At 42.5% G+C, this 72,089-nt stretch overlaps 1 protein-coding gene across 6 annotated transcripts; it reads left to right on the top strand.

Moving 5' to 3' along the window:
• Nucleotides 1-26,555: 26,555 nt before the first annotated feature.
• On the top strand, nucleotides 26,556-67,335 carry LOC308305874 (scavenger receptor cysteine-rich type 1 protein M130-like). 6 transcript variants are annotated; one of them, XM_080750766.1, is made up of 19 exons: nucleotides 26,556-26,687; nucleotides 28,192-28,224; nucleotides 29,658-29,951; nucleotides 41,151-41,183; nucleotides 41,305-41,595; nucleotides 42,059-42,358; nucleotides 42,493-42,786; nucleotides 44,960-45,265; nucleotides 47,578-47,889; nucleotides 47,991-48,296; nucleotides 48,382-48,684; nucleotides 53,007-53,630; nucleotides 60,756-61,091; nucleotides 61,386-61,685; nucleotides 61,911-62,207; nucleotides 62,689-62,988; nucleotides 64,086-64,415; nucleotides 65,447-65,750; nucleotides 66,229-67,335. In XM_080750766.1, exons 1-18 carry the CDS (start codon nucleotides 26,609-26,611, stop codon nucleotides 65,536-65,538), a joined length of 4,830 nt encoding a protein of 1,609 aa, XP_080606892.1. In that variant the 5' UTR covers nucleotides 26,556-26,608; the 3' UTR covers nucleotides 65,539-65,750; nucleotides 66,229-67,335. The 6 variants fall into 6 exon arrangements, with proteins under 6 accessions (XP_080606892.1, XP_080606891.1, XP_080606894.1 ...); XM_080750765.1 differs by having other exon boundaries at nucleotides 66,223-67,335; XM_080750768.1 differs by lacking the exon at nucleotides 42,493-42,786 and having other exon boundaries at nucleotides 42,059-42,125; nucleotides 44,988-45,265; nucleotides 66,223-67,335.
• The last annotated feature ends 4,754 nt before the right edge of the window (nucleotides 67,336-72,089 follow it).

Raw genomic sequence — 72,089 nt, 5'->3', positions numbered from 1 at the left:
GGGCGCCAGTTTTAAAGATGGCCGCCTTTTCGGATATGTTTTACAGGACGCCAGCCAGTTAATATCGAATTTTCATAATATTAAAGTTGTTTTGTAGGTTTTAAAACATCCTGTGTTCATTTATTACACTTTTAAAGCAGCCAGAATAACCTTTCTGACTTTTGGTTGGGGTCTTTCCTCACCTGGGACCCCCCAGACAGACCCCTGAGCCTATTTCAGTAATCGCTCTGCTCCTGCTCCAGAACAATGTTAAATTAGATCTGAAATATGCTCTGAAATAAAAAATGACTAGTAGCAAATAACAGAGGTCTTCCACGGGGGGTCCGGGACCCCTGGGGGGATCCTCAGAGCTACTACAGGGGGCCTGCCAAATCTCAATTTTTTTTTTGAAACTTCGAATGTTTTTATGTATCCTGGTTTTATGTATTGTACTTTGATGGTTTATTAGTATTCTCAGTATTATTTATAAAAAAAAATTGTTAAACAGTTATGGTTGACAGCTGTTACTGCAGGGATTGCAATAATGAAGGTATTGCAACTTTTCACTTTGGGCGCAGAACAACATTTCCATTTATTGCACTGCACTCACACTGACCGCACGCACGCACGCACGCACGTACGCACGCACGCACGCGCGCACACACACACACCTCTTTGTTATTGTCACCCCAAAACCCTCACCTTATTAGAGCCCATGGTCAATTACGCCCAAAGAGATTCACTACAATACAGTAATTTCAGACATGCAGAATATATTCGTCTTCATCATCATCATCTTCAATGTCCAACCTAATAGTGTTGACACAGTCTCCACCATAGCATAGAGTGAAAGGCAGGTTATTTGAGCAGCTGCACCGTCCCTTACAACCTGCTTTGCAGACACATTTGATGAGCTCAAGTACTGCCTTTGGAGCAGGGAGAGCAAGAAACCTGACTGGAATATACCCTCCACTCTCTGAATTCCATCCATTTTCTTTGATTGGTGGAAGCACAGGGTATGGTATGGTCAGGTATGATTTATCCTGCATTGTGACAGAGTTGGCGCGGAGGTAATGTGGTAGCAGTGCAGCACGAGTTGGCGGTAGCATCTCACCCTCCAAGTTCTTTGACAGAAATAGTTCCCATCTGAGTAATCCCAGGGTTGTTGGACCTTTTGAACTGTAAACATGGCATGCAAAATGTTCCGACTGCAATGTTGATGGAAGCTCATCATTTATAAGCTCAGGAGGAATGGCCAATGACCTTGCCAAGGTCCTTGAAGCGGTTAATGGCTTGGTCATCATCATCATCATCAAGTAGGCATTGATGTCTTTTTGGTGATTCCAACAAATGTTACTCCCCAGTCAGCACCTGAAAAACTATGTACGCAAAGGAACCCTTGACATTTGTAACATCCAATAACTTGAACTCACTCGAATATATAAATTTCCTTTTTTTGTACCGGAGGCAAGGACTTGATAAGGAATCGGGGTATCAGCCTCTTCATGTGTTTGCACTTCCTCAAAATCATGTCCCTTGATGAAGGTATCCTATTATGATGCCTACTTTGTCATACCTGACAAATTGCCCTGAGCTTCCATCAATTGAAAAAAATAGATGGAATTCAGAGAGTGGAGGGTATGAACAGTCAGGTTTCTTGCCCTCCCTGCTGCAAAGGCAGTACTTGAGCTCATCAAATGTGGCTGCAAAGCAGGTTACAAGGGACGGTGCAGCTGCTCAAACAATAACCTGCCTTGCACTCTCCTCCCTGCAAATGCTATAGTGGAAACTGTCAACACTATTAGGGAGGACATGTATAGTGAATTTCTTTGGGGTACAATTGACCGTGAGCTCTTTAAGAGGATAGGGTGCGGTTTTTTTTGGGGTGATGATAACAAAGAGGTATGTGTGTGTTGTGTTGTCAATGTTGGTGCAGCGTAATAAATGGACATGTTAGACTGCGCGCCCAAAGTGAGATTTTGCAATACCTTAATTCTTGCAATCCCTGCAGTAACACCTGTGAACCTGTCTGTCTAACACAAAAATGTAATAAATAATACTGAGAATACTAATTAAAACAGTTAAAAAAAAGAAAAGAACTTCCCCATCAAGATTCGGCAGGCCCCCTGTAGTAACTCTGAGGACCCCCTCGGGTTCCCGGACCCCCTGTGGAAGACCCCTGGGTATTTGCTACTACTAATTTTTGCTTTCAGAGCCCAGTTACAACTACTTTAATGCTTCAGTTATGATCTAATTTAACATTGCTCTGGAGCAGGAGCAATGCGATTACTGAGATAGGCTCAGGGGTCTGTTTGGGGGGTCCCAGGTGAGGAAAGACCCCAACCAAAAGTCAGAAAAGTTATTCTGGCTGCTTTAAAAGTGTAATAAATGAACTCAGGATGTTTTAAAACCTACAAAACAACTCTAATATTATGAAAATCGGACATTAACTGGCTGGCGTACTGTTCAGAGGCAGCCATCTTGGAAACATGGCAGCCATTTTGATTTTTCAGTGTCTAATGTGTTTTATCATAGGAACAACCCCTAAGGAGTACTTGTGAAAAGTTTTAGGTTTCTTTCCACTTCTGAAGTATTTTAGTGCAAAAATGCATTTATCTGCCCCGCTATTAAAATCTGAGCTGGGTAGTGCGCGTCGGGATTGGCCCTTGCGGGGGCATGCATGCAAGAGGCTAAATATCTCTTAGACACAGTAGGCCCAATCCCAAGATGCACCACAATCTTTCATGGGCAGATGACTTATGGGGGCTGGTGTAAATAGTAGGCTAATATAGAAATTGATAGCTTATTGTGACCAAAAAGATGCCCCCACCCACTGAAATCAAAATACTAAAATCGAACCTTCAGCAGCTGTCACAGATACGCCTAGGGACACTGCATTTTTAATGTAAAAAAAAAATATATATATATATATATATATATATATATATATATATATATATATATATATATATATCCCCAGACAATTATGAAATGTGTGGCCTCGGAATTGGTTTGAGGGGGGGAAAAAAAAAACTAAAACATGTTGAGCATGTAGATTGGCTATATTCTGAAAGCCAGTAGTTGTCATGTTCCGACTTCAACTCTAAAATGCAACAAGTTCTTTGTGCTCCAGCCTTCACAAGACACATGGCATGACTGTACAGCAAACTGGCAAAAGGTTCTGGCAAACACATGTGGTATATATATACACAGGCAACTAATTAGACACAGGTGGAACTCAAAGACAATCAACACATGGATTGGCTGGGGCAAACAGGACACAGGTTACCCAAGTTAGTAATTAGGGTAGGTTGAGACAAGGGAGGCAACAGCTACAATGACAACAGGAAACACTGGGACAATGCTATAAAAAAAGACAGAAAATAGGCACCTGCAAATGACTGCAAACACACACAAGCAGAACTACAAGACCAAAACACAAAATATATTACTGAAAAAAGAGATCTAGAACTACAACAATAATCAGATTATAATTTGGGCGGCTGAGCGTGAAACAATGTTTATCATCCATTTATTTTGCAAAACATTTCTAGCGTCTAGTCTTGATATTGTCTATCAGTTAAGCAACTGAAAAGAGAATCTGTGGTCCAACAATTACAATTAGGGATGGGTATCGTTCACCTCTGAATCGATACGATACCTTTTTCGATACCTGGGAATCGATACGATACCTTTTTCGATACCGTTTTCGATACTTTTTTATTTCTTATTTTTATTATTATTATTATTACCCTTATTAACTTTTTTCTATAGGCTATTTTACACACCACAATAGGTTATTAAGGCCCTCTACAGTGGTTCAGCCATTGTCATGTCAAGTATAGTAGTAGGCTTACTGTAGTTGATGGAACTACTATTACTGCTACTATGGCTGCTATTTTATATACAAGTGTTTGTCTGCAATAGAACACATTCTTTATACAGCTATTCTATGGCTATACTGTTGACGTTTTTAATTTTTTATTATTATTGTTATTTATTATCATCATCATCATCATCATCTTAGCCTACAGTACCTTATCTTAGTTTTTCTTATTATTATTATCACCTCAATCACAACATTGCATCTTGCTTCTTGTCCCTGTAGACTAGAGTAGCTAGTGACAATAAGACCTTGCTTCTCTTTATTCTTAAACCTCACATCAACAATTTGCGCTGTTGAATGCAACTACATTGAACGTGAATGCGCGTTCGCGTCTACTGCATACATGAACGCGCAGCGGCAGCATGGAGTTACAGAGGCAGGGTGGCTGTGCTGGCGAAACAAACACAAACATGCTTAAAAAGTTTGTTTCAACCGATCAATTACTTTTTCTAGGCGGTCGGAACTAAAGACACATGTACCATACTACACGTCTCTCCCGGGACTGTATTCTTTTTTTTAATACAACACAGAAAAAGGCTTTCACGGAAAGGGTGACAGTCCTTTGCTGCCTGAAGACAGAGCAGCGAGCGGAGGGGGAGAGGCTATGGGGAGAGTAGCTCTGGTCCACAGCGTTAGCGTGGGGACTGGGGACTGGGGAGAGGTGACGATCGATGCTCACACAGTGTCACAGCCGGAGATCATAGACGTTGGATCATCATAATAACATCGTTGGCTATTGTCGGATGTTTTCAGTTGTGGGCCATTTCACAGTAACGCAACTACGCAAGTTTACTAAAGCAATTCAATGTTGTTACGGATGCGACCGGCCACGGGTGCGTTCAAGAGTACCGAAACTTGGTACCGTTCGTTTTTAATTCAATCGATACTCGGTAGTACCGACGTGATTCGGTCGATACCATTAAAAGTACCGACTTCGGTACCCAACCCTAATTACAATGTAGTTGTGATTTATTCACAGGCTCTTGTAAGAATTGCAAATTAATACATTTGTGACCTACAATCTTACAATGCATTTAGCTCCACATCTCCTATTAGGCATGTAAATACAGTATACTAAAATTCAGCTACATAACCTTTTACAACAAAGCAGGGAATTCATTATTGAGATGTAACATTTGTCTGGCAATAAAATTATGCACAACATTTTCAGTCAGTGGAACTCACTAGAGACAACCCTGACATTGCAGACACTAAAGACCTGTCAGATTCTGAGCTGCTGACTGCTGGTGTTGGCACATCTGCCTCATCAAAGTGACCTGTGTAGTATATATCTGGTATATATCAGTATATATCTAACCATATTTCTGATTTTCTCTTGGGTGAAGTTTGTCCCTTTTTTCTTACAAAATGGCTATAATATTAACAATTTCCCTTTGAACAATCAATGTACTGCATCTAACACAGTTTTTAGGTAATTCTGGAAAGTATTGAACCTTTTCTTTGGACAACAGCTAAGAAAACTTCCATAAATCAATTTTTAACATGGCCGTCAATGGGGAATTGTGACATCACCTATTTCAGCATTTTTCCCACTTGGATTTCTTAGGACTTTTGATATGTTATTACTAACATATTTATGAAACAAAAAAAGTTGAAAGCGTTTGTGTTGCAATCCCTAGAATGCCTGTACTACTAGTCCTGTGCCCGGAGGGTATATGCACAGCATATGAGGGATTGAATGTAGGAGTCTCAGAGGTAATGTTGGAGAACCCAAAACGGTTGGGCAGAACAGTCACTATTGATGTCCAGTTGTGCAATACCTGTCTCTGTGATGTAGGCATTGTTTCAGCATGCGGCTGTTACCATGGTGGCGACACTGTTTAGTATCAGTGATGTCAGCATGCAGACAGGTGGTAAAACTGTGGATACCAGACGGACAGACATTTGGTAAATTAATAGTTTGATGAGAAAACACAGAATGTCTCTTTTTGGTGTGGATATGAGATGTTGATGAACCTTTGAGCCACAAGACAAAGCAGCAGGTCAGCAGCTGAGAATACAGACGTATAGATTTATTAAGTTAGAATGATCAATATTATGTCAACATGTTTAAACACTATCAGAACTGTCCAACACAGTGCTTCACTGTTTACTCCTCTGCCATTCACATCAGTTACTTCAGTAGCTTCTTTTAACTTCAGTTACTACAGTAGCTACTTTTAATTTCAATTACTACAGCAGCTATGTTTAACTTCAGTTAATAGAGTAGCTACTTTTAACTTCAGTCACTAAAGTAGCTACTTTTAACTTCAGCTACTACAGTAGCTACTTTTCACTTACTACAGTAGCTACTTTTTAATTCAGTTACCACAGTAGCTACTTTTTACATTTAGATTATTACTACCAAACAAACACACATTAATCACTTCTTCACTTATATACTCCTGGATATTTGAAAATAGCAACGCTGAGCTTGTAGATCTGCTATTTTCTAAGCATTTTGAAAGCTTGTGAAATGTGTCATTCTGTGCAATGAATACTTTTACTTTTGGTACTTTGAGTAGCTTCAATGTTAATGCCAGTGCTTTCGTACTTTATACGTCAACTAGAATACCAGACTTTTTTATTTGTAGCAGAGTATTTCTCCATTATGGTATTGATAAACAAATGAAGTTGATCAAATGTAGACATTAACAGACGACCCCCTTAATTGAGAATAATGGTGTTGATAAAAATGTGAGGGGGGGGGGGGGGACTATTATTCCAAATTCCTCACAATACACAAGATCTTTCAAAATGTTAAGCTCAGCTTGTAGATCAGCTGTTTTCCAATGAACCAAATATAAAATATGTTTAAACGTGTTTAAATTGTTCCCTTCGTTTTTCTAGGGAAACCCATGGAACCTCCTCAAGGACCCCTGGGGGTCCTTAGACCCCACTTTGAGAACCACTGCTAGGAACACTAACTCCACCTCCACCCCCAAAACCGTGCATTCCGTGAAGGAATCAATCAATTGACTCCAAACATGCTACCACCCCCGCCCTCACTCCCCAGTGAGAAAGAGGATATAGGCTACAATATACAGTATGTCACGCCCCCCCCCCCTGCATGAACCAATCAATGTCAGTCTCTGAACATAAATAGAGCATCGCAGTTGAAGCCCCACCCCGTCCTCACTCTGGTGTCGGAAGCGTTTCCCGCATTCATTTCTTCCATAGACATTTCATAAAGTATTTATTTAAACGTTTTTAAGCCTTGGCCAAAGCCACCTCGGCTGGAGAGGGATCATGTCAATATTCACATTTTTTGGAATGCAAAGATTAATTAGAAAGCTGAAAAAAAGGGCAGGGTACAAGACTGTGTACATCATTATTTTTTAAATTGCGGAAACTACACTCCCAGAATGCATTGCGAATGTTGTTGTTGTTTCCTGAAATAAAGCCCTTAAATCACGCTCAGTTTAGTTATCCAGGCCAGCATATGGCCTGGAATGTAGTGATTGTCATCTCTGTGGACGCTCTTATCGTCATCCTTAACATAGTGCATCATATTTGTAAAAGAAAGACGATCGCTCACGGAGTTCTGCTGACGTGCAATAATCCGCCGGGAAGACAGGGGGCAGTAGCTACTTCCGCGGTAACCGCAAGATACATGAAAGAAGAAGAAGCTAGACCAATCACAGACGTCGATTTCACCGGATGTACATGTTTAGCAGTATGGGAAATGCAGTTCTTCTCCGTGCGATCTTGATTAAAACGTGTTTTTACTAAAACTAGAGTGATTGCATACATACTCGGGGGTTCTACAGGAGCATATAGAACCATTTTACAACCACCAGCCTAGTGGTAAGTGTACATTGAATTGCTACGACTTTGTGGCTGATAATGAAAAACGCTATGGTGAAAATGAATGGGTTGTTTACTTCCGACACTGCTGGGTGTCTTCAGAACCGGGGCTTCACCATGAAGGCTGCTCTGCTGTTGTTCCTGTTGTGTGCGGTTGGGGCCGATGACCCCTGCTGGGAGGTCAAAGATCTGCTCCTAGAGCTGAAGAGCAGCATGGAGGAGAGGCTGAGCAGCCTGGAAGGACAGCTGAAGAACACCAAGGAGAGGATGATGAGGCTCCTGGAAGGACAGCTGAAGAACACCAAGGAGGAGATGATGAGGCTCCTGGAAGGACAGATGAAGAACACCAAGGAGGAGAGTCTGAGGAGCCTGGAAGGACAGATGAAGAGCAGCCTGGGAGTGGAAGGACAAGATGCAGGTAGGGATGGTTATCTTAAAGGACAACTTGTAAATAGAGAAAAGACAGGATGAGTGTTAAAAACATGTTAATTTATTTTTTTCTATCGTTTTAGCGATTTTAATGACTTTGATTTCAGTGGTTGGGGGCATGCATGCAAGCAGCTAAATATGTATTTTTAGATAGGCCCATTCCCAAGATGCACCACAATCTTTCATGGGCATATGTGATTTATGGGGGCTAGTAGTAGTTTGACTGTAAATAGTAATAAAGAAAATTGCTGGCTTATTGTGTCTAAAAAGACACATTTAGGCACTTGCACACATGCCCCCATGCACTGAAATCAAAGTAATTAAAATCGCTAAAACATTAGAAAGAAGTAAATGGAAACATTTTAACACTAATCTTTTTTTCTCTAATTACCAGTAAGACTCCGTAATCTGGAAATAAACGACAGTCAGGTCACATGTATACCATAGATAGACTGTAGAAAAATATGGACGGCGCGACGCCGTTGCTTTCTATGCAGCGAAAATGAGTTTTTTTTTGTCCCTTGTATGGGTGTCGCCATCATTGTTTGAATGGTACCCCAGGAATCATAAGGAAAGCTATTGGCTGCCAACGGTCACGTGCAACCGCAGAGATACATGGGAGAATGTGTTGAGCTCTGCCGAAAATATAGCAGACGAAGAAGAAAACGTGGACCGCCCACAAGCCAGCCAGCGAAAAACAAATCCAGTATGGCTGACACAGACGGACCGCAGTGACATAAATGTCCGAATAACTTTTTAATTTTGCCACAGAGATTTGAGCACCGAACGTTTGGACTCTGGAGTAGCCGCTGCACCCGCTGCTAACCTGACCGGGCCGTCTAGGACTCTGTACCCCGCATTGGAAGCCTTGTTGAGGACTCTCCTTTTGTGTCCGTGCACCGCTGGGTCTTTTAATGATCCAGTTGTCCACTAGACTTTTCACCAAGCAAAGAGGCATTCGTCCAGAGAAATATGCATGTGTTTATTCATATTTATTAACAGGGATTTATGATGTTTATAGGACTGAAGTTGCATATAGTTTTCACACCTCTTTAACAAAAGCTGTCAACAATGTGACACATAACAACGCGTTGTTAATTATGAGCTGACATATGCTGTATCGTGGGTTAATTATTCCTACATATTAAAGAGGTTATTTCAATCAGCGATCGTTAACGTAAATGCGCTTGATTCATGTCATTTTGTTTGATTGAGGTCTTTACAGTAGTACATCATTCAGCCTATTCCTCCTCTTTGATTCAGTCAATTTCATTCTGGTTTATATTTTGGAAATAAAATGTGAGATCAACCTATGCCTATGTGTGTGCGTTCCTATGCTAATTTGTGTGACATTTGTATGTGTGAATGTAAGTGCTAACGTGCAGACTGTTTTATTGACAATTATACTGTAGCCTCAGTGTTATTTTCAAATGTTTTAATACCATTTGGCGAGGCTAAATGTTGAGTGTTTCTTTTTAGTTTTATATTCTATTATAGGCTATACCACTTTATATACGAGTGGTTACTTATTACTTAATAGCCGTTCTAAACCTACAAAAAGCCAGATAATTGCCATAACATCACGTCGCCGAAGCCTGCTATGACCAACTTCAAATTCCAAAAGTGCTCCCGACCCAGATCTCCCACTCCTGGCTCCAACAACAGGTATATGAGGTATGGCAATTATACAGGATAGCAGGACATGCAACTTCATATAAAAAGTGCTGTTTTCAGTTTTCAAAATGTTACATGAAATATTTGATAAATGGTCTGAAGTAGGCCTAATGTAAAGTAAGTCTGTGGTAGGCATATATGACAAATTATCAAGAATGCCATATGCCAATGTTAAAGGCTTAGAAGAACATAGGCTATTTTGGCTGTAAGTGGCCACTGATAATCTGTAGGCTGGTGTCGATGTGTTTATGTAGACCTATTGCTTAATGGCATGCCATACTTGCACAAATCATGACGAGAAAAAATAAATAAAGACGCATTGTTTTGGTGGCATTATATATAGGCTCTCATAAGTTGTTACACAATCGGACAGTAGGTAGCCTTCATAATAAATAAATACCAAGTCGTGTATTTGTGGCTGATATGCCTATAAGAGTAAATACATTATAGGCGTATTAACACAAATGATGTTTTAACATTTATATAATTATAGAGAATATATGTGTGTTTATTTATGTCCTCACTCATTTTAATAGCTCTGGATTAAGCGTCTGCTAAATGTACATTGTAACCTGGGTTTGTATAATAGCTATTTTGTAAAAATGTTTACACGCCGTTGTACAAAGAAAACCGATCTAGCTAACAGTGCGTTGCATTACGACGTGTTGTTAGATTGTATATCTGCTCTGCTCTGGGTAACTAGTTGTGTTGTGCATGCAGGCTGGCCGCATATCAGTTTATCATTTATTTTAAAACAAATTGGACCAAATTTCGACAAAACGCATATGATGGTGATTGAAAGGCAATTTTAACTAGCGATAGGAACCATAAAGTATTCATAAAAATGTTAATTAAGGTTAGAACACGAAAGGGGAAAATGAATGGGATCCAATGGTGGATAATTCTTTTTGGTACCTCGCGGGGGGAAAACAGCGCAACTAGCGGCCAATCATAGGAACTTTGACTTCCGTGTTTGCTTCAGATAAAATCCTGGCAACGACACGCCTGATGTATACACATGTGTATACACAAATAGGCCTGTCGGCCTGATGGTGGTGCTAAATGGGACAGATCCATGTTGACCGCTTTGCATGATTTTAGGGCAAAATGTGTAGGAGCAGTGTCCAAAAATGTGTTTTGCAAAAATCTGCCTCATGGTGGAGCTAGAAGAGGGGCATGTGAGAAATGAGGGGTGGAGGTTGTGGTTTGGCAGCCAAGGAGTGTGTGTGTGCAAAGTTTGGCATGGATAGGGGCAAGGGTGGCGGAGATACGAGTAGGGGAAAAGTGTGACGTGACATGACGTGGCGTAACGTAACGTGACATGACGTGACGTGACGTGACGTGACGTGACGTGACGTGACGTGGCGTGGCGTGGCGTGACGTGACGTGACGTGGCGTGACGTGACAGACAGTGGAGGTTTTGATATTAACTGTGACCTGACTGTCGCAACAATCTAAAATATGAACCCGTGTTGTAAAAAACAAAAAAAACAAAAACAAAACAAAGTTGTCCTTTTATTTCAAACATGAGTGTTTTCTTTCAAGTGAACCTTTTTTAAGTTGCTTGATTCATTATTTAGATATTATATATTTTATATTGATTCAATTATACGCGCTGTTTTATTTATATTTTTCTAATATGATTAAAATGGAGTTTGTAGTTACCAGAATTGGAATTGGGGAAATACTGAACCAAGTAACTTAAAGGACAACTCTGCCCTAAATAACATCTAGGCTCATTTCCTAGTTATTATTGATCCCAAATGACTCCATGGGGTCTATTAGGCAGAAATACCCCTGTTTGTCCAGTTTCCCCAGCAGAACCCATTATGCAGCCTTCATAGCTTGGGTTGAGCCCATAAGCCTATCGCTTTTACACAAGGCCTATTTGTTGCTGTCTTTTTTTTTCATGAGCGTGTTACTAGTTGTCATTACAAACACATCCATGCCTTGGTTGTCCCACAAGAGCCGCCGTAGTCTGCTAAACAGATGTTAGGCTGTTCTGTGTTTTGCCAAGTCCCGGAAAAGACATGCTGTGATTGGCCAATAGAGTCACTTTGATTGGCAGTTGCGACGAATGCTCACCCCAAAACATGATTTACAAGACTGTGGCGGCTCATGTTGGACAAGTAAGGCATGGATGTGTTTGTAATGACAACTAGTAACACATTCATGAAAAATTAAATCAGATATGACCACAACAAATAGCATAAAAGAGATAGGCTTATGGGCTCCCCTTTAAGCTATGAGGGCTGCTGGGTTCTGCTGGGGAACCTGGACATCGGGGGCATTTCTGCCTGATAGACCCCATGGACAATCTTTTGGGATCAATATAAGACCTAATTGACCCCATGGACAATCTTTTGGGATCAATATAAGACCTAATTGACCCCATGGACAATCTTTTGGGATCAATATTTAGGAACATGAGCATGGATGTTATTTAAAGCGGGGTTGTCCTTTAAAACTGTCTGGGGTGAGACACAGAAGTGTGAGACATTAAAATGACCCCAAACATGTTTGAATATGAAATCTTTAAGAGTACATCAGGGTTATTCAACTAAATTGTTCAGGGGGCCACATAGGCAGAAACCCAAGGGGCCTGGGGGCCGGACTAACGGTCCCGTCCGACCCTGACTTAAAGATTATGTCTCCAAGAAGTTTTAAACTGAAGAAATAGCCCATGTACAAGCTCACAAATTGACATTGTGAGCTTGTAGATCGGACCTCACACCTCCCCAGTGGGCCGGATGTCACGTGACCTCCACACTTCAACGGAAGTTCCCCCCCCACTATTCTGTCCATAACGGCACATAAATACTATTCCTGAACCTAAACCTGACCCTAACCCTAACCTCAGTAAAACTATGCCTAAACCTAACCCAAACCCTAACCCCAGTAAAACTATGCCTACACCTAACCCAAACCCTAACCCTAACCTCAGTAAAACTATGCCTAAACCTAACCCAACCCCTAACCTCAGTAAAACTATGCCTAAACCTAACCCAAACCCTAACTTCAGTAAAACTATGCCTACACCTCAGCCGCGTAGATCCACGAAATGCATAGGGGGGGACCTGCGCGCGATTTCGTTTTTTTGGCGTGCAGAGATCGGTTTTCGGCCAGTTTTACCCCCTCATTTTCCTTCAGATACGGGCCTTAACGGTTTTATGATGTATTATTTATTTACTTTTCAAGTTATCACTACTGCAATAACCAACACAACCAAAGCTTACATGAAAAAGTAAATAGTTACCATTGTTGCTTGTTGGTCAACTTGGTCCTCCCGAAATGTACAGTTCTAGTTCTGTAGCAACTTGGGACAGGTTGTGAGGTCGGTATCCATTTAATTCCAATAAATGTAGTCCAATGAAAACATAGTCCAATGAAAAAATCATGCTGTCCTTCTGGCTTCTTCCACATCACAGCAAGAGAGTGTATCCACCACAGCCAAAACAAAGTCGCCACATTATGATGTCATCACTCACTCTGAGACTCTCAGACTGAGAGTCAACTGTTATTACTACTATTATAAAACGATTTGTACATGATTTGACCAGTGGCCACCTCATACAGAGCTTAGCTTCCCTCCTGCTGTTGTTGCTGGATGGTCCGGTCCCACAATCGTTCCTGACAGAAACTGTGTCCTGAACTATAGTTCCTCTCTATGGTCCTGCTAATGCAGAAGAGAATAAATAAATATTACACCTATTCTAGGTAGTAGGTAGGATATCCTCTAAAATGTGTTTACTATAGAGAAACGAAGCCATGTCGTCATTTGTGCGTAATGACGCCCTCTAGGGGGTTCATGCTGGTATTGTTTTGTATTCAAATCGCCATTGGGAAATTTGCGATTGCCGCATATAAGGACTGTGTTAAAAAAATAAACACACCGTGTGCGCGTTTCTGTCAGCGGGGGAGTTCTGCATAGTTTATGATATTCATTCATATCTGATATAGCCTGTTGTCAGAGAAAATGTAATCAACGCTGTCCTAAATGTTGGAAACTACAGAGAGACACTCGTGTCTGGGACAGACTGTCGCTGAGAGCATGTCCGCGCACATGGTGTGTTTATATTTTTAACACAGTTCTTATATGCGGTGATCGCAAATTCCTCAATGGCGATTTGAATACAAAACAATACCAGCATGAACCCCGTAGAGGGCGACATTTCACACCATTTCACGGAAGTGACATCACACTTCGCTGCTGAATTGGCATGGTTTGGATGACAATATAGTCTTTGCAACAGAAAGTAATTATTAAAAACCATAGCAATTAAAAAATAATAGATTTAATATTAGATTTTTATTCTCAAAAATTATTATTTGATTATTCTAACCACTAATTACAATTAATTGTAGCTATTTCATGAAGGGTTTTACTTGATTGTTAGAACTATATAATTTTTAGCTTGATAACTGGTCATTGCGACCGTAGGTCGCATTTACTATCAAAAGCTCCACGGGCTGTCTGTCAGTCAGTGAGTGAGTCACACTTTTGCCCTGCTCATATCTCCACAACCGTTGCCCCGATCCATGCCAAAATTTCCACACAAACTCCTTGCCTGCCAAACTACAACCTCCAAGGACCCCCGGAGTTCCAGGGACCCCCAGGTCCCTGGGGGACCCCCAGGTGTAAAAGAAATACCAAATGTGCAAAAATGACCAAATGACCACCCCCACAGGGCTGCTCACAGGGAATTCCCGGGGACCACCCACTCCTGGTGCTCCAGAACGGATGCAAAAGTGGTGGCGCCCCCAGTGGAGGACCCCCTCCACTGCAGCTCACATAAAATGCCCTAACTCGGCCTAGGAGCGTCCGGGAGAGCCTGGGCCGGTACCTATTCGTCCGCCAAGGCAACGCGGAGACCCCACCCCTCATTTCTCACATGGCCCTCTTCTAGCGAGACCTACGGTCGCTTATCTCCCGATTAGGGAGTCTTACTGGTTTTAGGTTGTTTTTTAATGTCCACGGAATCAAGAAATGTTCTCCGCAGAATTCCGCATTATCAGGATTGTTCTCCGCGGAATCAATACTTTTTCTCCGCGGATTCCTGGGGGGACTATCTATTGAGTTATTCCAGCAGCACTCTTAAATACTTTAAAATGTCATCAATAATTATTTTCTCAAAAAAAAGATTTTTTTTTTTGAAAAAAAACATTTTTTTTTTTAGAAAAAAAAAAATTTAGATTTTTTTTTTTTGGGGGGGTACCAATTTGACCTGGGGGGGGGACACGTAACCCCTGTCCCCCCCGCGATTTGCGCCTGTGCTACACCTTACCCAAACCCTAACCCTAACCTCAGTAAAACTATGCCTAAACCGTGAGGTCACTTCCTGCCGCTTGTAGAGTTGTGGAGGTGTCATGGTGGGGTTGCATACGTAGTAGTCTTGTGAGGTCACTTCCTGCCACTTGTGGAGGTTCCGGCCTTGCGTAGATCGGCCATTTTCAAATGGTTTTAAGGGCAACTTTTTTACAACATGGGTTCATATTTTAGATTGTAATTAGAAAAAAGAAAGATGAGTGTTAATTATTATTATTTATTTTTTGTACTGATTTCTATGGTTTTAGCCATTTTAGCTATTTTATTTTGTGCATACCACAATCACTATACTGACCCTGGATCATGGTTTAATGCTCCTTGTTCACATAAAATGCCCGCAATCTGTTAGAAATGATGTTTGTTTTCATGTCATTGATGAATCTGCAGCTCAATGTTCTGCTGCCAGTGGTGGAAGAAGTACTGACATTTTGTACAAATATTATGTAAAAAGAATAAATAATAATAAGTCTGGGATTCAGACTTTCCTTGAGTAAAAGTACAAAAGCATTCCTAATAGAATATACTGAAGTACTGAGTGAAGTAAAAGTACTTATTTTGCAGAATGTCCCATTTTATTTCACAAGTTTCCAAAGTATATAACGGTACTGTAATGCTTTGAAAATAGCCAATCTACAAGATCTGTCATGGCAGTATGATTTTCTCTCTGTTCTGACTGTTCTGTTTCTATGTCCTTTAGGTTGGAGCTGCATTCTATCTGTGGGGAGGTGTGTCCTGGCAATCACCTGGCTGGCCTCAATCCGGCAATCACCTGGCTGGCTACAAATACCTGGCAGAAGCGGCACGCCAGTGCTCTGTGATAGACCTTTTTCTAGCCAGTGCATGCTTTGCGCTTTACATACTAGGTCAGTTACTTCGACCCTTTTTGCCTGTTGCTTGTTTTGGGATCCCTGTCTTTTCTGGACGCTAATGTTTGGTCTCTTCCTTCAGCCAGCCAGACTGCCTCCCCACGCAGCTCCAACCTTTGTTTGAGGACCAGGCCTGAGGACTGACCCCCCTCCCCAAGAGGACCTTGGTATTGTGTTCTGCTTTTGAGCTTGAGCCTAGTTTTGTTTGGACTTTAATAATTCATTAATGGCTCACTTGGCTTATTCGTTTTTGTAAGCCTGATTCTCTGTTTTGGATTTTTGGATTAAAGCCACTTTAAGTTTTGCATTACTACGTTTCCATTGTCTGCTTCTTGTCTGCATTTGGGTTCTCTGACTGCCTTGACAGTATCACAGAGCCATTATGAACCCAGCAGACTCAGACAATATTCACCAGGCTTTGTCTGGTCAGGCTGCTTTGCTTGGTTCTCATGATCAAGCTCTGAGAGAAATTATGGATGGCATGCGAGACCTCTCTACCAATATGACCAGCTTACGCAGAGAGCTGCTTAACAATACTGCCCAGGGCCGACCCCTGCCCCCCGATGATGATGATGATGTGTCCATGTGCCCACCAGCTACTTCCCGGGAGCCTCATGTTCCAGCACCAGAGCGCTACGGCGGGGACCTCGGTACCTGTGGTGATTTCCTCCTTCAGTGCTCAATCGTTTTTGATCTTCAGCCTCAAGCTTATTCTACTGAGCGGTCACGTATTGCTTATCTTCTTGGCTGCTTAAAGGGAGATGCGTTGGCTTGGGCAAGGCCTGTTTGGGAGAGCAGGTCCCCTGTCTGTCATTCTTTTGAGGCCTTCACCCAGGCCATGAGGGCCGTGTTCGATCATCCTTTGAAGGGGAGGGAGGCCTCTAAACGGCTGTTGACTTTAAGACAAGGCTCCAGAAGCGTTGCACAGTACGCTGTTGAGTTCCGCTCTCTCGCCGCTGAAAGCATGTGGGATGACATCGCTCTACAAGAAGTGTTTCAACATGGCTTGTCGGAGGCTATCAAGGATGAATTGGCAACTCGTGAGGAGGCTGAGGATCTTGATTCTCTCATTTCCATTGCCATTCGCCTCGATAATAGGCTCCGTGAACGACAAAGGGAGAGAGGTGGGCGTTTCCTTCAGTCCCGTACTCTCCGACGCTCTCCACCACGTGTATCCTCTCCTTCCTCTGGAGACACCCGAGGACCTCCGACTACGAGCGAGCCCGAGCCTATGCAAGTCGGTCGAGCCCGTGCCCCTTTGACAACGGAGGAGCGACGTCGTCGTCAGCGGAGCAACAGTTGTTTCTACTGTGGCAGGTCTGGACACTTCCTCCATGTCTGTCCTCTGCTATCGGGAAACGACAGGGGCTCTCAGTCAGGAGGGGACTGATGGGCCAGACTACGTGTCACACCTCCACTACAAGAACTCCTCTACAAGCTCAGTTGGTCATTAAAGGTACAGTCCACTCATTTTCTGCATTACTAGATTCTGGTGCTGATGAGAATTTCATTGATTCCTCTGTATGTGAAAGACTTAATATTCCCCTTGTTGACCTAGAGGTGCCACTTAAGACCAATACTTTGAGTGGGGAACTGTTAGCCCTTGTCACCAAGAAGACTGAGCCCCTAAGACTCCATCTATCTGGTAACCACCAGGAATTAATCAGCTTCTTTGTTTTGCACTCACCTGATGTACCTCTGATACTTGGAATTCCCTGGTTTATGCTACACAATCCTCATGTTGACTGGAGGTCAGGCACTATTCGAAGTTGGAGTGTTTTTTGTCATTCTTGTTGTCTCAAATCTGCCCTGGGCCCTAACTCCCTCACTTCTCCTCCTTCAGTGACTCCACCAGACCTGACCTCTGTGCCCCCTGACTACCATGATTTAGGAGAGGTTTTCAGTAAGCAGCGGGCACTCTCTCTCCCTCCCCACCGGCCCTATGACTGCGCCATTGAGCTGTTGCCAGATGCGCCGCTGCCAGGAAGTCGCCTGTATAGCCTTTCTCGTCCAGAACGTGAGGCTATGGAGAACTATATTCAGACGTCCCTGATGGCTGGCCTTATTCGCCCTTCCTCGTCCCCTGTGGGAGCAGGTTTTTTCTTTGTTGGAAAGAAGGATGGCAGTCTGAGACCCTGCATCGACTATAGAGGCCTAAATAACATCACAGTCAAAAACAAATATCCTCTACCACTCATTAGTTCAGCATTCGAACCCCTGGAAGGTGCCACCATCTTTTCTAAATTAGATCTACGCAACGCCTACCACCTGGTGCGGATCCGAAAAGGAGACGAATGGAAGACGGCCTTCAACACACCTCTAGGGCACTTTGAGTACTGTGTAATGCCTTTCGGACTCACAAATGCCCCTGCAGTTTTCCAGGCCATGGTCAACGATGTTTTGAGGGACATGCTCAACCTTTTTGTTTTTGTCTATCTCGATGATATCCTTGTTTTTTCTAAGTCTTTGGAAGAACACATCCAGCATGTCCGCCTGGTCTTGCAGAGGCTCCTTGAAAACCAGCTTTTCGTGAAGACCGAGAAGTGTGAGTTTCATGTGCCAACCACCTCCTATCTTGGCTTCATCATCTCCGAGGGACGTATGAGCATGGATCCTTCCAAGGTGCGGGCTGTCTCTGAGTGGCCTGAGCCTTCTACCCGGAAGCAGTTGCAGCGTTTTTTGGGCTTCGGAAATTTTTATCGTCGCTTCATCAGAAATTACAGCCGTGTCGCAGCCCCCCTAACGGCACTTACCTCCACCACAATCAAGTTCAGGTGGACCCCTGCGGCGGCTGCGGCTTTCCAGGAATTAAAGACTCTGTTCACTACGGGCCCCATCCTGGTTCAGCCTGACCCGGCCCGGCAGTTCATTGTGGAGGTGGATGCCTCTGATGTCGGAGTCGGGGCTGTTCTTTCTCAGAGGTCTGCCACGGACCAAAAGGTCCACCCTTGTGCCTTTCTCTCTCACAAGATGGACGCCGCTGAGAGGAACTACGATGTGGGGAACCGTGAACTACTTGCGGTGGTCTTAGCACTGGAGGAGTGGAGGCACTGGCTCGAAGGCGCTGAACATCCATTCGTGGTGTGGACAGACCATAAGAACCTGGCCTACCTCAAGTCGGCAAAGCGTCTCAATTCTCGCCAGGCCAGGTGGGCACTTTTTCTGGGTCGTTTTCAGTTCACCCTGACCTATCGGCCTGGGTCCAAGAACACCAAGGCTGATGCCCTGTCACGCCAATATGCTGCTGAGGAGAATACTACACCTCCTGAGACTATCCTGCCCTCTTCCTGTGTTGTTGCTGCCCTCACCTGGGACTTCGAGTCAGCTGTTCTAGAGGCCCAACGCACCCAGCCAGATCCGGGCACGGGTCCCCCAGGTCGCTTGTTCATTCCTGACTCTGTGCGCTCCAGGGTTCTCCAGTGGGCTCATGCCTCCCGGGTCAACTGTCACCCTGGTAGGAACCGCACTCTTGATGTTCTCCACCGTCATTTCTGGTGGCCCTCCATGGAAGCGGATGCCCGAGCCTATGTGGCTGCGTGCATGGTGTGTGCCCAAAACAAGACCTCTAACCGGCCCAGCGCTGGCCTCCTTCGCCCTCTGCCTATTCCACAACGACCCTGGTCCCACATTGCTGTGGATTTTGTCACTGGTTTGCCACCATCCGAAGGTAACTCAGTCATTCTAACCATCATTGATCGCTTCTCTAAGGCTGCTCACTGCGTTGCTCTCCCTAAGCTTCCTTCTGCCTCTGAGACGGGTAGCCTCTTGGTCCAACATGTTTTCCGCATTCATGGCATTCCTACTGACGTAGTTTCTGATCGTGGTCCTCAGTTTACTTCTCAAGTATGGAAAGCTTTTTGCACTGCACTAGGGGCTACTGTTAGCCTGTCCTCAGGCTTTCATCCCCAGACTAATGGCCAGGTTGAGAGGTGGAACCAAGAACTAGAGACCACACTGCGTTGCCTGGCCTCCTCTCAGCAATCTTCCTGGTCATCTCAGCTTGTGTGGGCGGAGTATGCGCACAACTCGGCTACCAGCACTGCTACTGGCATGTCCCCCTTTCAGTGTTCCCTGGGCTATCAACCACCACTGTTCCCAGTTGAAGAGGAGGACATTGCAGTCCCTTCAGTGCAGGCTCACCTTCGTCGCTGTCGCCGGGCCTGGAAGACTGCTCGCACCGCCTTGTTGCGGGCAACCAGGCGGAACGAGAAGTATGCTAATAGACGGCGGATTCCTGCCCCTGTTTACCGACCTGGACAGAGAGTGTGGCTGTCAACCGCCGATCTACCCCTACGTACGGAGTCCCGTAAACTGTCTCCTAGGTTCATTGGACCATTCCCTATTGTTGAGATCATCAATCCGACCGCTGTTCGTTTGGAGCTGCCACGGACCCTTCGGATCCATCCGGTGTTCCATGTGTCTCGTGTCAAGCCGGTGGTCACTAGTGCTCTGTCCCCCCCTGTTCCTCCCCCTCCTCCTCCCAGGATGCTGGATGGTGGTCCTGTTTATACCGTCCGCCGGTTGCTCGATGTTCGCCGCCGTGGGAGGGGTCTACAGTACTTGGTGGACTGGGAGGGTTACGGCCCTGAGGAGCGCTGCTGGGTCGCTCGGCGCAACATCTGCGATCCTGCTCTCATCCGGGAGTTCCGTCGCCTGCACCCGGATCGACCGGGTGGGACGCCTGGAGGCGCCCGTTAAGGGGGGGGTACTGTCATGGCAGTATGATTTTCTCTCTGTTCTGACTGTTCTGTTTCTATGTCCTTTAGGTTGGAGCTGCATTCTATCTGTGGGGAGGTGTGTCCTGGCAATCACCTGGCTGGCCTCAATCCGGCAATCACCTGGCTGGCTACAAATACCTGGCAGAAGCGGCACGCCAGTGCTCTGTGATAGACCTTTTTCTAGCCAGTGCATGCTTTGCGCTTTACGTACTAGGTCAGTTACTTCGACCCTTTTTGCCTGTTGCTTGTTTTGGGATCCCTGTCTTTTCTGGACGCTAATGTTTGGTCTCTTCCTTCAGCCAGCCAGACTGCCTCCCCACGCAGCTCCAACCTTTGTTTGAGGACCAGGCCTGAGGACTGACCCCCCTCCCCAAGAGGACCTTGGTATTGTGTTCTGCTTTTGAGCTTGAGCCTAGTTTTGTTTGGACTTTAATAATTCATTAATGGCTCACTTGGCTTATTCGTTTTTGTAAGCCTGATTCTCTGTTTTGGATTTTTGGATTAAAGCCACTTTAAGTTTTGCATTACTACGTTTCCATTGTCTGCTTCTTGTCTGCATTTGGGTTCTCTGACTGCCTTGACAAGATCAAAGCAACATGTGAGCTTTTAGATGGGCTATTTACATTAAGGAGATTTGGTGAAGAGGGAAATAAATTGTTACACTGTTAGAGGTTTAATCCAATCATATCACTGTGTGTAATGATGCCACAGCTCTACTGTTACTGTAAATACATGTGACTAAACACCTTGGCTGTTAATGATTGTGTCATAACTTACTGTATTGATTAATTCATAACGTACTGTATTGTAAGCCAGCTTTATGACCTTGTAAACTGAGCAGTAGAAACATTTAATAAAACTTTAATTTACAATATTATTGTTCTCGTTTATTATTTAACAATTCTACTGACCTGTGGAAATATACAGTACTGAATCTGTGTTCATGATAATAACCTGATAATACTCAGTAAGTATTTAAAGATTAAATATTTGGTCTAGACTAAATCATTTCCTATTTGAAAATAGCCCATCCACCTGTTCAAAGTTGTATTTTTTTTAAATATTTTTAAGGAGTAGTTCACCCCCAAAATGTTTTTTTTTTCTATTTATTACCGTAAATTCTCTTATAGAAAGCCAGGCTTTTATTTGTCTCAACAGTAGCGGGCACCAGGCTTTTATTGAAAGCAGGCGTGTATAAGAGAGAAGGCCTACCGGTATATTCCTATTTTTCAAAAATATCAGAATGAATAAATCAACGTTTTGTGTCAGTTTGAACCCAATAAATGTACTTGGTTCATTTATTCAAACCAAGTATTGTATGAAATGAACAGTGAAGTTACAGGTGGAAACTGGTCATTTTAACTTAAAAGAAATAACAAAAAGATGTATTGGTATTTCCCACAATAACATTATTGCAGCTTGGGCTTACATGAAAACAAATGAACAGTGCAAATTAAGCAGATATATCTTAATGCTGGCCTCAGAACACTTTCTAATGACTACAAGTCACAACTGTGCAATTGCAAAGCATAACGTCAATACAGAAGGGAGAGGGAGATGGGAGGAGGAAATAATACAGAAATATCTCCAAATACAGAAATAATAACGTCCTATTGCCTCAATCACTCACAGGGTTGTTTGTCACGTATAAAATCCGGGGGTCCGTAGGGTCTCCGCGGACCCCTAATCCACTCTGAACATTGTGGCTACATCTCCAAGCTAAACGTCTATTCTCTGCGAGTGTGTTGTTGTCATGCATGCAGCGCAAGCAGAAGTACTTTGGGGTCACTAGCGGGTCAGGAGTCAGAAGCGCTATCATAGTGAATATCGCCCCCTAGAGGCTAATATTGGAACTCCGGCTTTTAACTGCCTTTTCAATGACAAAATCGGAAATAAAAGAAGGTCAGTTTTGTACTGAATACAGGACATTATTAGAGAATTTACGGTACTCACGCCATGGAGACTTGAGTTCAATAATATTTTTTTAGTTTTTTGTCGCATTCCTAAAATGATTATTGTAAATTTACCCTGACGGTTTCCCCACCCAATGCCAGGCATTTGGGTCCCCATCACAGCCATGCATTACATTTACTATAATTACATTTTTGTCTTAGGAATGCGACAAATACAAACACATAACTCTCCATGGCATGCACAATCAATAGAAAATGTTTCATTTTGGGGGTGAACAGCTCCTTTAATTCTGAGCTGAAGTGTCTAAATGAACCAGGAGAAATTACAATTCAAGAACACCACAAGAGATGAGGTAGGAGACTCCTGACGGATTTAGTCAGGTTCACTATGTTAATAAAGGTTTATTCGTTGGAATTTTTTGGGGATTTGTAAAACTATACATTTTTGGAATCTTCAGAGCATGGGGAATCCAAAAATCTTTGTTTGCATTTGCACAGACACCTGCAAAGGTTGTCTCTCAAGGAATCGAATGAATGAATGATGGATGTAAAATGTTCTGGACCCCCACCTCATTCTGGGGGTTATCTATTTTGGGACCTCCCAGAACAGTACGCCAGCCAGTTAATGTCCGATTTTCATAATATTAGAGTTGTTTTGTAGGTTTTAAAACATCCCGAGTTCATTTATTAGACTTTTAAAGCAGCCAGAATAACCTTTCTGACTTTTGGTTGGGGTCTTTCCTCACCTGGGACCCCCTAGAGAGACCTCTGAGCCTATCTCAGTAATCGCTCTGCTACTGCTCCCTGCTGGGTCCTCAGAGTTACTACAGGGGGCCTGCCAAATCTTAATGGGATCTTTTTTTTTCCACATTTGAAACTGAAACTTTGAATGTTTTTAAGTATCCTGGGTTTATTGCGACCATAGGTCGCAGTTTGCAACCATATGTCGCAGTTTACTATCAGAACCGTCACATCTTGACCGTATCTGTCTCTCTGTCTGGACGGGTAACACTTTTTTGTTGATTGACTCTCACACTCTGACATACCGCTCTGACATCACTGTGATGTCCATATATGGAGATCCCTGTGATGCCAGGGGAACCAAATCCCTTTTATGGACAACTAGGTAGTCATCCGGCAAAAGCTCACCGCTGTGAAGCCGGGAGGATTTCAGATTGACAATCAGGTTCACAGGAGGGGAGGGCGCGAGCAAAGTGTGATAGAACAGGGGAAGGGCAAGGGCCAGACCCAGAATTTGACATAATGAAGGTATTGCAACTTCTCACTTTGAGAGTGCAGAACAACGTGTCCATGTATTGCACTGCACTCACAATGACAACATAATACATATACACCTAACCCGATTAGAATGTGTTCTTTCAGCGAAGCACAGTCATGAAGCATATTGCTGATAAGCGCGACAGAGACAGAGGGGAGAGACGCGCGCACACACACACACACACACACACACACACACACACACACACACACACACACACACACACACACACACACACACACACCTCTTCGTTATTGTCACCCCAGAACCCTCAACCTATCCTCTTAAAGAGCCCATGGTCAATTATGCCCAAAAAGATTAACTACAATGCAGTCATTTCAGACATGCAGGATCTATTGTCTTCATCATTGTTATCTTCAATGTCCAACCTAATAGTGTTGACACAGTCTCCACCATGGAGTGAAAGGCAGGTTATTTGAGCAGCTGCACCGTCCCTTGCAACCTGCTTTGCAACCATATTTGATGAGCTCAAGTACTGCCTTTGGAGCAGGGAGGGCAAGACACCTGACTGGAACATATCCTCCACTCTCTGAATTCCATCTATTTTCTTCGATCGGTGGAAGCTCAGGGCAATTTGTCAGGTATGATTTATCCCGCATTGTGACGTAGTTGGCACGGAGGATATGTGGTAGCAGTGCAGCACGAGTTGGAGGTAGAATCTCACCCTCAAAGTTATTTGACAGAAATAGTTCCCATCTGAGTAATCGCAGGGTTGTTGGACCTTTTGAACTGTAAACATAGCATCCAAAATGCTCCAATGACTGCAATGTTGATGGAAGCTCACCAATAATAAGCTCAGGAGGAATGGAACCCTTGCCAAGATCCTTGAAGTGGTTAATGAATTTGTCATCATCATCAGGCTTCAAGTAGGCATTGACCCATGTCTTTTTGGAGATTCCAACACATGCTCTTCCCCAGCCAGCACCAGACAAATTCTATAGGCCAAGGAACCCTTGACATTTGTGACATCCAATAACTTGAACTTGCTTGAATATATCTATTTTCATCGGTGGAGGACATCGTTGTCGGGTGACCAAACACATGTCTTGCAAAGTACCATAAGCCGCAGAGGCAAGGACTTGATGAGGAATCAGGGTATCAGCCTATTCATGTGTGTGCACTTCCACAAAATCATGTCCCTTGATGAAGGTGTCGTATTATGATGCCTACTTTGTCCTACCTGACAAATTGCCCCAAGCTTCGATCAATCAAAGAAAATAGATGGCATTTAGAGAGTGGAGGGAATGTTCCAGTCAGGTGTCTTGCCCTCCCTGCTCCAAAGGCAGTACTTGAGCCCATCAAATTTGGCTGCAAAGCAGGTTGCACTCCTCCCTGCAAATGCTATGGTGGAGACTGTCAACACAATTAGGGAGGACATGTACAGTATTGTAGTGAATCTCTTTGGGCATAATTGACCATGAGCTCTTTAAGAGGATAGGGTTTTGGGGTGACGATTAACAAAGAGGTGTGTGTGTGTGTGTGTGTGTGTGTGTGTGTGTGTGTGTGTGTGTGTGTGTGTGTGTGTGTGTGTGTGTGTGTGTGTGTGTTGTCAGTGTGAGTACAGTGCAATAAATGGACACGTTAGTCTGCACACCCAAAGTGAGAAGTTGCAATACCTTAATCCCTGAAGTAACACCTGTCAACCATAACACAAAAATTGTGTAAATAATACTGAGAATACTAATAAATCATCGAAGTACAATACATAAACCCAGGATACATAAAAACAAAGTTTCAAATGTAAAAAAGAAAATTCTTTCCCATCAAGATTTGGTGGGCCCCCTGAAGTAACTCTGAGGACCCCCCAGGGGTCCCGGACCCCTGAGGAAGACCCCTGGTATTTTGCCTACTCATTTTTATTTTCAGAGCCCAACTTTTATGCTTCAATTATGATCTAATTTAACATTCTTCTGGAGCAGGAGCAGAGCGATTACTGAGATAGGCTCAGGGGTCTGTCTAGGGGGTCCCAGGTGAGAAAAGACCCCAGCCAAAAGTCAGAATGGTTATTCTGGCTGCTTGAAAAGTCTAATGAATGAACTCAGGATGTTTTAAAACCTACACAACTCTAATATTATGAAAATCAGACATTAACTAGCTGGCGTACTGTTCTGGGAGGTCCCAAAATAGATAACCCCCAGAGAGGGGCTGGGGGTCGGGAACATTTTACATCCATCATTTACTCAGTCGATTCCTTGACCCAAAAAACATAGGATTTGCATGTTTAATTAGGTTTCTAGGTTGTCTAGAAGCCAAGATAGCACAAATTATGTATTTTATGCCGGCCATTTTGAACGTCCAAAATGGCGGCTTTGCATGTGTCTGTGCAAATGCAAACAAAGATTTTTGGATTCCCCATGCTCTGAAGATTCCAAAAATGTATAGTTTTACTAATCCCCAAAACAATCCAACAAAATACATAGTGGACCTGACTAATTCGGGAGGGTTGGCAGCCCTGGTTACAGAAAGGGGATACAGAAAATGTCCTCTGAACTCAAATAACTTTTTTATATTGAGTTCTTATCAAAAGTCAACAGGTTCTGGGCAACACTGAATGTGTGTGCGTGTGCCTGTACGTGCGTGTGTGCGTTTGGCCATGCTATACTATGGAGGGAGTGTCTCAGTACACAGTGTCAGAGTACAGTATAAGTACAGTGGGAGAGTGAAGGTATATTTGTGGAGGTATTCAGCAGACACAGGAGCAGACAGCAGGATGAAGACGGTTCTGTGGCTGAGTGTGGCCTCTCTGCTGCTTCTCTCTCTAACCATGGACTCCATGGAGCCACATCCATGTAAGTAGATCTGATCCACCAGCTCCTGATACCATGACCGGGTGATCTTACCATGATGACATGTTTTAGAGTGATGTAATCCCTGTGTGGTGACCAGGAATGATCTGCGCACTCAGTTTGGGACAGACACTGCATTCTGCTCATGGTTTATCTTATCCCATTTAGGATGATAACCCCTTTTGTTTAGTTTTTTTACCATTCAAGGCTGCTACTGCTATGCACAGCAGTGGTTCCCAAACCTTTCAGATCGAGACCAAAAAAAAAAAAGAAAAGAGAAAGTTTGCCCTGACATTTCTAAAAGGGCCTTTTGGTGAAAATATCGAAACCTCCAAGCTGACCGAAAATAGCCGAGGTTGAGGTTGGCTATTTTCTATTTTCGGTGCTTGATACCACCCTATGTATTCCTACACATAGAGGGCAATGTATGCTATTATTGTTGTTTCATCTATTAATTTGACTCTGTGATGTGTTGTAATGCTTTTGCTTAGCTGATTCTTCTTTGTTTTGCCGATTCTTCTGTCAAGCACTTTGTGACTCTGTTCTTAAAAAGCGTTATACAAATATAGTTTATTATTATTATTATATTATTATTATATACCTAACCATAACCTAAAAAAAATAAAAGAAATTGTATAAAAAATCATGAGCGTGGGACAAAAGTCTTACCACAGCACATTGCCAAGCTTGTTGCCCCAATGATAGTTCATCACTTTTGCACCTCAACTGATCACATATTGCAGCTTGTCCATTTTTACTCCCCAATTAACCACTACTACTACTACTACTACTACCACTACTATTACTACTACTACGATTTAGGCATTCACTACTGCTGCTGCTGCTGCTACTACTAGGCTACTACTAGTGGCATGTCGCAAATTATCTGGCTGGCCAGGAATCTAATCTAATCTGGCCTTGTGTTGGGGTGGTGGGGGTGGTCAGACCTTTTGGTCAGTAGGAGTTATCCCTTTTCTTTGCATTTGTAAGTTAAATGTATTACGTTAGTGCACTTTGAGAGCAACATTAAGAAGATAGATAGATGTATAATGTCATGGCGTTCTCAGGACATCATTTTACATCTTGAAAAGTTTATAGTGCCTGCTAATTTTGCTCAAGATTTTACAAACTATGGGTTTGCTCCCTAAACCATTTACACCCATCATGTAGTAATTCATCAATGAAAATCACGAGACAGCTCTCTTATAATGTTAATGTGAATGGACACCTCATAATATGGGAATAATATCATTATTTCATTGCATTGTAGTGACTTTTGACTTGAGTGGACTCGTGAGGGAAGGGTCCTAAGTCCCTTGGTCCGAGACAGAGTCAAGACTGAGTAAAATCCTGGGCGAATCCTGACAGAGGCAATGCAAATTAGTTGAATTGAGTACTACAACACTAGTGTGTTCTGATACATCATACAGTTATTCAAACCCACCCTGTGAATGTGAAACGCATAGCAGAAAATCACACTATATTATGTTATTCTTTTCGTTTTCAGTTCGCCAGGTTCAACACCACATGCACACAACAGGTAAACAAACATGTACAAACAACTAAATATTGTAGCCTAAAATGTTTTCTTTTGATCAAAGTATATATATTATATATTTATATATATATATATATATATATATCAGAGATTGCGTTAGACCGGAAATTGCCGGATTTGACCGATTTATAATGACAAAGACCGGAAAATATAAACCTCATCGGACATAAGGACGATTGAAAATGACACGGCAGTTCACCGCAAATCTCTCTCTCTCTCTCTCTTTCTCAATGTCTCTCTCTCTCTCTCTCTCTCTCTCTCTCTCTCTCTCTCTCCCTCATCACTCTCTCTCACATCTGCACGTCTGGTTGCACAAACACACACGGGTTAAGTTACACTTTTTCCTGTTAATAATAACCTGTGTGAAATAAGCTGCATTGGGAGGTAAACGGGAGACACTTTATTGTGAAGGTATGACAGGAAATGATAGTTGTTGCTGGGTAGGCCTAGTTGTTGGTTTGTTATGTTGTCGCTAAGCTCTCTATGAGCTGCCTTGGTTTTGGAATATGAGCGCGCAGTTTAAGTTATAGTACATGAATGGACAGTCAAAAATAAGTTGTATTATCAGAACTGTTTAGCCTAAACATTAATTTGCGAACGGGGGCGCTGGGGGAGAGAGAAGACAGCAGTCCATTTCAGCGTCATTTTGCAATGCGCACTGTGAACCCATGGGAATTATTGAAGGCACGCAGGACAACTACAACCCATATAAAACAAACTTTATACACTCGATTGAAGTTCTTTATGAGGGATGTTATGGAAACTGTACAAGATCACCACCAAAGCCTTTTCAACCTTCCCAAAGTTGCATAACAGAGATGCAGGATGATCGTGACCACTCGACCATACTTGTGAGTAGTCTATAATTGATTCCTTTCTGGCCAGATTAATCTATCAACCTATGAAACATTGCGCAGACCCCACTTTCAGACTATTTCTCATTATTCTGTACATTATTATGTGTTGGCCTGAAATATGATGCAGAACAGAAACAACTTGTTATGAAACCATGCAGTATGTGTGCAAACACACAGCCTGCGTGAGTAGTCCAATATAATGCATTCCCTTATGCAAGATGAAGCTGTATGTTTTTTGTACAGCCTACTACTCCTTTACATTCAATTAGTTCAGTCTCAACTATACAGCAGGACTTAAACTGTTGTTATTGGCTATGTTTTTGCACCTGCTTGTCATCCATGCATTAAAATTATTATGTCCGGTATTTTTATCAGATGTCCGATAAATTTTAATCATGCCGGTCACGGTGACCGGCTGTTAAAAATCCTAGCGCGACCTCTGATATATATATATATATATATATATATATATATATATATATATACCGGTATATATATATATATATATATATACCCTAACTCTTTATTTCTTATGTTTATTCTATTGGCTCTGTACAGAACACAATATCAGGTTGGTGGGAGGAACCAGCCACTGTGCTGGTAGGCTGGAGGTTAAACACCGGGGAGAATGGAAACCAGCAAATGGATATCGGTCTTCCTGGAACCAGAAATTAGTATCTATTGTGTGCAGACAGCTCGACTGTGGCTCTCCTGTTTCATCAGAAAAGAGCTATGGTTCCACAGTTCAAACTGTATGGTCGATTATACCTTTCTGTGATGTTGGATCATCAGAATCTTGTGTAACAATGCAGTCTGATACTTCCTCCTCCACATTGGAGGTATTCTGCTCAGGTAACAAACAATGACTTCAACAATGACAGTGACCTATTGGTCTCTTATTTCATCTGTCTATCTGTGTGTGTGTGTGTGTGTGTGTGTGTGTGTGTGTGTGTGTGTGTGTGTGTGTGTGTGTGTGTGTGTGTGTGTGTGTGTGTGTGTGTGTGTGCGCCCGCGTGCGTGTTTTATTAAAGGGGCCACAGCATGCTTTTAAAATATATATTTTATATACATATTGGTCCATAATACGGTTTTATACAGGTTTTAGTCTAAACAACCACTCAGATATTGGAATTTCATGTTCTGTCTGTCTCTAATTCCAAGCCATTTCAGATGCAATACCAAAATCACCTCTGTTGGCAACAGGGCGCTGTCTTTGGGCTAAAATTGGAACGATACAGAAAATATACCATGGCACCATGCTAATCTTTTTCTGTATCGTTCCAATTTTAGCATGGCACCATGCTAATCTTCTCTGTATCGTTCCAATTTTAGCACCACTTTACCTCATGGTTCCACCTCATATATATATAGTTTCAATAGTATAGCCTCCCAAAAAGTACTGCCCCCTCCTCGAGGGGGCCCAATAGGAAATGAGACCCCTGTGACGTATCCCACAAGTGTTACCCTGGGCGTCTCCCCTAGCTCTGGTCCATAGCATTACACTATGTTATACCTCCGTATTCCTTGGCAAAACCAGAAAACCCTGCCGTCTGGTCCGAAAATAACAAAAACTGTTTCGCCCCTCACCAAACCAAAGGTATCAGTGGAAGACACTCTTGAAGAAGGTCCAGGGGGACCGAAACGTCTGTCAATTAAAATAAAGATGAGCAGCTGAGCAAGAGCAGAGTGCGGGAGTTTTTGTTCATGAAATACAGTGTTGTACCCGAACACGTTCAAAGAACGATCGTTCATGAACACGTTCATATTTTGGGCGAAAGTGAACTGAACGTAATTGTTTTCGCTTGATGAACGATATTGTCGAACGCGGTCATTCTGACGCCCGTGAACGATGTTCGTCGGCGTTCGTCGGCCGTTCATGCGGCGGTCCGCGCCTCCGCTGTCGTCTGTCCTCTCGTCTCTCTTTTCATTCACATGCTCCAATAGCACGCACCGTGCACGCAGCTCCTCATGAACGTTGATATGCGGTGCTGTCTGCACTCTGCTGCTGCACTGTGAATCTCCTCCTCGTTACGTCTCGCAAGCCTGACTATACTTTGTCCTATGTGTGTTGCACGGCGAAAATAGCTGATCTGCAAGCTCACAACGCGTCGCATCCACGAGACAACGTGAGCTTGTAGATCAGCTATTTTAACCAACGCGGAAACATGCTGTGCACGAGGTTTAGAAACGTCTGCCTTCTAGTGGGGTTCCTTGTACATGTAATTTTTTGTTTTCATTTCAAATGTGTGTTAAAGTTTCTTTTTCACTTCCAATTTGTAGATTATGGTCTATAGAACAATTTTGGTTCGAGTGTCAAGACAGTAGATTGAAGAAAAATATATGTTTTGCCCTATTTCCAAAATGACCAAAATCGGAATTGTGTTTTTTGAACAATGTCTTAGTTTTCCCATCTGCTGTGTAATATATATATATTTTTATTGCTATATCAAGTCAATACTGTGTGGGGAATCAATTGGAGTCAAATATTTGTTTTGAATATTATGATATTTCACACAATGAGACAATAACATGGTTATTACATTCAGCCCTTCACAATAAGGGTGCAGGAAGACTGGGAACTAGGCAGTGGGCACATCAATATTGTGGGCACCTCAATGTTAAGTTGGATGAAATTATTGCTGTGTGTGGTTCTATATGGGCTGTGTCAATAATTTTGACAAATAATAGCATGCAGCAACGTCTAAACATTTATATATATAGACCTATATATTTTTTTTTCTTATTTTCTTTTTCTTATTTTTAAGTATAAAAAAAATATGGTTAAAAAAAGAACGAAAAATAACTAGGTTAGTTCATTTTGGGGAACCATGAACTTAGTTCAAAATATAGATTTATGAACTATGAAATTAACTAGTTCATTTTAGAAGTTCTGAACTTGAACTAGTTCGTTTTTAAAGTGAACTTTCCCAACACTGATGAAATATATTTTCATGATTCCATCAGTGGACAGTTGAAAGCTTATTCTACTTAGTGGACGAAGTCTGGGCCCCCCCACCACACGCTTAAAATACATTTATAGGGCGAAAACAAAATGAGACACTCTTCCTGGTTGAAGACTGTTTATATACGGAGGTAGAGGAACATAGCGTTAGGGAGAACTCCACTAACGCTATGGACCAGAGCTACGTCTCCCCCAGCGTAACACGGATCGTCTTGGAAAACAAGCAACTGACGGTGAACGGACTACATTGAATGGTGAGACTGGGTGATCTCACCATTATGACATGGTTTAGACTAGAGTGACGTAAGCCCTGTGTGGTGACCAGGAATGATCTGCGCACACAGTTTGGGACAGACATGGTTTATCATCTTCTTCTTCTTCTTTGGGGACCAGCGCCCCCCTTTCCAATACCTAGGTCCCCTATCCCAGTGAACACCCTGAGGGGGGGGGAGGGTTTGGAATGGGGCTTCGGAAGGGGGTGTTAGAAGTGGGGGTGATTGTGTGTCTATGTTTTGGCATAATACTGTGTATTTCTGTGCATCTGTGCTTCCGGGTCTAAATGACCCAAACAGCACTAAAGGTTCAAAAAATATGAGGGGGGTGTAGCATGGGTGTAGTGCAAAAATATTTTTTTTACATGTTCATCTCAGAAGAATCTTTAAGGCCAGTGAGTTTCAGGTGGAAAAAAAATAAACTTCTACCTTTTTTTTCCAAATGAAAATGTAAAACGGGTCAAAATGACCCGAACAGCACTTAAGGGTTAAGTGGTTAAATATCTGAAAACATAAATTGACATGAATCCAAAATACACTGATGATTGTGCTGTCAAACGATTAAACCATTATGGAATCTATGAAACGGTTGTGGGGGTCCCCGCTTCATCTCTCTCTCAACAAAGGGGTCCTTGGCCTGAAAACGTTGAAGACCCCTGGTATAGGGCAAGGGATATTTTGCGGTTAAAAGTAACAAAAGGTAAACGCACTATATCCTGGTGTTAATCATTGCTACAGAATGTTTGCAAGTTTTTTTTACTTTTGTCAGTATTTACTATTTTCTATACTTTTACTTCTTCTCCACAACATCTCAGAGTTTTCTCAATTATTACAATTACCTTTACTCAATTATTACAATTATTATGAAAACTTAGTTAGTGTGGTTGCTATAGGCAGCACACTATTGTTCTTGGTAGTGAAGCTTTTGGTCACTTCTAATCACAATACATAACGTCGTTGTCTTTTGGAAACCTCGTATCTCCACGTTTCAAATGTGTACGTTCTTTCGCAAAGTAAAGCCCTGCTTCATCATACAAGGCCGTCGCACAAAAGTAGTGAAAACAGCCGATCTACAAGCACACAACGCCTTGCAGTAGATCGGCTGTTTTCACTAGTTTAAATCATTTTTAAAATGATAAATGCAAAACCAACGGTTTTGGACATACAAGGTTTTCACCCGACAACGACGATAAAATAAATGGTGAAACGGAATTCATTTCCTTGTGGATTCCTCGCGACATTGCATCAGTGCAACCACACTTGCAATTTCACAGAAATTGCACCTTTCTAGTTACTAGTTACCATGGGCGTCACAAGGGGGGGGGGGGACTGCCATCCAGGATGTGAATCATGAGCATGAGATCTTTGTTTCTATGAAAAGAATGTTTTGAAAATCGCTAAACAAAGGGTATTTATTAAATGTAGTATATCAATTAATGGCTTGGTTCAAGGCTTAACATAAGTTTTATAAATATTTTTGTAAAGGTCTATGGGCAAAATGAATGGGCGATTTTTAAGTGACCCCAGTAAACCACTTCCGCTGCGATGCTCTATATGGAAGGTTGTTTTCCAAGGGGCGAGTTAAAAAAAAGTCTCTGGACACAATTGGTTAGACCACAATACTGGGCCCTGATTGGTCACCCAACTCTTCGGGCTGAGGAAATGGATTCACAATTGAGCGAGGCCAGACCCAAATCCACCAAGGTTTTTTTTTTTTCATGGTGGATTGGTCTGATTCCAGGCTAAGGTGGAGGGGCCTTAATTATTTTATACTTTTGCTATTGAAAAATAGCAGATACAAGCTCACAGCGCAGTACCGAGTGCGGTGAAGTCGTGGAAATGAGTGCAAAACGTATACGTATTTTTTAAGCAACATTTGTAACTCAAATTGTGCTTCTGGGGGGTCTCTGGAACTAAATATTTTGAGATGGGGGTCCGTGGCCAAATACATATCATTTTGGGGGTCCTTCACATGAAAGAGTTTGAGGACCACTGACATAGAAACACATTTTTTATTTTATTTTTTTGCATACATTTTCACAATTTTTCAAATATAGCAGATCTGCAAGCTCGATATACAAGCTGTGAGCTTGTATATCTGCTATTTTTCAATAGTTAAAACAGAAAATAATGGGTAAAAATGTTTTTCCAGTCTAAATGGGTTAAAACCCTCCCCCTATGAAGAACATTCATGGGGGGCCCGCAGTGAATCCTTGTACCCAGAGCCCAGAATTTGGTGCGACACCCCTGCTGGTTACTTTTCGATCATTATTGATTTGCATTACTCTTACAAATAAAACTAACCACTTCAGCCCTATATATTCCTGCCATTTGAAAATAGCAGATCTACAAGCTCATAATGTGTCGTGATTTTGAACTTGTGAAATGGGACATTCTGGACAATTAGTATTTTTGCTTTTGGTACTTTAACACCTTCTAAGCCAAGGGGAGCCCCTTAATGTTAAAACCGTACTATATCGCACATCCCCCCAGGGACTCTCAGCCACGTCGCACATTCCCGGACTTTGTCTTTAAAACCGGAATAAAAGCTTTTGATCCGAAAATCGGCGATCGTCTAACCTTCCCTAGTCACCACTCGTGCACTGATGGCTCATGCAGACCGTGCATGAAGCAGAGGTGACGTCAGCGCCTCTCCTTCTCCAAGGCACCTTCCACCCATCCGTTTACTGTCTACACACTCGAGCTCCTCCTGCAGCCATGCTTGGGGCTATGCTAGCGAAACCTTTCAGGTCTGTTCTTCAGTCACACATGGACTATTTGCGGGGACATTTACGTGAAAGGATCGCGCACGCGAAACGCACGGGGACATCGACGATCGGCCAAAACCCCCATTCTATCCCAACGGAGATCGAGAAAATCATGGTGAGTTACTGGCCTGGGGGGGAAAAAAAAAGAAAAAACAGCGGCGCTGTTCAAGATGGAGGGGCTGCGGGGTCATGTTTATAAACATAATATTATGTCTCAGATCACAATACAATAATAGAAATTTCACGGCTAATCTACCAACCCCCATTCTATTTCGGACTGCAACGTGTTAAGTATATCGTGTTGCCAATACCTTTGTAATTTTACTCAAGTGCATTTTGAACACTACTTAGAACATAATATGTTCTAAGTAGTGTTCAAAACCTGACAAACGACGATATTATCGTCGTTTGTCAGGTGAAAACCTTGTATGTCCAAAACGTTTTTTATCATTTTATCATTTTAAAAATGATTTAAACTAGTGAAAACAGCCGCTCTACAAGCACACAGCGCCTCGCGGTGCGAGGCGTTGTGTGCTTGTAGATCTGCTGTTTTCACTACTTTTGTGCGACTGCCTTGTATGATGAAGCAGGGCTTTACTTGCGAAAAAACATACAAATTTGAAACTTGGAGATACAAGGTTTCCACTCGACAATGACGATATCTACATTGCAGTAATGTAATAATTTACTTAAACAAAACATGCGAGTAACCTACTTTTTCTACCACTGGTGTGGTGACACGTGACCAGAGTTTATCTGCAAACACTCAGCTTGGGCTTATGAGTCCTCTAGTGAACTGTTAACCTCTGCTATTGTAGAGAATATTAGTTTATAACAGGTCATGAACTATAGTGACCTGTTAGTGTGATCGCCTAGAGTAGACTAGAGCAGGGGTTTTCAAAGTGGGTGATGGGGCACCCTGGGGTGTCGGGACGGCAGTCCAGGGGTGCCGCAAGAAAGATTGATAATATTTGAAATTTCAGACGATTTCCGTGTTATCCTACCTTGGGATGGGTCTATTATCACCCCTGTCATGCCTTGGTCAAGGCTCAGTAGTCGGACTACCTGCTACCAGGAGCTGGTAGCTCCGTTATCGCCCATAGACTTGTCATTGCAATGCGCATGCGCCAACGCACGTTCACAGGAACAATGTACTCGTCGCTCCCTTAGTGAGAATCGTACCCAGGCCATTGTATTACCAGTCGCCGTCGCTACCGACTGAGCTAACCAGGCAGCTTGGTTTTACACATGACTCGGTAACGGAATGCGACGCGGCGGTGAAAAATACTTTGCCTAACCCTAAACCTAACCCTAACCTTAACCTCAGTAAAACTATGGCTAAACCTAATGCTAAAAAAAATGTCGGAGCGGCGCATCCATCTCAGTAGCGTCCTCAGTAAGAACGCATGGCTAGAATTCCCAACCCTGTAGTCTCGAATCCCAGCGTGACTTCTTTTTTTCCCCTCGTGTGTTGGCGCATGCGCATTGCAATGACAAGACCAAGGCTGATATTAAGGCCGATATTGGGTCTACCCAGCTCCTGGTAGTTGGTAGTCTGACTACTGAGCCTTGGCTAAGGCATGACAATATTGATAACACTCCCATCCCAAGGATATGATAATGCATGTATCAGGTGGAAAGTTATTTGGACATTTAAACATATTAGTATCATTTTAAACTTTTAAATACAAAGATATTTTCAGTCAGTTCTAACCAGAATGGCTATTATTTCGCTTTCCTCGATACACAACCTCTAAAATATGCTATAAATATAAGGTGCTGGGAGTGAGAATTAGGAATATAATAATGTAGGGGTGCCTCAGGGTTCTCCGAGCCAAAAAGGTTTGGGAACCCCTGGACTAGAGAGTTGTGTTGTTGCTTCATATTTGTTCAGTTTCGTTCTTTTTTTTTTTTTTTTTTTTTTTTGGCTGGGTTCATAGACACTGTAAACATTGCAGTGATGTTGACATTTTATCGATCTTCTTCAGCTCCTGGAGTCTCCTGATGCATACCCTATGTGGGTCCGTCTGCCGTCCGTCCGTCCCTCTCTCTCTCTCTCTCTCTCTCTCTCTCTCTCTCTCTCTCTAGATAGATAGATAGATAGATAGATAGATAGATAGATAGATCTATAGATCAGGGGTTCCCAAACTTTTTCGTCTCAGGGGACCCCATAAATATATTTTTAATCCGGGGCACCCCTACATTATAATTTTCACTCCCAGCACCTTATATTTATAGCATATCGTCGTTGTCGGGTGGAAACCTTGTATGTCCAAAACCGTTCGTTTTGTATTCATCATCTATAAAATGTACTAAACTAGTGAAAACAGCAGATCTACAAGAACATCGCGAGGCGTTGTGTGCTTGTCGATCGGCTGTTTTCACTAGTTTTGAGCGACAGTCTTGTACAGTGGGTGATGGTCTTTTACGTCAGGAGCTTCAAAAGGGCACCTCTCTGTCCCTATCAGTGCCTATAGGTACCTCTCCAGCCACTCCCCCAGATTTTCTCAGCCGCGCCCCCTGGCTATATTGTCTCTTATTTCAATGTGTAGTGTGGCTATTCAGCCAGGGGGAGGCACTTTTTTTAGTGAGCAAGAGAGTTGAGCAAGCATATTTCTCTCTGTTGATTTCTTTCTGAATTCTAAAGTTAACAGAGCCTTAAAGTTTTCTAGATGATCATTTAAACTGGAAACAACAGATTAATACTATATGTATTCACAGTTAGATAGCCATCTTCTCTCTTTAAATGTTTTTGAAACTTGTTTATTTATGTTTAAATTTAGATAGATGCAAACAAGACATGTGTTACTTCATTCCTACCCCACAAGGCAATGTGCATTTGGGAAAACTCTAAAATCCCCTCTATCTCTCCCTTCATTGTGAGCTTGTAGATTTTCAAATGTCCGAATATAGGGCTGAAGTGGGTTAATATGTATGATTTGTGATAATAATAAAAATCTACCAAGTAACTACTAACTAAAGTTGTGGGTCTGCTAGCACAGTGGTTCTCAACCTGTGGGTCAGGAGGACCCCCTGGGGGTCCCCAGATGATTAACTTAATGTGCAACATTGTTTTCTCACTCAACAGTAAACAAACCAACATACAGATTAAGTGTATAGAGGGTATCTGCACATTTCTAAAGTGACTTTTTAAGGACTTTTTAATACTTCTAAAATGACAAATTAAACATTGGCCAAAATGTCAAATATTAGAGTCAGAAATTGTGAAAATAGCAGATCTACATGCCTTGTGAGGATGTAGATCGGCTATTTTCACAATAGAATCGTGTTATACAAAATGTAATGTCTCAACTTAGCGCTAGTTGGGTTGGGGGGGTCCCGGCCCTAAAGGTTTGAGAACCACTGTGCTAGCAGACCCAGGTCTGGCTGCAGTAGTTAATAAATACGTTTAATAAAAAACTGATGTAATAGTACTCAAGTGGTGACTCAGAGGGCTTTTTTGGGCTTGTTTTCCTAGACCTGTCCAACAAGTAATACCGTAGCAGAATGACACCTAAGCCTGCCAAGGCCATTTGCATGTGAATCAAGAAGGCCCAGGGTGCAAGTATCTACCCTCCCCCAAAAGGTTTACCACTCTACCTTTACTTGGCAGGAATCACCTCTATGGTCTAGTTTGTACATTGAGTGCATTGGTACAAGGGGACAGGGGAGACCTGGTTAATCCCACAGGGGAAATTCTCTTTTAAGATTCACCTAACTGATGGTGCTCAGATGGTTCTAGTGGGGGCTCTCAGTCAGTTAAGTGAATTGCTCATGGACATTTCAACGCAATAAATAGCCAGAGCTGGGAATCTAACCTATTCTATTCTATCCAAAAATGAAGGCCTCTAAATTTGATGAATGATTGAAGTTTTGAAATACAACAAAAAGGTCTCAACAAAAATCATCTCTTGCCTTGTGGGGCAGGAGTGAACGTCAGAAGTAACATGAAAACAATTAGGAGATTTAAGGGGAATATAGGGGAATGTCTTATTTGCATTTACAGTTTACAGTTTAGGCATTTAGCAGACGCTTTTAATCCAAAGCGACTTACAATCATTTATTTAAAGAGAAGAGAAGATGGCTATCTGACTGTGAATACATACATAATTCATCTGTTGTTTCCAGTTTAAATGATCCTCTAGAAAACTATAAGGTTCTGTCAACTTTAAAATGCACAAAGAAAGCAACAGAGAGATAAATCTGCTTGCTCAACTCCATGCTCACTAAACGCCAATCTCTGTAAAAGAAGATATTGGACTAACCAATTGTTTTCAATTCACACAAGCTCAATTGCCGGAATAGGGAATCCACTCTCATAGCTAGTTTGGTGTGGCTGCAGCCTTATTTGTACTTTACTCGGTTCCAAATATTGTACTTTTACTCTACTACATTTATTTCAAAACTTTAGTTACTAGTTAGCCTACTTTGTAGATTTTGATTAGGCCCATTATTATAAAACATACATTAACCACTTCAGCCGTATATGCATTTTGGACAGAAAATAGCCGATCTACAAGCTCACAACGCATTGTGATGCGATGCATTGTGAGCTTGTAGATCAGCTAATTTCCAGTGTAAGCTACTGTCATGTTGTCATGTACCTTTTCCTATGCAAACTAACATCCCACTTTCACACCGAGACCTCCCGAGCACAGATGATGGCCTCATGAAGACAAAGACTTGCATTCCTATTGGCTTCACTGAAGTGGTGTAGTGTTTCAACTTGAGTCCACTAATACAACCCTATAATCAGTGGTGTATAAAATAGGCCTACTCACATGGTTTACTTAAGTAAAAGTATTTAATACTGCAATGTAGAAATCCAGAATTCTAAAAATCCAGAATTCAAAATGTACTTGAGTAAAAGTGCAACATTATTGGTATCAAAATGTACTTTAAGTACCAACAGTAAAATTACTCATAAGGCAGAGTGTCCCATTTTACGTTTTCAAATGTATAAAAATCTTGTCAAAAAATAGCAGATCCACAAGCTCACAATTCATCACTATGCAGTGGTGAGGTGGATAATGTATGTTTTGCAATAATAATCAAAATGTTAAAAAAGCAACCAGTAACAAGAGGAAATACTCTCCATGATAGAGACTGAATGCAGTAGGCTACCAAACAAAGGTGTCAGACGAATAGCATAAATAACCACCCAATAACAAAGGGAACCAAACTAGAGAAAACAGCAGCTCACAACATGTTGCTTTTGTGCTGTGAGCTTGTAGATCAGCTATTTTTCCACAACTTCTTAAACACTTGTTTTATAATTTATGTGATTTCTTTGTTTCTTCTTCATGAAACTATTGTTAATGATTTGAAAATGATTTGAAATAATAATGACAAACTAAATCTAGGAAACAAAAAATACCCAGTGTTTATTTTTAAACAGACCCTTACAAATACAAATGAGACATTTAATTAACATTTAATGAAAAAGTCCTTTGCCAAAATCTATTTTTAAACACCATTTAAAGTGTAATTACTCTATAGTTCTTCTGTGTGGTTCATTTCAATCCCCCAGCAATGTAGTTAAACTAATTGCTCTGCTATGCCATCTGGTGTCCACTTAACTGTATTGCAGAATATAAACTGAAGGGACTACCTCCTAATTTTAGACACACCCATCTCCAGAGAGAACGGTGGGTGGCCAGAGGTACCTACAGCCACCTGTGGCGACGGAAATTTGTAAAACCCACTGTATGATGAAGCAGGCCTTTGCTTTACCAAAAGACGTAGACATTTGAAACATGGAGATACGAGGTTTCTGCACCGACAGTGACGATATTTTAGTGATTATGTTGCAAGGAAAACGTTGAGATAATAGCCACTGACTGAAAATAACTTTGTACTTCAAGTTTAAAATGATACTAAATATTTTTTCAAGTGTCCAAATAAATTCCAAATATTATCAAATTATCTCGGGGCACCCCTGGACTGCCGTCGCGGCACCCCAGGGTGCCCCGTCACCCCTTTGAAAACCCCTGATATAGATAGATACTCTCAAATGTATTTGTTTTATACTTTTTGTTTTTCTCTTCAGCTCTCGAGGTTTACCAAACACTTAACATAACAGGTAAACAAACAAACAAACAACTACATTATAGATTATAGTCTAAAATGTTTTCTTCTAATCAAAGTTATATACAAATATTTGTATTTATAACTTATGTTTTTTTTCTATTGGCTCTGTGCAGAACATAATATCAGGTTGGTGGGAGGAACCAGTCCCTGTGCTGGTAGGCTGGAGGTTAAACACCGGGGAGAATGGAAACAAGCGAATGGATATCGGTCTTTCTGGAACCAGGAGTTATTTTCTATTGTGTGCAGAAAGCTTGACTGTGGCTCTCCTGTTTCATTAGAAAGGAGCTATGGTTCTACAGTTCAAACTGTATCGTTGATTATATCTTCCTGTGATTTTGGATCATCAGTATCTTGTGTAACAAAGTCTGATACTTCCTCCTCCACATTGGAAGTGTCCTGCTCAGGTAACACACAATGGGCTCTATTTTGATTGTCTTAAGTACCAGCTCTTATGCCTTAACTTTAAGGCCCGTCCATAATGTCTCTGACCACCAAACTTTTCGTCGGAAAGGTCCAGTTCATCGACAAAATGACATCACTCACATCTTCTGAAAAGCATTAAACCGAATTAGAGTTCAGAAAGCTACACGTGAGAAAGTCTGAACTCCACTGAACGAAAAGTTCAGTGGTCGGAGACAGTATGGACAGGCCTTTTAAGTTAAGGCATAAGGCATAAGAGTTGAAGTCATTGGGCTCTATTTTGATAGTCTTAAGTACCAGCTCTTATGCCTTAACTTAAAGGCCCGTCAATACTGTCCATACCCCCCCCCCCCCCCCCCCCCTCTCTCTCTCTCTCTCTCTCTCTCTCTCTCTCTCTCTCTCTCTCTCTCTCTCTCTCTCTCTCTCTCTCTCTCTCTCTCTCTCCAGAGTCAGTGAGGTTGGTGAATGGGAGTAGTTTGTGTTCAGGCAGAGTGGAGGTGGAGTCTGATCAGTCGTGGGTCTCAGTGTTTGAAGGTGACTTTGACCAGCAGGATGCAGAGGTGGTCTGTAGGGAGCTTGGCTGTGGGGCTCCTTCAGTCCTCCAGGGGGCGCCAAGAGAAGTGACAGCTCCATTGTGGACCAAAGAGTTCCAGTGTGAAGGCAGTGAGTCTGTTCTCATGGACTGTAGAACCTCAAAATCAACTTTGAACACCTGGTTCCCTAAGACTGTTGGACTTACCTGCTCAGGTAAAAGTAACTGAACCGTATTCCCAAGGGCTCGATTCTAGGCCCACCCCTGAAAATAGCAGATCTACAAGCTGTGTTTGCCCGACAATGGGCACAAGATGGTCATTAATCTGTATTCTCTTGTCTCTGGACAGAGCCTGATTTTATCAGGTTGGTGGGAGGAACCAGTCGCTGTACTGGCAAGCTAGAAGTTAAAGTCCAGGGAGAGTGGAGACAAGTGGATGATGGGGGAGAATTGAAATCACCTTCCGTAGTGTGTAGACAGCTGGACTGTGGCTCTGTTGTTCGGTCAGAAAGGACTTATACAAGAACAGAATTAATATGGTGGATTACACCTACCTGTGTTGGATCAGAATCTTCACTGAGGGACTGTGCATCAATAAAGTCAAATAGTTTTTCCGGCTACAAACTGGAGGTGATCTGTTCAGGTAACTAACAATAATAACAAACACTTATTTCAACTACAGTATTATACCGTGGTGTGTGTGTGTGTGTGTGTGTGTGTGTGTGTGTGTGTGTGTGTGTGTGTGTGTGTGTGTGTGTGTGTGTGTGTGTGTGTGTGTATTTATGTTCACTTCACGTTACAAGTAAAGTGGGTCGTCATTGCATATATGACTAATCTGCACAATACAATTAATTTGACTGAATTGCTTAATAAATAAGTAATGAATGTATGTGTATAAAAGGGTATTACATCTCTTTCCATGTCAGTCCGGTGACACTGCAAGTAAAAACTGACAAGTAAAAACTGTTCCAGAGTCTTGTGGTAATGCTTCCAATGCTCCTGTGACGTTTACCTGTCTGTGGCTGCGGCAGCGGTTTGAACAGGCTATGGCTGGGGTGGTGAATGTCCTTGATGATGCTTTCAGCCTTAGCCACACAATGTCTCTCGTGTTTTTCTGGGAGGAGGAAAGCTCCCCTCCAACAATGTGCTACTGCTGTTCGCACCACTCTCTGCAATGCTTTGTGTTCCATGGTGGTGCAGTTCCCGAACCAGGCAGTGGTGCCGCTCGTCAGAACGATCTTGATGGTGCTGCTCTAGAACGTTAGGATGCGAGGGCTCACTCTGAAGTTCTTCATGCACTGGAGACAGTAGAGGGCCCTTTTCACCACGTTTGTATTGTGTGTGGGGTTTGGCCCACTCCAGGTCCCTCGAGAGAATAGCAGATCTACTAGCTCAAATGTGCAGAGTGCTTTTTGGGCTTACAGATTATTGCGACTGAGGGTCGCAGTTTACCATGAGAAATGTCACAGCTTGTCTTTGTGTGTGTGTGTGTGTGTGTGTGTGTGTGTGTGTGTGTGTGTGTGTGTGTGTGTGTGTGTGTGTATGTACACACATTTTTACAGTCTATGGGTTGGTTCCCTTGACACATCACTGTGACATCACAGGTGATATCACAGGTGACATCACCTATGTAAAAGTCCATATGGGTATTCCCCAGAATCCCTTTCATGCCCATATATGAAGATCCCTTACGCAGCTCCTCCCAGAATTCGCAGGGATTGGAGGCAAGCTAATACCTCTCCCATTGATTCCCTATTGATTCACCCCTCCCATTGATTCCCTATTGATTCACAAAAAAGTTTATCTAGAAGAAGACGAGTAAATAAAGTTTCCCCAGGACTACAGTGTGTTGCCCTGTCGGGCAACCACACTAACTAGAAATTATGCAATTTTGGGAAATTGCAAGTGTGGTTGCCTATATTGAGCTAGCACCACTCCCCCATTGAACTCAATGGTCTTACTATTTATAGTCTGGATTTATCTAGAACTAGAGGTTTGCGCCCGCGCCACCCGTTTCATAGTGATATGTTTTTTTTCTTTTTTTTCTTTTCGATAGTACAGTAGACTGACAGCAAACGGGGGGAGAGATGGGGAGAGACATGCGGCAAAGGTCGTCCGGATCGGGAATCGAACCGGCCGCCAGGCATCAATGCCTTTATGGTATGCTCTTAGACCAGTAGGCCACCGGGCGCCCCCATAGTGATATGTTACCAGTAAGACACCGAAGGGCGAAAAGCGACCTCCCCCAAAGTGCGAGGTCGCGCCATCTGTCTTGGCCATGAATCCCTTTTATGTCCATATATGGAGATCCCTGCTCTGAGTATCTGACATCACAGAATCATTTTTATGCCCATATATGGAGATCCCTGCTCTGAACATCTGACATCTGTGATGTCACCTGTGATCTCACAGTGATGTATCGGGGGAACCACAGTGTCAGGCGTGACAGAGATACGGCCAAGCTGTGACCGTTCACATACTAAACTGCGACCTACGGTCGCAATTATAATGTCACCCGTGAAACTTGACCAAACATGGAGATTTATATAGTCTGGTTGGACAAAATGTCATATGAAGCTCACCAATCCACGCTTATCGGACATACCCATCTGATTGGCTACGGGCATATACAGCCCCTCTCATGGCTCTTATATGCCTTGATATTATGACGTCACCCTTTGACCCTCTCTGATTGGCTATGGGCCCATGGCCCGTGACCCACGAATGTGTTGCCTACAACAACCACACTAATGTAATTAACTCATAAATAGGACCGCTCACTTCGCACTATGTGATCGTTTTCTCTCTCTCTCCAGAGTCTATGAGGTTGGTGAATGGGCCTAGTCGGTGTTCAGGCAGAGTGGAGGTGAAGTCTGATCAGTCGTGGGTCTCAGTGTGTGAAGGTGACTTTGACCAGCAGGATGCAGAGGTGGTCTGTAGGGAGCTTGGTTGTGGAGCTCGTTCAGTCCTCCAGGGGGCGCTCTATGGAGAAGGGAAGCCTCCGATGTGGACCAAAGAGTTCCACTGTGAAGGCAGTGAGTCTGTTCTCATGGACTGTAGAACCTCAGACTCAACTAGAAACACCTGCTCACCTGACAAGACTGTTGGACTAAACTGCTCAGGTAAACTACACTTCAGGTTTGGTTATTATTTTATAATCTAAGTATCATTGATTATTAAAGTCCTTATGTGCCACAAGGCACGAAGTGGATAGTTAACCGGTAATGTATATTAAGTTATGAGCGGTGCTCCTGGAACAGGAGCTAAGCTCCAACATCTGGCTTTGTCCGGTCAAAACTGATACGAAAAACGTGTTCAAAAATGTCCGGGGCTAAAGTAAACTGAAGTGTGGCCTTACATCTGGCCTAGATATTGCCTACTACATGTTAGCAAAATGTCTCAAAGTTTGTGGTACGCTCAGGGTGCCAGGGCCAAGCTTCGCAGGACGCTCTGTGATTGGCTAGCGGGACAGTTGATGAAATTAAGTCATTTATAGCAACGCTCACTCCACACTGGGTGTGAGGTGAACCCTATTCTTACTTGACTTAATGTATTCCCAACGGCTCTATACTAGCGCACCCCATTTTTTGCTTAGAATCCAGACTGATTTGATACATTCATCTTTTTCTCACTTCACTTCTCAGTCTGGCCAGGGTCTAATTGACTCGTATTTCCATTACGTAGGTATGTCAGGAAGTTACTTTTAAATTGGACAACACTGGTCCCCACCCTCCACAGAACAAACTGTATGTAGCAAGCAGGCGGGATACAAGGCTACCCCATTTCTACTCTACAGCCATTCTTAGATCTACAGTACAGGCTAGCATTGTGAGCTTACAGCATTTTCTGTTTGAATGTTAGCCCTCAAACATGGATGCTAGGGTTCTTAATTAAGTGTGCCTGCCATGCAATGGCAAACACTTATTGTAATCCGTCATACTTATCACAATAATAATAATAATCGTCCCGCAAACGTGCGGCTCGGCCGGGAATGGTGTGCTATTACTTTTCTTTCCGATCCACGTTACCATGGCGACGTAATTAGCAAAAAACGATGTTCAAAAACCCCTTTCACTTTGAATGGGGGACTCTGAAAATAAATAAATAAATAAACTTTGGTGCCACATTACTCTGGCATACTTTTGCCATTTAAAATTTAGAACGCTCACACGACTTTGGACTATTAGGCCAATAGGGACGAGCTGTAATTGATTAAGCCCCACCCCCTCTGTATTCCTATTGGCTGGGCTGTAAAACAGCCATAACTCCAGTTCACAGCATGGTACCGTCTTGAAACTTGGTGTCTGTACTTAAACGGCCAATAGGGATGTATTACTTAAGCCCCGCCCCCTCTTAAGCCCCGTCCCTATCTTCCTATTGGCTGAGCTTTAAACAGCTATAACTCTAGCTTGCAGCATGGGACCGTCTCGAAACTTGGCGTGAGTACTTTGATGGCCAATAGAGACGAGCTGTAATGATAAGCCCCACCCCCTCTGTCTTCCTATTGGCTGAGCTTTAAACAGCTATAACTCCAGTTTGCAGCATGGTACCATCTCCAAATTTGCTGTGTGTACTTAGACAGCCAATAGGAATGAGCTGTAATTGTTGAAGCTCCCCTCTCGTCCTATTGGCTGAGCTTTAAACAGCTATAACTCTAGTTTGCAGCATGGGACCGTCTCGAAACTTGGCGTGAGTACTTTGATGGCCAATAGGGACGAGCTGTAATGATAAGCCCCACCCCCTCTGTCTTCCTATTGGCTGAGCTTTAAACAGCTATAACTCCAGTTTGCAGCATGGTACCATCTCCAAATTTGCTGTGTGTACTTAGACAGCCAATAGGAATGAGCTGTAATTGTTGAAGCTCCCCTCTCGTCCTATTGGCTGAGCTTTAAACAGCTATAACTCTAGTTTGCAGCATGGGACCGTCTCGAAACTTGGCGTGAGTACTTTGATGGCCAATAGGGACGAGCTGTAATGATAAGCCCCACCCCCTCTGTCTTCCTATTGGCTGAGCTTTAAACAGCTATAACTCCAGTTTGCAGCATGGTACCATCTCCAAATTTGCTGTGTGTACTTAGACAGCCAATAGGAATGATCTGTAATTGTTGAAGCTCCGCCCCCTCTCGTCCTATTGGCTGAGATTTAAACAGCCATAACTCCATTTCCCAACATGTTACTGGTCTCAAACTTGGTGGGTGGTCTCACAGACCCAACGGCTAACCGCTAATGCTAACCGCTACTTCTGCTAATGCTAATGTTAAAAAACGCTAAAGCTAAAAATGCTAAAATGCCAATGATAATGCTAATGTTAAAAAATGTTAATGCTAAAAATGCTAATGCTATTGTTAATGCTAACACCAACCGCTACACAAGGTTGCACACACTTAGCGAGCTGCAGGCTCGCTAAGTGTTTATTCAAAATGTCTCTGTACAGAATATGATGAAGTCAGGTTGGTGGGAGGAACCAGTCAATGTAATGGTGATCTGGAGTTGTTACACCATGGAGAGTGGAGATCAGTGACTGGTTATCATTCTGAATGGAACATGAGGTCAGCATCAGAATTAGTGTGTAAACAGCTGGACTGTGGCTCTGCTGCTCTCATAGTAATAAGGGCTGATATCACAGATAAAGAGCCACATGTATGGAAGATTGCATCTTCCTGTGTTGGATCTGAATCTTCACTGAGGGATTGTGGAACAGTGAAGAGTGTTAGCTCGTCACACAAACTGAAAGTGATCTGTTCAGGTAACAAACAATGCCACTACTAATCAGTCTCTCATAGACAAAGAATATACACAGACAGATTTGTTATATTGTTTCGATATTGTTAAACTCGCTCTCTCCAGGGACTGTGAGGTTGGTGAATGGGCCTAGTTGGTGTTCAGGCAGTGTGGAGGTTAAGTCTGATCAGTCGTGGGTCTCAGTGTGTGAAGGTGACTTTGACCAACAGGATGCAGAGGTGGTCTGTAGGCAGCTTGGCTGTGGTGCTCCTTCAGTCCTCCAGGGGGCGCTCAATGGAGAAGTGAAGGCTCCAATGTGGACCAAAGAGTTCCAGTGTGAAGGCAGTGAGTCTGTTCTCCTGGAATGTAGAACCTCAGACTCAACTAGGAAAACCTGCTCACATGACAAGACTGTTAGACTCACCTGCTCAGGTAAACAAGAAAGAAAAAAAAAACGTAGGTTAATTTATTGTTTCATAATAAACATTGTAATGCTTGTTCTATTGTTTCTGTACAGAGTTTGATGATGTCAGGTTGGTGGGAGGAACCAGTCAATGTGCTGGTGTACTAGAGTTGATACACCAAGGAGAGTGGAGACCAGTGTATGGTTATTACTGGAACCTGATGTCAGCATCTATAGTGTGTAAACAGCTGGACTGTGGTTCTGCTGTTAACAGCAGAGCCACAGATTCTAGAGCATTACTACTAATTCAAACTTCATGGGTGATATCTTCCTGTGTTGGATCTGAATCTTCATTGAGGGAGTGTGGACCAGTGGGAATTGAGAGTTCCTTTTACATATTGGATGTGACCTGTTCAGGTAACAAACAATGACTTCACCAATGACAGTAATCTACAAAGTCTATCTCTATATCTCTGTCCGTGTGTCGGTCCGTCCGTCGGTCGGTCCGTCCGTCCGTCCGTCCGTCCGTCCGTCCGTCCGTCCGTCCGTCCATCCATCCATCCATCCATCCATCCATCCATCCATCCATCCATTAATCTATCTATCTATCTATCTATCTATCTATCTATCTATCTATCTATCGTAAATCACCAATTAGTAGCCCGGGCGTTTGTTTTTCGCAAAATGGGGTCGGACCCCGGGCGCTTAAAAGAGACCAGTCGGCTATTGGTAACAGGCTTTTATTTATTTTGGCACTGGGCAGTACTGGGCCATTATTTGGTTACAGTTGCATTAAAAAAAAGAAAATCCCCTTATAATGTACGGTATGGTTTGCTACTTTAAATTAAACAACAACAGTAGTGCGAATACGGTAACAGTATTTCAAGATACGTTCAACAAGAGTAGTCAGTAGTGCAATTATTGGTAATAAAAAAGAAAGAACTACAGTACAAAATGTACTGTTAAAAGTGCATACAAAACAAACAAAAAAGTACTAAATAATACTTCTGTAGCAGTCTCAATGCCACTTATCATCCTCTGTAAAACTAAACATAAAACACAACAGTAACACTAATAGGCCTACTGTAACAATGTCATGCCACTCTTCATCATCCTCTATAAAACTGCATACCGTAAACATAAAAAAACTAAAACAAAGCAGCAACCAACAATAATAGACCTACTGTAACACTCAATGCCAGTCATCATCGTCCTGTAAAATCGTGCATGAACAACAAGAAAAACAACAACAACAGCAACAATGGTCCACAAGACTGTAACACTCAATGCCACTCATCATCTGTCTCCTCTTCCTCCTCCTAGTTTCCAGCTCCTCACTCACTTTTTTCCTCCCTCCACCTGACAAGCGAGCCCGCTTGCCATCCGAAGCAGCCTGAAAAGTTATTTCACTTTTTTTTGTCTCCATTCTCTAACGCGCTTCGGATACACGTTAAACTGCCTGGCGGCTGCTTCTCCGGAATGCTGCTCGGCATATTTCACCACCGCTAATTTGAATGTCAAGTCAAACTTTCTGTTCTTCTTCCCTCTTAGACAGTTTGCATTTTCATCTACCGGTACCTCCTGGTCATTATTCTCCTCCATGTTGCCTTCATCCACCTGCTGTATTTCACTTGCCTCCGCCATGCTTCAGTAGCTGTTTCTGTTTGTTTGGGGCGTGACACTTGTAACAATAGGATTGTTATGTGGGTACGTGTTTCCACACGGACCGATTACAGTGGGAGTCACCAGTGCAGCAGAGCTGACAGCCTGTGTGTTTATGTGCTACGTTCTCAGTTAAACTTATTGTTAATAAAAGTGTAAGCAGCTACAATTGCTTTAACCGTCCATTCTGTGCATGAGAGGCAAGAATGAAACATGGTGGCAGCGGAAATAACTTTGGAGTAAAGGTGCAGTACAAAAAACGAACTTTTGCTGTGCAGCTAACCAGCTAGCCTGTTGCTAATATTAACAAGCAGTGTACTGGAGGAGACGCTCGTCACGTCAGTCGACAATGGATGGTCTGAAACCACCATCAACATTATGTTTGGACTCTGGCAATCTTGCGAAGTCATGGAAATCATGGAAGGAGGAGTTTACACTTTTCTTGGACCTTTCTTTGCCAGATGCAGAAGAAACCATGAAGGTGAAATTGTTCTACTATCTGATTGGAGAGAAAGGTAGAGAACTTTGTGAGACTCTGATGAGTGATGTGACTGCAGCCAGGAGGACTGTAAAAGACATGATTGAGAGATTTGATGGACATTGCAAACCCAAGGTAAATGAAACAGTGGAGAGATACCGTTCTTTCATGAGAAATCAGGTACAGGATGAAAACATTGATACATATGTCACTGATCTGAGAATGTTGTCTAGCACATGCAACTTTGGACAAATAAGAGACTCACTCATACGTGATAGAATAGTATGTGGCATTATTGATTCTGGACTGAAGGAGAGATTGCTCAGGGAGGACAACCTGACATTGGATAAGTGCCTACAGTTGTGCAGAGCTACAGAACTGTCACGTGAAAATACTAGAACCCTTGCAGGAGCACATGCAGTGGAAGAAGTGCACATGATGAAACAGACAGCAAGGCAGGATAAAAACACAAACACAGTGTTATGCAAATTCTGTGGAGGTACACATGAAAGGGACAAGAACAAGTGTCCAGCCTTTGGAAAACGCTGTAAAAAGTGTGGGAAAGAAAATCACTTTGCTGTCAAATGTAAAACAAAACGGGATAAGGACAAAGGAAAACAACACTGAGACCCGAGTTATACTTTGTTGCATGACAGTGCCGTGCGCCAAAAATAGCAGATCTACACACTCACCAGGCGTCGTGGCGCGACGCATGATGAGCTTATAAATCAGTTTTTTTCCTCTTCTTTTTGCACGGCACCATCGTGCAACTAAGTATACATTTGGCTTAAGAAGTATCCGTTCACGAGACGTGCTGTGAGCTTGTAGATTTGCTGTTTTAGCGCACCACCGTCATGCAACATACATTGCCAGTAGGTTAAAACACAAAACCAAATCAAGATAACATTTATTGCAAATAATGGCCCGGGCTGTTACATAAAATCTAATAAGGATAATATTAATTGCAAATAACGACCCGGACGCTTTTACGAACCTGGCGCTTATTTGAGATAGGCGTTTATTGCGCAAAATGGGGTCAGACCCCGGGCGGATATATGAGACCCGGCGGTAGTTTGCCATCAGGCGATTAATTGGTGATATACGTCTGCAGTCCATGAAGCCTAATTATGCTCCGTCCTGCGACGGTGTCGCGCGCAGAGCCGCAGACCTCCAAGCTCAGAAGGGTTGCATTGGTGACGCGATGTGAGTTTGTATATCAGCTACTCGGTTGACGTGGAACACCGCTGCGCAATGAAGTATATATGTCTCTGTATTGTTTAAGGCCCAGTTCAGCAAAATAAATATGATAACACATGTATTCCCAGTCTGTCACACAGCAGAGTGATGTATTATTGACAAACAGACAAAATTTGAATGATGAAAAAAATCGAAGAGTTTGAAAAATTATGTTTCAAAATGTGTCAAATTCAATACAAATTTTTCTGGCCTCTCTGTCAAGGACTGTAGGGGCGTGGCCTATGTACAGTATGAAAGCCACGCCCATTCGCAGAGGTATCTGATTTGATTTTCAGTGATGGAAAAAATGGCACTGAAGTACATTTACTCAAAAGAGAAAGTAACTAAGTACATTTACTCAAGTACTTTGTAAGAAAAAAGCTATATTTTTTTCCTTTCATCAATTGATAAATTGAATGGAATCCCCAGACTTTTACTTGTACCAGAGTACTTCTACTTTGCAGTAGTAGTGATACTTTTACTCAAGTAAAACATTTGAGTACTTTTTCCATCACTCTCCAGTGTTTTGTCGTCACAGGACATGTGTGCGCACACAGAGAGAGAGAGAGTGAACGTGGCTAATGCTAGCAGGTAGCAGCTAAACTCCGTGGAGGCATTTCTTTTAATATATATTTATATATATTTATTTTTTGGGGGGGGGCTTTTTCTGCCTTTATTGATAGATAGTAGGCTGACAGGAAATGGGGAGAGAGATGGGGGGGGGGGGGGGTGTGACATGTAGCAAATGTCGCCGGGATCGGGACTCGAACCCTCAACGCTGCAAAGCCGGATTATTGGCCTAGGTGCCTGGACCACTACACTGTGGCATGGATTAATGCACACACGCACGCACGCAAGTCGCACACACACACACACACGCACGCACGCACGCACGCACGCACGCACGCACGCACACACGCACACACACACACACACACACACACACACACACACGCACACGTTAGCTTAGCGACGTTAGCTTAGGCTACCATGAAGAATTGCCTAGTTGCCTAGTAACTGATCTCATAGGCTATTCAGTAGCCTATCAAAAGTAATTAATTAATAGTATCACCGTGATGCGCACGACGGTGAAAATATGATACCCCCGATATGATTAAAAACGTAAAGTTGTCTTATTTCACAATGCAGTAATATAAAGTTCCATTTTATTTTTATTTTTTTACAGGGGTTCAGAAATGACTAGCCTATTCTGCATGTAAAATATGTCTAGAAACAAATAGCTTAATTCACTGAACTGGCACTTTAAGTAATTCAGTTGCTCTGAGTCCTTTAAATTAGTGTGTGCATCTCATTTTAAAATATAAAAATAGAAATGGAAATGCCTCTCTTTCTCTCTCTCCAGAATCTGTGAGGTTAGTGAATGGAACTAGTATGTGTTCAGGCAGAGTGGAGGTGAAGTCTGATCAGTCGTGGGTCTCAGTGTGTGAAGGTGACTTTGACCAGCAGGATGCAGAGGTGGTCTGTAGGCAGCTTGGCTGTGGGGCTCCTTCAGTCCTCCAGGGGGCGCTCTATGGAGAAGTGAAGCCTCCAATGTGGACCAAAGAGTTCCAGTGTGAAGGCAGTGAGTCTGTTCTCATGGACTGTAGAACCTCAGACTCAACTAGAAACACCTGCTCACCTGAAAAGACTGTTAGACTTACCTGTTCTGATGTCAGAATGGTGGGACGAGCCAGCCACTGTACTGGTGTACTGGAGTTGAAACACCAGGGAGAGTGGAGACCAGTGCTTGCATACGACATGGAAGAAGACAATGACGGCTGGAACCTGATGTCATCATCTTTAGTGTGTAGACAGCTGAACTGTGGCTATGCTGTTTCAACAGAAAGGATTAACGGTTATACAGATCAACCTGTATGGGCGATTTCATCTTTCTGTGTTGGACCTGAATCTACACTTAAGGAGTGCAGAGGAACAACCTTGGCTTATGCTAACACTTCCACCATCAGAATGGAGGTGATTTGTTCAGGTAAAGAATAATATATCAACCTACTAGTCAATTTGACAATCCCATGCGTTCAATTCTAAATCCTTTTTATTCATTGATTTCTATTCATATGGTGTCCTAGAACAATTCTGTCCTTGTTTGCCGAATGTTGCTAGTTGGGCAATTTGCTTAATACAAGATGGCCACACTTGAACCACATGTCCTAAAATTGTGTTTATTATCAATTTTCTTCAGGGTTTTCATGTGCCAACCATGTCTGATGTTATCTATCTATAAATGCGAGAAGTCTCTGCGTGTCTGTCTGCGTGTATGTAATCCGCGTATCTCGAGAACCGTTCGTCCCACCGGCTTCAGATTCGGCACGCGCGTTCCCCGCCGCGGCACGGAGTGCAGTGCCGGGTCTCGACCCGACCCGACGCGCGGTTTTCTCGAACCGGCGCGAAACGTTCGGAATCTCCTTATGCGGGGTTGATTGTTGACATCAGGCTGTTCCGGAGGAAATCGGCGAAAGCTCTGACTCATTGTGACATCACTTCATAAAAGGCTCTGACATCACGTACGCCACATGAGTCAACAAAAAATCTCTGTGAGTGTGTGTGTATGTATGTAATCCGCGTATCTCGAGAACCGTTCGTCCCACGGGCACGCGCGTTCTCCATATATGGGCGTTCGTCCCACAGGCACGCGCGTTCTCCATATATGGGCATAAAATGAATGCCCCCATATATGGGCATAAAATGGATTGCAGACAGACAGATATCTCCATATATGGACATAAATGGACAGAGGCAAACAGATGGTCAAAGATCTCCATATATGGGCATAAAATGGACGCAGACAGACAGATACAGATATCTCCATATATGGGCATAAATGGACACAGGCAAACAGATGTTCAAAACGGGTCCTATGACAACAGGTATAATGAGGTTTGCATTAACTCACTCCCTGCTAAACGTCCTCAGAACGTCTTTTCCCCTGGGGATGTCGGTGCCAGACGTCTTCTGGACGTCTTTTACTGTACATACTGTACACAAAAGATCTCAGCCTTATCCAGCCTCTCACAACATATGATACACTTCCTCAAAGTCTGACAGTGTTTTTTACAACATTAAACAAAAGTGCACAGCCTCACATGAAATTAAACATCATTAAATTGTCCAAAAAGAAAAACCTCTTCTCAGAAACCTGAAACCAATTATACAATGAGAGCGAGACGGGTAACCAGAAAGCCGTGGCTTGTGTGTGGGCGTGCTAGTGTGTGTGTGTGTGTGTGTGTGTGTGTGTGTGTGTGTGTGTGTGTGTGTGTGTGTGTGTGTGTGTGTGTGTGTGTGTGCCAGCCAATCAGCTGGGTGGTCCGCTGTCTGTTTCAGTACAACATTCAAAACCTCTCTCTACCCTTCTCAGACAAAAAAAAAGTAACAACAACACACAGACAGATCGCTGTATAAATGGTTGTAAAACATTGCCGATATGTTCACACAACTAACACAGCACGTCGAAGTGAAAAACTATCGTGATGTCCCCACACACACACACACACACACACACACACTATAGCAATCCAGCAAGCAGATACCAGTCCGCTTTCTGTTTCAGACAGTACAACATCATTTCAATTCAGTGCCAAAAGTAACAACAACAACAACAACAACACAGACAGATCGCTGTATAAATGGTTGTAAAACATAGCCTTACCTGATAGTTTATAATCCATAAACCCTGAAACATGACGGTCGCTCAAACAGACCATTAGCGATCGGTTTCTCCTCTTTTTTTTCTCCCTGCAGGCATGCTTGGCCATGGCCAGAGCAGTATAATCAGAGAGTGGTGTCACCGTGGGGTCAGAAACAGCGCTGGTCACGTGGTTCATTGTCACTTTACACCTCATAGACTTCAATGCATTTTGTAAACTTCCGGTTCGCCGTTTGTCACTATACGCCAATAGATGTGTGCGTAGAAGACCTGGCCCCATGAAGTGAACGGGAGTGACGCAACTCTAGGGCTCTGGCCATGGCGTGAACGAGTTTGATTCAGCTCACTTGAACAATCCTCCTAAACCTTCCATCTTCAATGCACAATCGGGTGCCGATTATGTTCACACAACTGATCGACACGTCGCCGACCCTGCTGTCCAGGCGGCTCCAGAAGCGCAGCGCCCAAGAAGAAGCCAGCGCCCTGTGGCACCCGCGGCTGCTGCAGTGGAGAGTGGAGACCGATGGCAGCGACTCCAGGTCTTAGACGCAGCCTGAGAGTCACTGCGTTCAGGGATCTGGCTGAAAGTTCCTACGACTCGGAAGAGACGGACCACGGCGACATGGAGCCGTAGGGATGCTGCCAACACCAGTGGTACGAAGCATTTTATTTGTATTTGTATCGTGTTTGAGTCTCTCTCTCTCTCTGTACTGTATGTGATGATCGCTGTGTTCTGCATACGGAGTGAGTGCATCTCTCCCAGTGGCGTCAGTTCAGAACAAGCTAAAGTATGGCAACATGACTGGTGTCTTGCACGCGCGCGTGCAGGGCACGCGTGCAAGACACCAGTCATGTTGCCATACCTTAGCAACAGGCACGATGAAAAGTAGAGCCTACATTTTTATTATTTACCTCTGTAGCCAAGGTATGGCAGCTGCATACCCCTGCCATACCCACTCTGATCTGCGCGCAATGAGCCCAAACACGTTGGCAAACAACGCCAGGCCTTTCCCAACGGATCTGTGCTCCTCGTTGTGTTGCCTAGTTGAGGTTGCGTGTGCGCGCGCGCTCGTTGCTCTAGAATAAAATACAAATGTTCATTTTGTGTAAATCATGACTTTGGTAAATCAGAAGGGGGGAACAGCATTTGTATCGTGTTTCAGTCTCTTTCTCTCTCTGTACTGTATGTGATCGCTGTGTTCTGCATACGGAGTGAGTGCATCTCTCCCAGTGGCGTCAGTTCAGAACAAGCTAAAGTATGGCAACATGACTGGTGTCTTGCACGCGCGCGTGCAGGGCACGCGTGCAAGACACCAGTCATGTTGCCATACCTTAGCAACAGGCACGATGAAAAGTAGAGCCTACATTTTTATTATTTACCTCTGTAGCCAAGGTATGGCAGCTGCATACCCCTGCCATACCCACTCTGATCTGCGCGCAATGAGCCCAAACATTGTGGCATTTGTATAGTTACATGGCTTTTGGAACGAATGGCAGCATTGTTTTTCCTCATGTATTGATTGATTGAAGACTTTATTAGAAGTTTGCATAGGAAAAGGTACAGTTTCATGACGGTACAGTTCACTGGTACAAGGTCTACTAAAAGGTTATCCATGAAAAGACTAAGCTTATTTCCACTGGAAACCATTGAAGTATCTCATATAACATTGAATGACAGACAAATAGAACACAGTACTATGCAGTAGATATGTAAAGAAAAACAAAAAAGAAAACAGTAAGTCTGAACAAACAGTATATACAATGTATGCCCACATGTATTGTGGATCTTTCTCTAGAGAGAGATTGAGCGAGAGCGCCACTGTGTGGGTGTGCACGCATGTTGCAGTTTAGTTTTGTACTAAATCTGTGTGCTTTGTTTCTTTGTGATCAATCTAGACACTTGAGTGTGAGGAGCCAGGTCCATCTGCAGGTGACAGCGAATCATTGGTTGGCTTTAGTCAAGGTATGGTTATTTTTGTTACAGATGGCCTACATTTATTGTATCTGTGTTCAATGCTTTTATCCATCTAAAAATCCAAACATCCACATAGCAACTGTAAAAGTCTTCATTCATTCTAAGTGTCAAAATGCATACATTGAGACATGATGGGGATGGAAACAATGTAGGCCTACTGATTTTGTGCACAATATTACCTTGCAAAAACTATAACTAGCCTATTTTTTATATTGTGTTTTTCAGCTTCTGAGCCAGTGGATTCACTGCCCAGCTCTTCTGTTCCTGACATTTTTATTTTATTTCATTTGAAACCCTCAGCGAACGTGAGAACTGAACTTTTTATTCTTTGTCATTTACTTGAAGCACTACTGAAAGGGTGGGAAATGTTCCTTTTGTCATTGCCATTTACTTGAACCACTACTGAAAAGGCGTGGAATGTTCATATTTTGTAGTTTACTTGAAAACCACTACAGAGGGGGGGGGTTGAAATGTTCCTTTATTCATTGTCATTTACTTGAACCACTACTGAGAGAATGAGAACACTTGTTTTTGTAATTTCAAAAAGCACTATTGAGAACTGTGAATGCACTTGAAGTCTGTAAAATCACTTTATTTTTTATTCATTGTTATTTTTCCCTTTTGTTTGAAAACACTGTAAATATCTTCTGCATCACTGAAGCCAAAAATAAAAGGCAGAAAGGAGTTCTGATCGAGAGTCTACTTTACTAAAACATGTATTCAGTTTGTTCCTAGAGGTGTTTTGGGTGATACATGGCCAATTTTCTAAACAACAGAACATGTTTGAAACATCTGGATGGGAGCACTGGAAAGAAGGCGACTTCATCTTTCCAGAGAGGTATAGTTTATATAGTATTCATAGCTCCTTCATATTTATTCAATTTTCCCCCCAAAAAAAAACTCTTCTCAGAAGCCGTTTTTTCGCCATACCATACCCTATACTTTTCCACCTTACGAGATCAGCAAACATGTTTGAAACGTATGGTTTAGAGCGTTGGAAAGAGCACGAATTTGCCTTTCCAGCAAGGTATAGTTTATAATAGCAATCATATTTTATTCATAAGTTATTCCATTTTCAAAACTAAAACATGCTTTTACTCAAAATGTCTTCTCAGCAGCCTGTGAAGACCCCATACCATGCCCTTACTTTTCCACTTTCTGAGATAAGCGAACATGTTTGAAACATATAGTTTGGACCACTGGAAAGCACACGAATAGGCCTTTCCAATAGGCCTTTGTTTTGTTATTTTATGCCTCAACATCAATGCGCAATTGTCCCTCCAAGATGAGTGAAATCGTCAGAAATCCTTGGCAGTTCTATTGCACAGGCAAGTTGAACTTGGCAGAGAATGAGTTAAAGGGGGAACCGGCACTGTGTCTGCAACACAGTTGGAGGCACAGACAGATACTCCATATATGGGCATAAAATGGACCCAGAACTATAACTGCAGTGATCTCCATATATGGACATAAAATGGACGCCGACAGACAGACAGACAGATACAGATATCTCCATATATGGGCATAAATGGACACAGGCAGACAGATGGTCAAAACGGGTCCTATGAAAACAGGTATAATGGGGTTTGCATTAAAGGGCGGGGCATTCATTCCCTATTTACATTGTTCCGAGTTGGCCAGGTCGCCGACTAGACGCTGGGCCGCCCGAATGAGGTTTGCATTAAAGGGACGCGCGTTCTCCATATATGGGCATAAAATGAATGCCCCCATATATGGGCATAAAATGGATTGCAGACAGACAGATATCTCCATATATGGACATAAATGGACAGAGGCAAACAGATGGTCAAAGATCTCCATATATGGGCATAAAATGGACGCAGACAGACAGATACAGATATCTCCATATATGGGCATAAATGGACACAGGCAAACAGATGTTCAAAACGGGTCCTATGACAACAGGTATAATGAGGTTTGCATTAAAGGGGGAACCGGCACTGTGTCTGCAACACAGTTGGAGGCACAGACAGATACTCCATATATGGGCATAAAATGGACCCAGAACTATAACTGCAGTGATCTCCATATATGGACATAAAATGGACGCCGACAGACAGACAGACAGATACAGATATCTCCATATATGGGCATAAATGGACACAGGCAGACAGATGGTCAAAACGGGTCCTATGAAAACAGGTATAATGGGGTTTGCATTAAATGGCGGGGCATTCATTCCCTATTTACATTGTTCCGAGTTGGCCAGGTCGCCGACTAGACGCTGGGCCGCCCGAAGGGCGGCCCAGCTTCTAGTATTTTAAATTGCAGGTGAAACTCACCTCTCAATCTGGCAAGCAGGCAAATTAGTACATTTGCCGTTTATGTTCAATATGTGTTCTAAATGTTATTTCCGAAACTGTTTGTCCTGAAATGATTTGCAATGCCTCTATGTTGGGGGTTTCATCTGTGTAGAATTCTACTTTCAATTGCAGGTAAATTTCATGTGTTAAAAGGTCAGGTCAAGGTCTATCTTGCACTTGCTCATCCAAGCAGACATGCAGATATGGCCACTCGTTGACTTGAGAATAACATGGATTCACTTCACAATTGACATGTAATCAAGCAGGTATTCTGGAACTAGTCGGTGCAGTTCTCTATGTGATTGTGCATCCTGGTCGTTTGTCAGTTGCATCTCAAAACGTATGTAGGGATCAGCACTGGGAATGTGGTTGCAGCATTATTGTGATGGTGACAGGCAACTCACATGGTGCCCTGAGTTAAAGTCATGAGGGCCCTTCAGGGTGTATCAGCAGAACTCTTGAAGTGGTTTCTGCCAAATGGGACGAAGACAGTTAAACACACACCAGAATCTGGACACTGCTCATCTCCATCCTGCTGCCTTAATTCTCCATAAACTTCTCAGACACTGGTTTGAATGTGCAGAGAAAGAAGGTGACATTCACATTTCACCTTCCCTCTCATGGAACATAGAAGTACTTCTTCCTTGCTGGCCATTTGCAGTACGCTTGATATCTACATGTTGAAGGCTAATTTCCAAGTGACGCTGTGGAAAGGGGCAGAGACAAAGCTCCACTTTATGAGTCAGCTGATGACATATACTTCGGACGGGAGACATACTGCAAGTAATATTTTCTCCATGGTGTTCAGTGGCCGTCCTGGATTATGCAAATTACAAGAATTGCCCAAAGTTGCCATTTGAGCAATCCATCTAAAACAAAACAAAACATGTTCCCATATGAATGTATATCAACAACAAAAAAGTATTTGGAAAGAACATTTCTACATTAGGTATTGAACATCACATAGACTAATTCACCTGTCTGCCTGTTCCTTTCAACATTTCCTCCTGCTTTGTAAGAAGATCAAGAAAGACAGTGGGGTTACTGTGGACTTTAGAAACAGTGTGATGTGGCCGTCTGTTTCGTCCGTTGCTAACATTGTTTACTATACATATCTGCTGTTTCAGGCACCTCACCTCTTTCTCGTTACAGAAATGTTGTTTAAGCCAAGCATCACCCTCATCACCTTCCCATCAATGAATGGGGTTTTTGAGGACCAGCAGCAGGGACTGTGGATTTCTGAGCGTGCCAACTTCACCATCAGCTGCTCCATCCAGCCACAGTACCCAGGAGGCTCCTTCCACCTCACTTTCACTGGATCCAAGACAACACACAACCACACCCAGCTAGCTGTCAATCACTCTGTCAACTTCCTGTTTCCTGCAGCAGACCATACCCACCAAGGGAACTACAGCTGTGTTTATCACATCAATCTGTTCAATCATGACTTCTCCTCTGAGAGCGAGTTCCTCTCTCTTACTGTCACAGGTAACCTGAATGAAGACGTTATCATTATGAAACTCAGTCAAACAGGCAAACCTGCTTGAACTGTCTTAACTCATGAAAGTGACATGAATACATGTATATACAGAGGTCATGACCTCGTTGTCCTAAATGGTAGCTACACCCTTGGTGGTGAAATGGCAGCAAAAAGGAGACACAAGGGCTTATTCTCCTGTATCTCAACAGAGAACCAACCTGCTGTACCTCTAGAAATGATTTATGCACTGAAACTTACTGAAATATATCAGTTTCACTCCTTCCTCTATTGTGTCTGTACAGAGCCTGATGATGTCAGGTTGGTGGGAGGAACCACTCACTGTGCTGGTATACTGGAGATGAAACACCAGGAAGAGTGGAGACTATTGGATGGTTGGTCTAACTGGAACCTGAAGTCATCATCTGTAGTGTGTAGATTGCTGGACTGTGGCCCAGCTGTTTCAAATACATGGAGCTCTGGTTCTACACGTCAACCTGCATGGTGGATTAGGTCTTCTTGTGTTGGATATGAGTCCTCACTGATGGAGTGTGGAACAATTAAATCTCATAGTTCTTGGGACAGACTGGAGGTGATCTGTTCAGGTAACAAACAATGATTCCCACAATGACAGAAACTATACAGTATCTTATACATCCATCCACTGTACATGCATTTCCTTTTGGAAAATGTAGACTGTGTGATATGTTTTATATTAATGTTTGATAATGTCAAAAATATGTTAACCACTTTAAATGTGCACATCCCAATATGTGCACATAAATATATTTTATTTACTGTTTACTGTTTATTCTGTTGTCTCTGTACAGAACCTGGTGATGTCAGGTTGGTGGGAGGAACCAGTCACTGTACTGGTAGACTGGAGATGAAACACCAGGGAGAGTGGAGGCCAGTGCATCCTTATGACTGGAACCAGAGGTCATCATCTGTAGTGTGTAGACAGCTGGACTGTGGCTCTGCTTTATCAACAGAATGGAGTTCTGGTTCTACACGTCAACCTATATGGGAGATTGGAGCTGCCTGTGATGGATCTGAATCTTCACTGAAGGAGTGTGGAACAATTAAGTCTGCCAGTTCCTCCTACAGACTGGACATGATCTGTTCAGGTAAATAAATAATGACTCCAACAATGGGGTCATGACCTCTTTGTCCTAAATGGTAGCTTCACCCTTGGTATTAAAGGTCACAGTGTTACCAAATCATAGCTTTCCATTAGAATGTGTGTTCTGATATATATCAATAAATAAATAGTAACAAACTGTAGAAATATCATCTATTATATTTCAACAAATAAACCAACCTGCTTTACTGCTTGAGAGATCCATGTACTCTGTAACAATCAAACAAATGTATTTTTTTCTATTCAGCTGTCCAAGTTCAACCAACACACCACAAAACAGACAAAGAAAGTTGAACAAATAAACAAAATATTATTATAGCCTAAACTGTTTTCTTCTAATCAAAGTAATTTGGCTTTTTACTGGGAGGACCAACACAATATATTCGGTTTCTCTTCACATTAATTAAAATTAGCATATTTACATGCAGAGTTAAGCTCTGGCATTTAAGTGAAATGTCTCGTTACAGAGTCGTATGTCAGGTTGGTGGGAGGAACCAGTCGCTGTACAGGTACACTGGAGACGAAACACCAGAGGGAATGGAGACCAGTGGCAGATTTTACATCAGTCTGGAACCTGAAGTCATCATCTGTAGTGTGTAGACAGCTGGACTGTGGCTCTGCTGTTTCAACAACATGGAGTTCTGGTTCTACACATCAACCTGTATGGTGGATTACATCTACCTGTTTTGGATCTGAATTGTCACTGAGGGAGTGTGGACAAATTAAGTCTCGTAGTTCATGGGACAGACTGGAGGTGATCTGTTCAGGTAAGAAAAACATAGTTCTACAATGGCAGTAAAACATAGTTCTACAATGGCAGTGATCTATAAAGTATTTTAAATATCTATCTATCTATCTATCTATCTATCTATCTATCTATCTGTCTGTCTGTCTGTCTGTCTGTCTGTCTGTCTGTCTGTCTGTCTGTCTGTCTGTCTGTCTGTCTGTCGAAAGTTTGTAGAAGTTGAAAGAAATATTACGTTTACATTGTGTTTTTAGCCAGGATATTGTGCAACTGGGTTATTAATATGCACATGCATATTAGTCAGAGGAGTCTGCAATCTCTGCTATTTCATGAATTGGATTGTGATCAAATGTCATTCACCCAAATATCAGCACTGAAATCAACACGTAAATAAATACATTGGTCATATATATATATATATATATATATATATATATATATATATATATATATATATATATATATATATATACATATATTAGAATTTAGAATTGATGTAGCATGTTCATTGAGTAAACTTTACAATATTTACCCAATGACATACTGCGGACTCTGGAGCTAACAACACTGCAGGGCTCAATACCCTAATGTTAGATAGCACTGATTCAGGGGTGATTCAGGGGTCCCAAGTTGGTGTTTTCAAGTCTGCACTCTAAAAAAGGATGCATGTACACTTGGTAAAGCTCCTACTTTTCCACATTATACTGCCCTAGAAAAGGCAGAGTGCAGTAACTACGTACAAGTATTTCACTAAAAAATCGGTTTAAAAGTGTTACAGCTGATCAGCCAAATGAGATAAAGGCATGAAAGTGATATTACACTGATCGTTTATCTGTGCTTGAGCTAATTGTTCATTCCCCAATATCATGAAGGCTAATTTGACCTTTAGGCGACACGAATAAGTCGGTGTGTCCGAAAATGTAGTTACTGCACTCTGCCTTTGTAGGGCAGTATATACTCCTCCCACATGACCTCTCCTGTCTGATCAGTGACTGTGTGCTGCCTTCCATGTCCACAGCTTCCTGCTTTTCTTTTGGAATGTTGCGTTGTTCGTCAATGGTCAGAAGTTTGTGTTCTATGCTAAAAGAAAATGTCTACATCACATCTGTCGTGTTACAGATCTTCTGTTTAAGCCAAACATCAGCCTCTTCCCCTCCGTAAATGGGATTTCTGAAGGCCAGCAGCAGCAGCTGCTGGTGGTGGAGGGTTCAAAGTTCACCATCAGCTGCTCCATCCAGCCACAGTACCCAGGAGGCTCCTTCCACCTCACCTTCACTGGATCCAACACAACACACAACTACACCCAGCCAGCTGTCAGTCACTCTGCCAACTTCCTGTTTCCTCCAGCAGACCACACCCACCAAGGGAACTACAGCTGTGTTTATCACATCAATGTGTTCAATCATAACTTCTCCTCTGGGAGTGAGTTAATCTCTCTCACTGTCACAGGTAACCTGAATGAACTCAATAAACTCAGTCAAACAGACCCATGTGAAAGTGACATGAACATGTATATATATAATCGGGGGATATCTTTAGAAATAGTGTCAAATCCTGGAATAAATTCCTTACCAAAAAAATTCTTCACCAATGTGTTTGTAAAGGTGTCTAGTAACACATCTCACAAAGCCTGAAATTCAGTTTCCCTAGGAAAATCTTTGACAGCTAGGTTAATTCTGGGTCTCATTCACTCACTATACACTATACAATAGGGGGAAAAAATCACTCCCAAAAAATATGCTTTAAGTGGGATGTGAGGGGTCTAACTAGGTGTTTTTAATTATTCTGAATCCATTGCAAGCATTTGTTTTGCACCAAAAACATTCCTTGGGCTAGAAATGGACCCCCATACCACTGTGAAAAGTGATGACTCATCACTAAACCATCATCTTATGGGCTGTTTGTAGCCCAATGAATGTTTTTTGTGCAAAACAAATTCTTGCAATGGATTCAGAATAATTAAAAACATCTAGTTAGACCCCTCACATCCCACTTAAAGCATAGTTTTTGGGAGTGATTTTTTCCCCCTAGAGTATAGTGTGTAGTGAGTGAATGAGACCCAGAATTACCCTAGCTGTCAAAGATTTTCCTAGGGAAACTGAATTTCAGTCTTTTTGAGATGTGTTACTAGACACCTTTACAAACACATTGGTGAAGAAATGTTTTGGTAAGGAATTTATTCCAGGACTTTTTAAGATATCCCCCGACTAATAGCCTACAGCTTACATTAAAACAGTCATGAATGAGAGAGTCCCATCACCTTGACAAACAAAAAAACGTTTTCTTTTTTAATCAAGCCATTGCTTGTCTTATGTATGTTCTGATAATGAAGTTATTCATTCCTACCTGTGAATTTCTAATAAATAGCAGCAACAGGTCAAAGGACATTTGAATAGATAAACCAACCTGCTGTACAGCTAGATATGTTTTATTTAAAAGTCACATCACATTTTACTGCTTATTCTATTGTCTCTGTTCAGATTCTGATGGTGTCAGGTTGGTGGGAGGAATGAGTCACTGTGCTGGTATACTGGAGATGAAACACCAAGGGAGAATGGAGACCAGTGGCTGATTTTACATCAGACTGGCACCAAGGGTCATCATCTGTAGTGTGTAGACAGCTGGACTGTGGCTCTGCTGTTTCAACAGAATATAGGTCTGGTTCTACACGTCAACCTGTATGGTGGATTACTTCTCCCTGTGTTGGATCTGAATCTTCACTGACAGAGTGTAAAACAATTAAGTCTGGTAATTCCTGGGACAGACTGGAGCTGATCTGCTCAGGTAAAAACAATTACCTGTTTTTATTATGTTATCTTTCATATCACTTGCATGCCTAAACAGTCAGCCTGACCGATTTAAATAATAATCATTATTGTCCCGAAAGGGAATTTTGTCTTCACAGTCTGTTCAAACAAGAAACAACACATAACCATATAACAACACAAACATGTCACAAAGACAGATCATCAGTACCCCACACAGAAAAACCCTCTTAGCGACAGGGGCGATTGTTTAGCAGATCGTTTAGCAGATCGTTCAGTGTAGCAATGGCTGAGGGGACAAAACTCTTGCTAAACCGAACCTCATGCCACTTCAAGGTTCTGCATCTTCGCCCTGATGGCAGAGGCGTAATTTGACCAATATCTAGGGTGTTCAAAGGAATTAAGTGTGTCCACCCACCCGCAGGTCAATCTGTCTGCCAGTCTGTTGACGGATTGACAATTTTACAAATGTGTGTGTGCTTGGGGGCCAGCAACAGGGGCTGCAGGTGTTTGATGGTTCCAACTTCACCATCAGCTGCTCCATCCAGGAGGGTCCTTCCACACAACCTTCACTGGATCCAGCCACACCCAGCCAGCTGTCAATCCCTCTGCCAGCTTCCTGTTTCCTGCAGCAGACCACACCCACCAAGAGAACTACAGCTTTATTCATCACTTATTTTCACTGTTTTAATTGTAACTTAAGTAAGAGTTAGTTCCTCTCTCTCATGATTGACATTCATTCATTCAGAAATCATAGCTACAGTAGGTTGAATTAAGCTTTTTTATTTAGAGTTGAGCTTTTATTTGATTCATTTTTGATGTTTTTATCCTACCATATTTCTCTCAGGGCCTATAATTTGACATTTTACATACCTGCAATGTATGTATTGGATGTCTTATTGATGAATTTATTACAATGGTAGGAAGCCACAGGGGCTTTTGTATTATCTTTACATATATTAGCAAGTACTGACTGTACTACATGTATTGTTAACAACTGTTAATCAATCAATCAATCAATCAATCAATCAATCAATCAATCAATCAATCAATCAGTCAATCATTGATTGTGTTAAATACAAGAGGCATACATTTAGCGATTATCTGATGAAAGCTTTCTAACTGATAAATCACTGTTCTACATACTCTTCTACTCTATCTAGTATACTGCTGTATTATATGGAAGTTGGTGCTGTGATGTTGACCTGCTGGTCACTGCTATAGCTAGCTGTTATGTGTTGTAAGCATATGATAATTCAACATTTAAAAAAAAACAAGTAAGGTGCACAATATAATCAGTCACATAATGGTATTGGCCAATTTCTGAACAATTAAAAAAACCGTTATATTTGATTTGAAACTGTATACCGTAGCCTGTGCTTGACAAAAAAGAAAAGAAACATGCATAATTGGTATCAGATGATAACTGACAGCACTAAGCACAAAAAACAGCTCTGTGACTGTTGTAGTGTAAAGTCAAGCTGTAAAGAGAATGGATTACATTTTCACGGATTGCATTTTTATAGCGCTTTTCCAAGTGCTCAAACAGCTTTACAATGGTCCATTCATTTATGCTTTTTTCTTTAATAAATCAATGCTATTGAATTGAACACCCTTTGCATCTATTTTTACTAACCATGTTGAACCAATGAAAAGTGTTATAACTTGCTTCTGACTAAATCTATTCTCTATTGGTTCCTCAAACTTTCAATCAAACCACCTAACTAAGTGTGACTTTGTCATTCTAATCAAGGATGGACATGACAACTGCTGGTATAACATGAATCAAACACAGTGTGAAGTGAGCGGTGCTATTCATGAGTTTATCTCATTAAGCGTCCTGTGAAGTTTGGCCAATGTGACCCTGGGCTTAAAACAAACGTTGGACAATTGGACAGAAAGCCAAATGTTGGAGCTTAGCTCCTTCCAGGAGCATGGCTCATTGTGTTGTGTTTTCATTTCCTGAAAAGGTTATATTTTTGACACAGCAGAAATATCAATGGTCTAATGTTTCATATCCGGGAAAACAATCATTGTAATTGTATTATAATCCTCCAGTATATTGAGTAGGGATGGAGCTCGAAAACCGAGCCTTTTACAAACTCGATAAAAATGTATTGAGTACCCGGTAGGGATGGGTATCGTCTGCGATACTTTTAATGGTATCGATTGCATGACATCGATACTATCGGGTATCGGTTCAAGTAAAAAAGGAACAATACCTCGTTTCGATACTCTTGAACGCATCCCTGGCCGGTCGCATCTGTAACAGTTGGGCTACTGAGAGTTTAATGACTGCTTTAGTAGGCTACACTCGTTACTGTGGAAAATAGCCGACAATAGCCTAGAATGTTTATTATTATGATGATTATCCAACGTCTATACTCTCCGCCACACTGTGTGATCATCATCATCACCAAACTTAAATAAAAAGTATCGAAAATGGTATCGAAAAGGGTATCGTATCGATTCCCAGGTATCAAAAAAGGTATCGTATCGATTCAAAGGTGAACGATACCCATCCCTAGTACCCGGTATCAATCAGCTTCTCTCAACTTCTGTAACGCCTACATTTGTTGATATTGTGACATCATGTGACACCTCATCAAAGATCAAACCCTGTATATCCATACATGGAGATGACTGGATCATCACCTAGATTCCATATATGGACCTGACCTCTACATCTGATTCCCAGATGATGCCCTGTTAGGGCAACCACACTAATAGAATCCCTTTTATGCCCATAAAAGGGGAAAAGGACTGAGAGACATACTGACACGCACAGACGCATGTCTGTGGTCTCACATCACACGGTTGGTTCTACAGACAGGGATCTCCATTTATGGGCATAAAAGGAATTGTATGTATGATGTCAGACATAGACAGTCATAGACATCATTGGACTTTCACATAATGACTAACAGAGTATGTGTGGGCACTGGGGTCTCACAGCACTTGGTTGGTTCTACATACACCTCAATGTCTATAGCTGGCCTCAATGTCTATGGCTGACATGCCCATATATGGAGATCCTTGATGTCATGGACCTCCTTATATGGAGCTGACCAACACTCACATCATCAACGGCTACATCACCCGGATTGGTAGTAAATCTCCTGTTCTCCCATATATGGCCAAAACAGATGGCCCTTTGGCGTCTTATTGCGACCGTGAGGTCGCAGTTACTACCAAAACCTCGACCAGCTGTCCGTCAGTCCATCCATCCGTCAGTCAGTCCGTCAGTCTGTCTGTCACACGTCACACGTCATACTTTTGCCCTGCTCATATCTCCGCAACCGTTGCCCCGATCCATGCCAAATTTTGCACACACACTCCTTGCCTGTCAAACCACAACCCATCAATTCTCACATGGCCCTCTTCTAGCGCCACCATGAGGCCGATTCTTGCAAAACACATTTTTTGACAAAAATGTTGCCCTAAAATCATGCAAATCGGTACACACTTGCTCTACACTCATGTCATCAACATGGATCTGTCCCATTTAGCGCCACCTTCAGGCCGATTATTTAAATCACATTGTTGGACACTACTCTTACAGATTTTGCCCTAAAATCACACAAATCGCTACACAGTATGTCTACACTCATCTCATCAACATGGATCTGTCCCATATAGCATCAGGCAGATTTTTTCAAACACATTTTTGGACACTGCTCCTACACATTTTTGCCCTAAAATCACGCTGCGACCTAACGGTCGCTCATCTCCCGAATAGGGAGTCTTACTGGTTTACTTTACTTTTGTTGTCAATTGTCATCTTCATACAGTAGATGGTGGTTTGCCACAACAACTAGCCAATGAAAAAGTTCTGTTCAGAAATGTTCATCTCACGTCTTTCTACCAACAATTGGAAAATGCTCAATAGTGGGCTCAATAAAAGCCAAACTCAATAAGCAGGATCGATAAGGTGCTCATTATCAATAAAGAATAACTACCTCCACCGCTTAGATTGAGTTCTTATCAAAAGTCAACAGGTTCTGGGTAACACAGTGTGTGCGTGTGTGGCATGCGAGTGTGTGTGTGTGTGCGTGCGTGCGTGCGTGCGTGCGTGCGCCGTGCGTGTGTGTGTGTGTAGGCCAGTGGTTCTCAACCTTTTCAGGCCGCGACACCCAAAATAATCATATTTGAACTGATGTGCACTTGAGGCATTACATTTAGTTTAACATGGTTCTATTGTGAAAATAGACGATCGGCTATGTTCACAATCTCTGCCTCTAATATTTGACAATATGGCCAATGTTTAACTTTTTATTTTAGAGGTATTAAATTGTCTTAAAAGTCCTTAAATTGGCACTTTAGAAATGTGCAGATACTCTCTATATACACTTAGACTGTATGTTGGTTTGTTTACTGTTAAGTGAGAAAACAATGTTGCACATTAAAGTTAATCATCTGGGGACCCCCCAAAATAATTTGGGGACCCCTCTGGGGGTCCCGACCCACATGTTGAGAACCACTGGTGTAGGCTACTGTGTTTGGTCAGGCCATGGAGGGGGTGTGTCAGTACACAGTGTCAGAGTACAGTATAAGTACAATGGGAGAGTGAAGGTATATTTGTGGAGGTTTTCAGCAGACACAGGAGCAGACAGCAGGATGAAGACGCTTCTGTGGCTGAGTGTGGCCTCTCTGCTGCTTCCCTCTCTAACCATGGACTCCATGGAGCCACATCCATGTAAGTAGATCTGATCCACCAGCTGCTGATATACCATGTGAGACCGGGTGGTGTCCTCCGTGTACCCCAGGGAGAGAGAGAGAGACAGACAGACAGACAGACAGACAGACAGACAGACAGACAGACAGACATTATTTATTGTATTTCTTTAATGTCAGTGACTAAATACACAACCGCTGTGTCCTTTATGTAGCCATTATGTGGAAGAGACAGGCAAGTAGCCCCCCGCTCGTTGTGATCTTTACCATCTTCACCAATAGGAACACTACTTCAAAGTTATAAGATGATTGATTCACAGAAATGACACATTGTCATTGAACTGATCTGACATGCAGGCAGGTCCTATACTAGTGAGGACTGGAATGTGGACGGTGCTGGTTATCTAATGTAACCATGACATATTGACATTTATGCATGTGTGCGTGTGTGCACGCACACATGCGTGTCAGTGTGCACATCTGTCCTTCGACTAGAAAATGGCCATTGGCTGGCTGGCTGGCTGGCTGACTGACGCCCCTTTGACTGACAGCCCCTTGGAGTCCTGTGTGGCGACATGTGACCAGAGTTTATCTGCAAACACTCAGCGTTCTGCACAGGAGTTTGTCTTTGATTTTGGTACAGTTTCATGACAGTACAGTCCACTGGTACAAGGTCAACTAAAAAGTATACACTCAGGGAAGCACATTATTTAATATTTACATTGAGATAATTTAGCAAAAATAAATGGTATTTACAATAGAAGGGTCAGGGGGGGGTATAGTAGAGTAGACTAGGAAAGGGGGTGTTCCCTGCACCCCCCGGGAATATATTTCTAATCAGTGTTTTCTTATTGGGGAAAAAAAAGAAAAGTGCTGAAAATGATGATGTTAAAAAGTTGCCAAATATCGCATCTACCCAAAAACCCATTTGTTGTCTGAAATTTGGCATGGAGTATCCAGGCGCATAGGGGTAAGTAGCAGAATAGGATTTTGGGACTTGCTATATTGTATTCTTATATGACCAACATCATCCCCAGAAACACAAAAGATATGTACTGTCCGCTTGACAAATAACAAAGATGATTAATTTCCAGCACTTTATGGTAAATATCACTGCCTCAGTTGTCTTTAGAAAACTTCCCATGCCCCCAAGCTTCAATTGGAGCCCAAGATGACCTCTGTATCTTGACAATTGCTCTTTCTGTAGCCAAAAGTCTGTACTATACCTCAAATCGGACAAAAGATGATATTCAGTCAGTAACTTTCCAGAAGCCCTGGCCTAGAGGTATCATGCAAGCCCAGGTTATATATTTCTAATTAATATTTCCTTATTGACATCAGTCTATATTCATGTGTTAGGGGGCGGTCTTTTGTCAGTTCAATTTGCTTCTCTTGCAGGGCACATTCCTTACAATCTCAGTGGCCATATTATTTCAGTTGTATAGCTAAACTAAGTCTCATCAAGGACATGACAACACTACACCCAAATCTGTTTGTTACAGTTTGAGATGAACTGAGAAAGTGCCCCATTAGCCGGTTGGCTAACGGGGACTTCCAGTAGCACATCACACCTAGACTGTTATCTGTGTTGTGTTGCTAGCACCCAGCGGGCTTATTACATACACTCCCGTTAGCATAGACACTCTGGCCAGCCTGCTCCGTGCCTGGCACGCTACCAGCGACT

This window comes from Nannobrachium achirus, assembly GCF_963921795.1.
Source record: "Nannobrachium achirus genome assembly, chromosome: 2".
Classification (NCBI taxonomy): Eukaryota; Metazoa; Chordata; class Actinopteri; order Myctophiformes; family Myctophidae; genus Nannobrachium; species Nannobrachium achirus.
This window is presented reverse-complemented; position numbering and strand designations above follow the sequence as displayed.

Bases quoted from the DNA above. Each gene is read 5' to 3' on its own strand.
- LOC308305874 (XM_080750766.1), top strand. From the start codon at position 26,609: ATGAAGACGGTTCTGTGGCTGAGTGTGGCCTCTCTGCTGCTTCTCTCT. The intron at 47,890-47,990 runs GTAACAAACAAT...CGCTCTCTCCAG, and splicing joins ACTGAAAGTGATCTGTTCAG to GGACTGTGAGGTTGGTGAAT. The intron at 62,208-62,688 runs GTAAATAAATAA...GTCTCGTTACAG, and splicing joins ACTGGACATGATCTGTTCAG to AGTCGTATGTCAGGTTGGTG.